At 46.6% G+C, this 64,925-nt stretch overlaps 2 protein-coding genes across 7 annotated transcripts; one reads left to right on the top strand and one right to left on the bottom strand.

Moving 5' to 3' along the window:
* The first annotated feature begins 22,259 nt into the window (after positions 1-22,259).
* Positions 22,260-54,730, top strand: LOC147600023 (uncharacterized). Of its 6 annotated transcripts, none has more exons than XR_015259024.1 (11): positions 22,261-22,679; positions 22,775-22,928; positions 32,585-33,435; positions 40,555-40,716; positions 43,284-43,470; positions 44,427-44,581; positions 45,794-45,820; positions 47,333-47,451; positions 49,716-49,893; positions 51,915-52,034; positions 52,558-54,730. XR_015259024.1 is itself a non-coding variant. In XM_086751691.1 (10 exons), the coding sequence occupies exons 2-9, from the start codon at positions 22,886-22,888 to the stop codon at positions 52,009-52,011; spliced, it is 1,641 nt and encodes a 546-aa protein (XP_086607817.1). In that variant the 5' UTR covers positions 22,267-22,679; positions 22,775-22,885; the 3' UTR covers positions 52,012-52,034; positions 52,558-54,730. The 6 variants fall into 6 exon arrangements, 2 of the variants coding, with proteins under 2 accessions (XP_086607817.1, XP_086607815.1); XR_015259025.1 differs by having other exon boundaries at positions 22,262-22,679; positions 32,588-33,435; XR_015259022.1 differs by lacking the exon at positions 22,775-22,928 and having other exon boundaries at positions 22,260-22,679.
* Positions 54,731-54,773: 43 nt separating this feature from the next.
* LOC104476784 (zona pellucida sperm-binding protein 4-like) lies at positions 54,774-63,045 on the bottom strand. The gene is given in 13 exon segments (XM_086751692.1): positions 54,774-55,123; positions 57,877-57,922; positions 57,924-57,994; positions 58,293-58,371; positions 59,611-59,758; positions 59,830-60,019; positions 60,226-60,356; positions 60,646-60,743; positions 60,930-61,117; positions 61,485-61,640; positions 62,192-62,494; positions 62,848-62,949; positions 62,952-63,045. Coding segments are annotated over 13 exon segments (1,872 nt in total). The 3' UTR covers positions 54,774-54,857.
* Between the last annotated feature and the right edge of the window lie 1,880 nt (positions 63,046-64,925).

The raw sequence follows: 64,925 nt of genomic DNA, 5'->3' as shown, positions 1-64,925 counted from the left end.
CTTCCACCTGACTGTCAAATGGATCACTATTTTAAACTTGCTCCGCAAACGTGGGGACCAGAGCTCCTGGTTCTAAAAAGAGACCTGGAAAGGGAAAGAGAGGAAGGCAAGAAGCAGCAGAAGAACAAACAAGTCTAGTAATAACTAAGGTGGATAGCATTCTTATCATTCCCAAAGCCTTAGAGGCTGATTCTGGATGTTGTAATGTGTTTTACAGAACAGTGATTCTGTTTTGCAAGACATAGTTTGGAGGCTAAGTTGAGATAGTTCTGCATGGATGTGAGGGAATGTTAGCAGAGAAGAATGTTATTAACCCCCTAACAAAATTATTTTATTGGTCTTGTAGCAATTGAATGCAGCCTTTTTTTCAAGCTTCTGTTTCACTTGTAAGTATTCTCAAGACATCACAGTGAATAAACAAAGGAAACCTTTATTTTCCAAGGCACCTGTAAGACTTAAAGTGCTTTCCAAACTATATCATTAGAACAGAATAATCACCTAGACGACAACTGAAATGCATCCAAGCTGGAATATGGTGGTGGCTTAAGTGGCTCCCAACACCAGTTGCAGGCAGGAAGCAAGGATGAAGGTGTAACCAGAACTTCAGGAGCACTCAGGAAAATTAAATTGCAAAGATTTTCACTGGGATATAAATGTTAACACCTCTGCTTATTTTAAAAAACACCATAAGATCTGTCCTGCCCAGAAATTGTAAGAAGCAAAATTTGTATCTCTTATCCAAAGAAAATAAGCCTCTCAGTAAAATATGTAATAGAATACAAATGTTCCATCTCTCTCCTGTATCCATACACATTATTTTGTAATATCATTAAAACAATGTTTAGAATTGTGAGACAGTGAGACATACACCACCTTACCTCAGGTTATAACCTTAAATCAGACAATTTTGTTTCAGCCATTTCCTGCTCTGCCCTTGTCTGTAAGTGTTTGGGGTGGGAGAGGGGGTTGCTGGTGGGTAGTGGGGTTGTGGCTTCCTGTGGACGGCTCAGCATCACGATTGCCATTCATTTTTGCATGCAGAGACTGTGCTGTTGTGTAGCAAACCTCACTCTCCCTCGCACTGCCCCCTTGGCTGCATCGACCCAGGACCTCCTGCTATGCCCTGCAACAGGAGAGTGGCTCTATTAGCTTCTAGGGGTGTATTCGCCTTTGCGTGCAGGGTGTTTCTGTGTTCAACTAGTCGTAATTTAGGGACAGAAAATTATTTTCCCTGTTTATTGGTAAAAGTAATCAGAAACAAATGACAGAACAGTAATTACTTAGCCATCTCTTTGATAACATTCAGATATCCAATACCCACAGAACTTGATGCAGTGAAAGACTTTGTAAAACAAGCCTTTTTAAAAAAAAAACATTCCAAGTAAATGCTACCAGATCAGTCAGTTGTGGCTGGAGCCTGTTGGACACATACCATGGTCTGTTTTTAACATCCCACAGACAGACAGACACTTAGAAGGGGAGTGTGCAAAAGATTCATGTCCAGTCTTGCAGACAAGGGCACTTATCCCGGCTTAGCACACGTGAGTAAGGCGATGCTGACAAACATCCTCCTCCAGATCCAGCTATTACAGTGGAATGAGTGGGTGCTGCTTGTCACTGCTCCTCTCCAACTGCTCTCGAGACTGAGACTTCAGTAATTGACATTAATGGCCTGAGGTAACAAGGGGAATAAGGCATGTTCATAAGGTAGATTCTTAGGGGTTGGGAATAGGGCTGTTTCCACCAGCAAAGGATGTTACATCTTCCGTAAGTGTAGCAGTAAGTGTAGCAGGATCCAGAAAATGATATGTCTCCACGGCATAAATCTCCACTCACTGCTTAGCCCAAGCAAAGACATTGTAAGATGTAACTTCTATCCAGAGGCAGTTTCTTTTACCTCAGTAGTTGGCAACTTGTTACTGCAGTGCAAAAAGTCACCAGTCCATCACATTTTGTTTCAGAAGATGAAGGTCCCTCGTAACACACCTGGACACTTATACAGTATAACACAAGCTGTGGAGAAAGATGAACCTGGTGGTATGGAGGGGGCTGAGGGAAATTACAGTGCAAGAGAGCAGATAAGAGTTAGAAAAATGCAGATTGTAAACAAAGACGGTTCTATTCTCAGGTCAGCCAAGTGGCTGCTGCTAACTCACAGTAACCCTGGGTTGTCACCTTTGAGATTTACTTGTCACTCTGGTATGCAATACAAGAATGTCTCGTTTCATCACACTCCTTGCTTGCACAGGTTGCCTAACTAATTTACTACAAACTGTAAAAGTAGTTCCTTCTACTAATTGCCCTGTCTGCTGAATGACCAAAGAGGAAGCTGGGACTTTGAAAACAGATGGTTTTGTCTAGATGAAAAAAGTTAGACATACAGATTCAGGCTGTTTTGCCTGTGTCTTACTCATTCACAATATATGTGAATATATGTACAAGGCTTCCCTATTCCTAAGCAAATGAGAAAGTCTCCAAAGCACTGTACCAGATAGCAGTGGCATCCCTGAAGTTTGGTCATTGATCTTCAAATGTAAATTTAGGTTTTTTAAAATTTTTTTCCCTTTTTTTTTTGGCTTAAGAATTAGACTGCTAAATCACAGCAGTACCAGCCACAGACACCCTGGTTGCTCTTCATGACAGTAACAACCCATACTTGCTATGGCTGAAAGAAATACACTAGCAGGATCCTCTCCTCCATCCACAAGCACAAACTTCAGGTGGTCAGAAATTTCAGAGATCATCAAGATCAGTGGATTGGCAAGTTTAACTAAATCTCCAGTAACTTAGAGTTAAATATCCAGCTGGGAGATGTGCAGGAAAAAAAGCACTGGAGTGATCTGGCGTCTCAGCAGCTAACCAGCATGCTATATATACAAAAACGCTAGATGGCTGCACAGTCTCCAAGAAACTGCTGTTGCCTTCAAGTTTATTTATGTAGCTTGTGGGCCTGAAATACATAAGGTAAGATGTGTTGATCAGTGAAGCAGGAGCATGTTTGTGTGCCAGCCCCTCTGTGTCAGCAATCAAACAAGTTCTCTGAGCTGGCAGTCAGAGCTGCAGGGTACTAGGAAGGGCATTTGCTGACGGCTGGACTGAAACATCCCACCAAATATTGAGAATGTCATGCTACAGTGATGCAGCCTTCCTCCAGATTTGCTATGTCTCCATCAACAGGAGCTGAACCACGGGTGAAGCAGCTCCTGAGACATCCATTTCCAACCTGACCTGTTGAGTAGCCTGAAATCCCTTTAAGTGCCAAGAAAAGGGTGGGGTGTGCAGAGGGAGGCAGAAACCTCTATGGTGATCCAGCTTTAATCAGTCATATTTGTTTGTTTACAAAGACATCTAAATAACACGACCCACCATTCTGTACATCAACATCCCAAGGTTTTTCAGCATACAGCTCTCTGTTTCCTAGCTCCTGCTGCAGCATGCAGCCCAAACAAGACAGAGCAGGATTAGCGTTGTCAGGGAAAAGGATCGATCGCATGATGTTATGCTTCAGCGGGTAAGCAGTTCTCTTGGGGGCCTGGATGCTTCCTTAAAAAGCTGCTGCAAAAGTGACCAAAAAAAATCACCATGTTAGTCTGACAGTTACAGTGAGCTTTTAGCCTGGCATTTGAATACTCAGCTTTTATTAATGCATTGCTTAAAAAATTGCTTGTGTTTTTTTCACTATGATTAGGTCTGGATGTTACAGCACTTCTACTTGTAACTGAGAATACAACATCTGCTAAGAAATGAGTTTTATCCAGCTCATCACCTGGTCCAAATCTTTCAAGCATAAGTTCTGTCAGCAATGTGTTTCCTGGCTTACATTTAGATAACTGTAACAAAATCCTCTCCTAGTTTCTCTGCCCATAACTGTTTGGCTCTTTGCAATGATTTGTGGCTGTGCATTCACACAGGCACCAACTTAATGCACAATGAGAAACAGCACTGATAACCTTCTGCTCCAAAACTACAGGCTGCTCTCACTTCACATTAATACGTACTAGGATCAGAGCTTATGGCTTCATTTCCAGGCACCCCAGGTGGGCAAGGTGGCTCCAGACCCTGGAAGGCATCCTACAGTGCTGCAGCTTGCTACCTGCCCAGCACTCTTGCCAATTGGCCAGTGAAGCCTGGGACTCACTGCATTTCTGTGACCCACTGGATGCTGGGAGTTCACAGATTGTTTCTAAGGGATCCGGGAAAGCTGATCACAGGGTGCAGCCTTTGCACGTGCTGCACAGCAACCCATAGAGGTACAGGCTCAGAGAGAGTCGTCGTCTACATTTGAACATGCCCACCCCCTGCTTCTCCTCATGGTCAGAGTCAACTCCAACCAGGAATTATTACATTTTGAGTGTCACATGAGGCAATGGCCTCTAAGTCACGCTAAAGGAAAACTCTTGTGAAATTTTTGCTGGCAAGCAAACGGAGAACACAAAAATCTGTAAGCTCAATGTACCAAACATGCATGTTGAGATCTTACTACAGGTTGAGAGCACAGAGCAGGTAGATATGTACGTACAGGCAAAGCCCAGCACTGACAACATGTAAGAGTGTGGTCCAAGCACCATGAAGTTCAGGGAACTCTGTTCGTGGGTAGTAAATCAGCTGTTCCTTTTGTGGCTTTTGATCACTGTGATTCAGCCACATTGCATGACAGCTGGTTTGCATGAGATGATCAGTCTCATCTTTTTGTAACTCTTTCAGAACTGGGCTAGCTAGAAGCTTTATCACCAGGTAAATGTTCTTTACCCATTTAATTGTCATTACAAATACCACAAAATGCTGCATTATTCACAAGACCATGGTTTAACACCAGCACTAAGGAATCTGAGATTCCTGTTCACACCACCTTCTTGAAGGCCTTTTGAGCTACACCAGAACGATGGTGGAAAGGGACCTGTCAGTGCCCTTAAGAACCCTCTCCTAGAGCATAGTCAAGACCTTCTTTGACAGACTTAGACTGTCTTCAGGGGAATCTACATTGTACGTGGTTTGCCTGCAACTGTACTTAGAAATGTGATTTAGTTATGTTTTGTAACATAGGACCCAAAATTCACTTACTTCACAGCACACAGACAGTAAAGGAAAGTTACTGTCTCATTTGAAATCTCATTCCTTCTGATTCCACCCTACTCAGTTTTTTGTTGGCTCAGAAGGGACTTAGACCCTGCAAGAGCATATTGATCTCTAGCAACAGGCAGCAATATACAGAGCCAGAGTCTTCAGCCTGGTAATTCCAGCATGTGCCAGAGCTGTAGGATCAGGCAGCCACAAATGGCTCCCTGTAACCTGGGTGGGGTGGAGAACCCAGCCCATAATACATGCTTTTAGCGTATCTGCTGAGAAGCGAAACTCCCTTCCCTCACACTCACCACAGCACAAAAGTATTTTGAATCCTACAAAAAGCATGTCAAAAATCAAATTTCTTGCCAGCAATAAAGAGAATGAGGAATGTGTGTAGCTAGTCTGTTGGGCTCAAAGGAGGAGATTAATCACCAGTGAGGGAGGATGACTGTAGATGGCAAGTCAGCATCTCTGAGTATTTTATTTTCCTCCCCTCATCTCTTCCTCCTTTTAAAATGAATTCTAAGAGATTGTTTACAGTAGAGTCCCCTCTGCATGCTTTGGCATCTTCTCTGAAGTCAGCAAGTCCCGTCCTTTCAGAAAACACTGGTCTAGAAAACAGCCTTCCTTGAAGACAAAACAATGGGTGCAGTGGTTCAGGTGCAGCTGTAGGTGAGGCCTTGGAGGGGGGCTGAGATGGCCAGCAAAACATCCAGGGGTAACGGGAGGGAATCCCAGCCTTTGAGAACCCACTTAGTATTTTGCCATGTCAGCACATATCCTCTCCTCTCCAGATTTCTGTCAAAATTCCCAGGATTTCACCCCAGAGATTTTCTGCACCTCTAGAATCTGCTGTTCATAAAAGCTTCTGCTGTGATCCAGTCAGACTGCACAGCCCAAGAATGAAAGGCTCAACATAAGGGATGAGAAGAAGACAAGCCATGATAAGTGGTAGCCTAGTAATGCTCTTCTTTTTTAACCCTGAAGCCACAGAAAGCATTATGGTAGAGACTACACGTGGAAACAATACAGGATAAGCTACAGGTCCCGCGCTGGTGGAGATACTGCACTTGGATTTAAAAATACTGCATTTGGATTTAAATGTAAACCTAGAGTTTTTATGCAACTATAGTCATTAAAGGTCACATAGTATCACCGAATAATAGAGATGTTAATTACACCCAGACTAAATTCTCTGTCAGATCAGTCCCTGCCCTATGGTTCAGCTAGATACACTGTTTTCCATTTTGTCTCAAACTCCTGACTGGAGAGTGAGGTATTTCCTTTAATGCTGTTACACTGAAACCAAGACCTACCTCATGTACAACGTATTGCAGATTCACAGGGAATGGGAAGCTCTAGAAAGTTGTGAAAATGCAGCCTTTCACTCTTTTTTTTTAGTTAAGAGGCAAAACACATCAAGCTTCTCTCAGAAGATTTTATGCTGTGGTCTTGATCCTGAAATGGCAGAAATACTAATAAAGCCAGTGGTTTTAATCTGAAGGCAGGTTTTTAGGTGGTTTTGATAAAAAGTGTATCTACAGCTCTATAGGTGCCTCTCTGGTACAAACTCGCTCTTTAACCTTAGTGCTGGGTACATAAGCAGAACTCCTACTTGAATCTGTAGATGCATCTAATTGATACAGACCTCGCAGAAGAGAGTGGTGCTCGGTAAGAGATCCACTATAGATCAAGCAAGCTCACCCTCTATGGGGCAAGCCTGTAGTATCCTCGGGTCTGTGCCATGTAACGCAGGTACTGAGGGGCTAGCACTGAGCTTTCTTTTTTCCTGAAACACTAAACTTTATCCCTAGGACCTACGTTGTAATCACCAGGAACTGTGAACAATTGGGATGCTACCATGCAAGTCATACGAGTGCAGCTCATCGGTCATTAGTGTACTCTGCTCACGTGGAAACAGCCCAGGATCAGTAAATCTGGCTCACAGCAAAAAGCCAAAGAAATCTGAGTATTGTGGACTGACATAATTAGGTGCCAGATAGGAGGGCTCAGGACATACTGTACAGACTATTTGTAAAGACACGTTCCTGGCATTTTGAGTCCATAAATAATGTTTGCAAAAAGGTATTAGGTGCCTTCTCCAAGGGCTGCCAGAAAAAAGAAATAGGCAGACCAGAAGGAGCTTAGGCACATTCCAGTTTGGGGAGGAGAAAGAGGCTGCAAAGGCATCTCTAGCAGAGTTATTATGGTACCTTTATGATATGTTTGCCTTTTCTTACCCAGAGGGCAGGGGCAGGGGAAATATGATTCCTTGCTCTGACAAGGGTAGAGATCGAATGCTGTATCTGTATGGACAGCATTCTCTTCTCTTGGAGCCACTCCTGCAAATGTGTCTTGAGCCGGACTGACAGCAGCCAGAGGGGGTTCTGACAGCTGCTCATATCCCAGGGAAGTGGCAGGTATGTGAACCGATCACATTAAACTTGGACAAAGCGAGAGGAATGAGGAAAGTGTTTGGATCTGTGCAAACAAATCTTTTCTTGCTCCATTCTTTTTTACAAGGTTGATCCAGGGCAAAGCATCAGCTCTTCAACCCAAACAAAGCAGCACCATGCAGGGAGCACCACAACTCTGCTGATGTCCTTGGTGTGTTCCTGCAGGGGCCTCAAAGCACTCACAGCTAAAAGAAATGGATTGTAATGATAAAAGAGAGTTATCTTTGCTTTATCATCATATGCTCAATAAACTCCCACGAAAACTTAGTAAACTCCCCCTGCTGCTTCCCCAAATGCCTGTGCCTCAGGTCCAAACTCAGTTACCCCTTTAATCCTGTGCAGGAGATCCAAGATCAAAGTTGGTGGGACTTTGTTTCATCATAGCTATTCCCAGCACCATTCCTGGAATTCAGACAGCTACTGGTTTTCATTCCTCAGCCATGGGGTAGCCAGATCTGACACTTCAGTGTTAACCCCTGGGTTTGGCACAAATTATGAACTGGAGTCTGTCTCCTGAAAACTCCCCTGCTCTGTGGAAGATGACTCCCCTTCACTATGGTACCCCGTGGGGATAAGTTTTTGATTGTGCTTGCCCCATGGGTACCAACATTTCAGTGACAAAGAAAGCGATCCCTACACAATCTGGGATCTTCTGAGATGGAATGTGATCTATAACTGAGCATTATATTATCCCTGGGAGAGAGGGAAGAGAATTGAAAACATCATACATTTACTGGAAAAAAAACAAGACCAGCCCAGTATTTAATCAAAACATTTTGTTTTGTTCCATTTGTAATTATTTCCATCCAATGGACAAATATTTTAGCAATGAAAATGACAGTTCCCTTCCATGGGCAAACAAAATAAGAAGTCATGTCAGTTCCCGTACAATGCCACAGAGAAGGTGACATATTTTTAATGCTGTGTTGAAATTTTCTTTACTTGTATTCCAGTAATACTGAAGCCATCAATTTACGTTTAATGATCTATTGTGTTCAGTGCTGGAGGGTTTTGTTAGGGTGCTGGTGGGAAAACCAAAGATGTGTGAGGAAAGAAGCTGAAATGTTTCATTTCCCCTGAAACACATGAGAACATGAATATGAACACTGAATATGTCCTCAAGACTGACAGAGGCAGAGTTTCCTAGCAGATGAAGACCAGCCTGACAGCACAGGGATTTATTGTCATTGCCAGCTATGCTGGTACCTTGCATTTTTTAATTGGAAACTCTAGTTTTCACCTACTGGAAAGAGGTAAACAGGAAAAAAAAAAATCCCCCTACCAGACTTGCTCTTACACTCTAACGATTGTCACAAAATTGAGGCAATGAATTGCAGGTAGCTTGGTTTTAGCTTATTGAGACCTCATGCCAACCACGGGCTCTCTGCAGGTTTGCTTTAATCATCATGTGCCCCTAAAAAGGGTAACAGTTTACAAAGATTTCCTACAATGCCTGACTACCCTCCATTCCCTGTGCCTCAGGTATCTATATTCCCCACAGAAAAGTGGAAATAACTGTAGAGACTTCCGCTGCAAAGCACTTTGAGATCTACCGGTGAAACACCAGTAGAAACACATTGCCACTTCCCAGAGCTCTCAGAAAGTTGTCAGCAATCACAGTTGCCTTTTCTTGCCTAGAACAGGCCAACCATTTTCTCATTAATAACTTTTGACTTCAGTGCCCAAGTGAAAAGTGTGAAAAGGGAGATGTAATCCATGGATATCGCTACTTACTTTTAAGTGATTTTTCACCTAAGAACACCACGCTGGTTTCTGTACTGTCTTGCTGTAAATCCTGCTTCCTGGTACTATCTCTGCACCTCGCCCATCCAACTCAACAGGTATATTTTCATGCCCTCTGGCAATAGCTACTCTGCGGAGGAGTAAGCATCTGCCAAGTGTGGTTTAATACTAATTAATGCAGGCTCCTTGCCATTTTCTCCTCCAACTCAAAATGACAGTGCACCAATCACACATCGTTTTCACCGGCACATCATCTGATCGCGAGATCAAAATATCCCACTGGGATCCAGCTGCACGGCCCTTTACTGCAGCACAAACAGAATTCAGCTGCCTGCCTCTCAGACAGGTGTGACATTTGGGGACCCACCTTACATTGAATTAAACCTTTGTTAGTGTGTTTTGTAGCAGAGAGCTAGTGTGTGTGTTTGTGGGAAAGCAGCATCTGGTTTGGGGAAAAGGAGGAGGGTTTTGAAGAGCAGAGATTGCCCAACATGTGCCCACACAATATAGGGAACATTCCCCACCTGGGAAACAACACTGGAAAGACCAGGAGGCCCGTCTGCTGGCTGGTGGGATGGGGAGAGAACAGGGGTGTAACACTCTCCCTTGCAGGAGGCCAGCACCCTGATAGCAAGAGAGGGAAGATGGCTCCTTTTTTGTGAGGGGAAAGCAGGGTGGCCACAGCAGACTTGGTAGGCCAGATCTTCACCAAAATACCAGGATGAAATCATAACTTTTATCTGAAATATTTAGACCTGCTGGTACCAAACCTCACATTAGTCATTGAGAGCTCCACCTCGTCCTCCTTTTGGGTACTGCTGATGTTGTGAAATCTTTTTCTCACCACAATTCTTTCCACATAGTATTTTCTGTGCCAGCTGGTCTGCTGGCTGGTCTGCTCTGAGAGGCCAGGAAATCTGCAGAGCACCATCCTTCTAGTGCTTTCAGCTAAATGTATGATGGCTTGCAAGAAACTGAGAGTTAAAACTGATCAATGATCCAAAAATTTTAGGCTCTATGCCAAAGAATCCCCTAAAAAAAAACAGTCAGGTGCTAACTAGAGCTGTCTAGCCTGTCTGGCTTTGTCTGTCTTATATCCCACTGTCACCCATGGCTTTAAACATTGCCTCTGTTTCTCCTAGAGCTCTCTCAAAGTGTTTGTGAGCTACCCAGTCCAAATTTGTGTTAAATGTCTGTACAGGTCCAGGTGTTCAGATACAGGGCTTGGGTATGTCCATACCTGAAAACTGCCAGATCATTAGATCGCATGTGTGGGAATAGCAAGTGAGTTACAGACCCACTTGTATATTTGCATCATGATGGATTTTCTCCAGTTGTCTTTTTTTTTTTCTGAATTCTAAAGGTTGTGAGCCATTGCAGGCATGAATTCCTACAGCCAGAAAGGTTAAATATACATATATCCATCTACTGGCTACCAAGAGAAACTAGCATATGAAGAGAGCGGCTGAGGAGGTTACAGTTAAGGAATATTTCTATTTCAAGTGGACAAACATGTAACGCTACCTGCAAGGCTTGCTGATAAGAACGTGCAGATAAGAATGTGCAGACACTTGGGTTAGTGCTGGAGCCAGAAATGTTACACCAGATCTGACGAGGAGCGGTGGTACATCACCATGGCTTCTCTGCCTTCAGCATCCTTCAGCAGCACCGCGGCCACACAGCGAAGCTCAGCAGCTTCCCAATGACCAGCAGCGTAACCACTTGTGATCCCCTGAGCTTTTTTCTGTGTTACAGAATTACACAGAATTCTGTGTTCAGAAACGCTCTGAATTATACTGGCACACCTTTTCAAAAAGCAAGAGCTCTCTGTTAATAAAAGAGGTCTCTAAGGTATGATCCTGCAGATCTCTACTGTCTTCAAAGGAACATCCACAGCAGCTTATGGATTTCCATTGGCTTTCATCTTTGTTTGGGCCAAGTCATCTACAAACACAAGGGCAATGACAACAAAGGATTGCTATTTCTGAGGTTGCTGGTGGTCAGGATGAGTGGCTACCGGCAGCACACTGTCCCCTGTGCCTGCCATTGTGGATGGCTGAAGTGACACTAGTCAGGGTATCTGCTTCATCCATAAGAGGAACAGGGACACACCCAAGTACAGCAGTTCTCTGGCGTTTCAGCTAAGGGATGCAAACTTGCCTCCAGTATGGGGAAACTGGGAGACAGAGGAAAGGGGCACTATTGTCTCCCCACACCCTCTCCTTTCCCCTGCTCGTTCCTTCCCCTTCACTCACCGAATCCTCCCCCAGCCTTATCGCATTCCCTCCATTCCTCTCATCGCCCTGTGAGCTTGCCTCTGAAACACTGAGCCTGCACCGCTGCACCCCACTGGCTTCCAGATCCCCTTACTTAGATCTGTGGTATGGGGTTCCTGGCTGCTGCAATGACAGGGGTGGGGAACCCCTGGCCTCCCACTCGTCTTCGTCTCCCACACCTCTGAAAAATATATATATACACTCTCTATCCACCTCTGCTATGCACAGCACCACGTAGAACTCCCTTCTTCTTGATGCTATCTATTTACCATAACTCAGTTTCCATAAACTCTCTTCCATTTATTCCTCACTGAAGCATTCTTATCTTATCTTGTAAACCTTACTTGACATCAAGCAGTTTGGTGTTTATATGAAAAAAAAAGGGTTTGGCTTTTAAAACAGTTCAGCAGCCACAAACAGAGCTAGATCTTCAGAGCAGCTTAGCCTGCATTTTTGGGCACTAAAATGAGCAGCCAGTGGTTCCCAGAGGGCTGTCTGTAATGGTCTGCTTCGAAAATGTGACTTTAAATATCCCTGGAACAGCTAGATGTGGAACCTTTGCTGAAAAATCAGACTCTAGCTCGGTGCCTCTCTGCAGCCAAGCTTACCTGCAATCTGCTCTGCAGCCCTTTGCAGCCCTTCCCTTGTTTCCTGCTGCCTTCTCAGCCTGCGCGAACACAGGTTATCAGGGCAAGGGTAAGTCTGGCCCCTACCTACTGCTGATTTTGACAGACTGGAACTTGACCGATTCAGTTCACAAACTTGGGACAATATTTTATTGTGTTTTTGCCTGTTCCTTCACATTAAAACTAACTCAGCAGTGAGCAAATTGTGCTGTCGGACTGCAAATCACAGATTCAAAGCTGGGTCATCTGGAGGTCAGTATTCAATCTCATTCTCTTTTTTTTTTTTTTTTTTTTGTTAAAAGCACTGCCAGAAACTCTGTGGAAGGCACCAAAGAAAGCTTTCCTTACACGAATCCACTAAAAATACATATACCCATTATTTTCACCTGGCATGATAGCCCACGTCTTAACTCATCAGTTCAATTGTAGTGGCTTTCAATGAAGGATTGTTGTGCAGTGACTGTTTTGGTGTACAACAGTTTGGTGACATCTGTCTTCTGCCCTGTGAGTCGTGGAGCACCACAGGGTCATGAAGTGATGTATCACAAGCCTCCTGTTATTTCAGGATATGGAAATATCTCTCAAGCACTGCATATAGACTATGGATTCATCATGAGCCAACCTGGAAATTTCAGTCTGAGTGGCAGTCTTAAATTAGTAAGCATGGGGAAGTCTGCAGTAAAACAGCAGACTATCTCCATTCATCCCACACTAAACAAGCATACAAGGAGAAGCAGAGTTTTATAGATAAAAGCACAAGTAGCACTGCTAAGGTGAAAGTCACAAAGGTCCTGGTCCCAACCCCTAAAAGCCCTTGGTAGTATTTCATTTTCTTCAGTGGGCTTAGATCAGACCTGATATGAGTATATCACCAGCATTTCCCATCTGGACCTAGAAGAGCCCTGCTCTGGGGTTAGTTTGGAGGGGAAAAAAGTGTCTCTTTATGATGAACTCGCTTTTGTTACTCTGGACAGCAGTGGTCACTCATTGCTTGGTTTAATACAGACACACAGCTTTAATGACCACACAGCTTTACAATGGAGATTGGCTTTACCTCCTTTTTTTTTTTAGGCAGGGAGGTAAAAAGCACAGAACACTGAACTGATGTGCTGAGGAGGCAGAGCACCTTGATGCTGGTGTCAAATCTGAGCTCCTGTGCCCACGTGAAGGAGGTGACAGTCATGGGGCCAAGCAGCAGCACGCACCTGCTGCTTGCACACAGTCATGTAGGCAGAGCGTGGCGTAAGGTCCACAGTCACGTTACCAGCTTCAGTTCACAAACAGCAGAGCCAGAGATATCCTCCGGGATGTCCAGAGGAAATACACACCCAAGAACTGCATATCAGAGTTGTACACAAATGAAAGAGCATTGATTTGGCTTCAGCAAGAGATTTTTTAAATAGCAGGTTTGCAGAAACAGATGCTATTTGTAAAGTATGTCCTGGGGTTATCCAGATGGAGAGAGTACAGAATACTCTCTTCTCATCAAGGACAGTTGTTTTCAACCTTTTCAGCCTGCAAAGCCCCTGTAAACTTTTTCCAGTGGAGGTTAGGGCTTGTGCAGCGTATTTAAACATACTCACAGCTGGCCTCAGTTACTTTTCTTGAATACTGGAGTAGCCAGATCCACAAGAACTGGCAACCACTGTTCCAGGCTGATCTTATGGTATCCTCTTTAGTGAGAGCCCATGTGGCATCTCAGTGCTCCTGTGGCATCCGGGGACAAGAGAGGGCCATCATTTAGCTGGACAGGGCGAAACACCTCATTCCTGAGCCGAGGTTCATGTACTGGATGTCAACAGTCCTCGGTTCTCAGGTTTTTTTGTAGGAGGTGTACAACAATGTTTACCCCCTCCAAGCATGAAACAGTCAATTCTGTAATCAAACTGTGAAAGCGTAATTATGAGTACAATTAAGGTGAAATATAGCTCTATTGAAGTTGGTAGGAGTTTTATTATTAACTAAAGTTTCACCTCTGTGTGTCGGGTGGATAGTTTCCCTATTCAAGCAAAGAAGCCATTATTTAATCAAAATGACATTTATAATGCAATGCCACTATCATATTCAAACCTTGAGGACATGTTTACTTTAATAAGTTCTAATTAAATTGCTACACAAGAAAAATATTTCTTTCTACTGATGTCTGCTTGTATATTCAGGGGAAAGCAATGCAAATTGCCCAGGATCTCCATAATTGCTATTTGTACTGCTTTAAAGTCTAGCGATGTATTTAGCAAGTCACATCTGACTCTTCTCTTGCACTCCACTGAAGCAGAGTGCTCTAAACTGAGAGCAAGCTTTCCAAATTAAAGCAATTGCTGCATTTACAAGGATGCAGCATTTGCAACAAGGCAAATGAGGCAGAGATTCCCAAACCCTCAGCCCTGTTAATTGCAAGGTTTAAGCAGCACTTTCACAGCCACTGGGATTCTCCAGGGATGAAAAGCAAAGAAACAAACAAGCTGAGGGATGCTCTTGATACTCTTGCTCCCCAGCTCTTGCCCAGGACACAGTGCTGGCGTGTGCCTGGCAGATCCTGCCCAGCCTGGCTGCTGCCCAGCAGCAGACCAAGTGAGGGCAGAGGGTACCCCTCATTCTGCACCTGTGTGGTGGTTTAGCCCGGATCACCACACAGTTTCTTATTCACCCTGCCCCTACCCAGTGGGACAGGGGAGAGAAATTGGGAAGAAAGGAAAAAACTCGTGGGTTGAGATAAAAACAGTTTACTAAAAATACTAAAAACTACAAAGCTAACAGGATATAAGGATATTAATATCTACAAAATATACAAAATGAACAATGTACAATTTCTCGCCACCCGATGTCCAAATGACCGACGCAGCCCGTCCTGAGCAGCGATCACAGGAACAACACCGAGCAGCAAGCAAAGTGGGGAGAGCAAGCTAGCAAGGTAGAGGGAACAATGCCAGCAAGCAAGAGAGAAGAAAAGAATGCCCAGGGTGCCCAAACGGATACCCGACAAGAAAAGGAATAACTGAAAATGATGCCCCCTCCCATGGGCAACCCCCACTTATATACTGAGCATGACGTTTATGGCATGGAATACTCTCTTTGGCCAGTTTGGATCAATTATTCTGTCTGTCTTTCGCCCAGCTTCCCGCATCTGCACGTTAACGCGACCTTAACGAGACTTGGAAAGCCAGACAGTGTCCTTGGTCTCATTAACAACAACTCGTATCATCAGAATGTTTTTATCAACATTCTTCACACACAAAATCCAAAACACACCGGCTACTGAGAAGAAAATTAACTCCATCCCTGCTGAAACCAGGACAACCTGGCAGAGTCATGATGGGGGCAGAGAAACAGGCCAAGCCTAGGCCTGGCTGGAGCTTCACGTGGCTGCAAAAACCTCAGAGGGTGGAAAGGGAGGCCCAGGTCAACAAAACTGCTCTTCTGAGTTCCTCCTCATCACCCTTTCCCCTGATTTCACACTGGGAAACTCCCTGACCCTTTCCTCATGCCCTCTGATCTTTTCTGTCATGGTCCCTGGATTCCTATCTAGTTTTACCAGTCTCCTCTAGACAAAACAGAGCATGAAACTATGCAGCACTGCTAGTGCACTCAGCCAGGGCTTTGTGGAGAGGAAGAGCTCCTGCTGCCACGTACCCAGCCCTGCTGTGCTACGCTGCCATGCCGTGACCCTCGCCTTACCCTGCCCCGTTGCTGTATTTTCAGGCCAGCGCCTGGACACGCATATGTGAGGTTGGACACGGGACCATTCACTGCTGTGGAGTGGTCTTTGGGAAAGGACAGGACCTGTGGGAGTGGGGACAAAGCTTGGCCCAGCTCTCGGGGATGCCATGAGCCAGATGCAGGGTCAAGCCTGGGCTCATGGCTGGGCACAGGCTCACAGCCCCCAGGGAGGCCAGAAGCCAGGTGGCAGGAGGCACAGCTCTTCGAGGCAGACACCCTCACATGTCTTCTGCTCCTGGGGCTATGATCACCCTACAATTGCCCATCCATCTGTTCTGGCATTAGCTGTGAGGTGGTGAGAGGAAGGAGAAGGCTGGCCCCAAGGCAGCTCCTGTGGCAGCAGGGCTCTGGTGAGGGGTGCTGCTCTCTGCTTGGCGCAAAGCAGGGAGATGCTGGTAGGTGAACAGGGACGGGAGGTTGCCACAGTGCCTCTCACAGTAACCCCATAGCACCTGTCAGGACTGTCCCACAGAGAGACCGAGCTGAGGGCTACTGAGCTAGAGGAGATGCTGCCCTCCATCACAAAGATAAAGAATCATAGAAATAAAGGCAGCTCAGTGAAAGCGGGCTCTGCCCCCCACCCCTGGAGGAGGGTAATGACCCCCAGCAGAGCCCAGGAGCAGGGTGCCCCTGCCCATGACTTGCCCTTTGTCAGGGCCATGGAAGCAGCCCCCCAGCACCCTCAGGAGGCTGAGGTCCCAGCAGAAAAACAAGGCAACTCTCTCCCCAGCCTGGCTCAGCCTCCACCCTTCCTTCCTTCCTTCCTTCCTGAGGGGCTGCCGCTGCTCCTCAAGCACCTCTGCTGCTTTTCCTGCCCCTCACCAGCTCCCCAGAATTGCTCCCCTCTGCTCCTCCACTACTGCCCACTTGCCCTACTGGTGTGTGGCCCCAAGGTGCCCACCACCACTCTGCTGCCTGTCCCATCCCAAGCCAGGCACCCTTCTCTCCTGGCTGAGCCCCAGCGCCCGCCAACTCAGACACCTGGCCCGAAACTACTGGTGGAGAGGGGTGCAGGTATGCCAGGGGGAGGAAGAGCTGATGGGGACCCCTCTGTACCTGCATGCCACCGGCCAGCCTGCAGCATCATGGGAGGAGAACAGAGGATTTGGGTTGTGCCATAACCCAGAAAGCAGCCAGGGCAGCTCAGCCTGCCTTTGGAAGGTGTTGACAAGGTATGCCAGCTTGTCCTGTGGCTGGGAAAGGTGTGGACCCTCTGGGCAGGTAACCCACAGGAAAGCGAGGGGGACTGTGCTGACTCCAGAGAGTTAGAGAGCAGTGACCTGAGTCTAAGCACGTGTTGCAACAGCTTTTAAAGTCAAAAGTCCATTGAGCCCAACTCAGTGAGCACAAAGGTGTTTCCAGCACGTGCACAAGGCAGTTATGTGCCTGGCAAGCCATGGGTCCCTGCTCCCCGGGGCACAGTGCTGAGCTTCCCTCCTGGTTCACCAGGGCTCCTTTTACAGCAGGGAGGAGCAGGGACCACATACCAAAATACGCCTGGCATTGAGCCTTCTCTGCTCTGGAAAGGCTGGTGGATACACCAGCAAGCAGAATCGTGGCAGGAGGTGCTGAGCTGGGTAGCAGCTTTCTCCTCTCCTCTGTGGTTGCGGAATCACTCAGGGCAGCAGCATCCATGTGAGAGGCAGAGAAGTTGCAGAGGGGCTTTGCTTGTACAGACAGGCTTTGCTCATTTTGAGTATTTACTGCATTTATCAGACTCCCCAAGGAAAGAGCAAAAACTGCAATGTATCTAGACTAAGACAAGTGTCTGGAGCAAGACGCAAGATTTGCAGGGGTTAACACATTACGGCCAACAGGCTCAAGAGCTTCTTGCTACCCCAGCAAGCTATTTTTTGCACTGTAAGAGCACTGCAGTAAAACAACTTCTTCTATCCTGACCCTAAACCTTCACCTGGACAAGCTTACACGTGCAGGCCATTGCCAAGTTAGCAGGAGAACTGTTTCACAGGAAACTGGAGTCTTCTGGAAACTTCCTTTTACAGGAATGCAAGTATCATGCATTTCCTCTTTGAACCCCATTCCCCTTTTTTTTTTTTGCCCTTGACTTGGCTCTTGTGCAAGGTGCTGCTGGCAGAGGCAGTGCGGGCTCCCCGAGCCATGCATGCAGGCACACTGCCCAGCATGGGGCTCTGTAGCCCCGTGGCACCAGTGTACCCACGAGCACCACTGCACACCCTCACACAAGAGGGGCTGCCCATCCTCGCTTATATGAGATAATACAGCACCGCTGGCATGGCTGATCAGGCAAAGGTAGCTAAAACCTAAGACAAAGAGCAACCCCTTGCAGTCACCCATCAGGGACAGGTCCAAGCCAACCCTGATGGCTGCTGCACAAATCATGCCCTTCCTGCCCTGATAGAGAGCCCCCCCATAGCACAACATTATATCCCACCTTCTTCCCAGGATGTCACACAGATCCATTGTCCTTCCACCAGCTACATCCCAAACCCTTGCTGGTACCAGAATGAAAGAAAACACATTTCGAGTGAAGGCGGTGGCTGCATTGCACAGGGTCCTTTTGTGCCACACTGCAGGTGTAGAAACCAAACCAGGAGGCAGTTGAGCAACCTGGCCAGATCCGGCCTCTAACTAAGGGGGTCAGGGAACAGGATGGAAAATGAGGTCTAATATATACATATGATGAAAGGTTGTCAGTTATTTCATTGTGCACTTCAGTGTGAAAACCACAGCGACAATGCTATTGGAATGTGTTTTTCTTCACCACAAATACTTCACGCCAGGTGGAGGGGCCTTTTACATGCATGAGAAATCCTGCGATTTGGGGGCTGTACACCTTAAAGAAGACGGGTCCTGAAACTACTGACAAAAATCCTGTTCTACCAGACAAGCTGCGGCAGAAGGAGATGAAGTTATTTGCACGGGGGACTTGCCTAAAGCCAAACAGCAGAGGAACACCTGTCCCAGCCAGGAGAGCTCACCCATGCAGGGCTACACAGGCTCAGGGCTCTGTCCTCCTACTGCAAAAACTGGCTCTTTGTGAGTTTTTTGAAGCAAAGATCACTTTTGACAAGCATCCTCCTTTGCAACTGCAGAGCATCTCAATTGACATTGTAGGAATCATTTTTTTTGTGGGAGATTTGGGGGTGATTTCAACCTCCAAATACTTGTAGTACACAGTAGTAACTGGGGCATGGAGGAACAGCACAATGGCCTATATAGGTTTAGAAGTCACCATTAAATATATCTCTCTTGCTTTCCAGGTGTCTAATCTGGGAGCTGCACTGTAAACAGACCTTGCCATGTACCCTCACCCACCCTCCTTTGGTGCAAAAACTGAGCAGCTCCCTGCGAGCTCCTGCCTGGCTTCTCTGCGGTAGGGAAGTGCCCTCTGCTCTGAAGTCGCTTCCCACCAGCCCCAAGTCTCACAAAGGTGACACGAAAGATAGGATGCAGCTGTATGCCCAGGGGATCCAGAGACACAACAGCTTTCCACACTTGGGAACTTCTTTGGGTGGAGAGTTTTCTTATGTCTGAGGAAATTGATACATTAATCAGAAATGAAGCTGATGCTGACTAAGAGGTTTTTCCTCTTCCCGTTAACATCCTCTGCAGTTCAGGAAGGAATTTCCTGCCCAGTGGCAATTTGGAGAACCCATCCCACACTCTCAGTACACGGATGAATGGGAAAGAGCCCTGGAATGAGGCCTGACAGCCTGATGAACCCACAGCATCCTCATGAGGCACCTAGTGAGGTGGCCCCAGTCCTTGGACCAGACTGTCCCTGCAGCTTAGGCCAGTCTGTTTCCTCTCACGGCTGGTTCCTCCCCACCCCTGTGCTCTGCTACCAGCACAGCGACATAAAGCTTGACCCCATCACCCCACGCTGCCTTCACTAACAGGCTGGACTTTAAGGAAAAGGAGCCAGCCTGTCTCAAAACTCCCAATTAAATGGTGAGACCTGGCAGTACTCTTGCTGCCAGACAAGAAGCATCCTTCCTTTCTCGCTGGACTACAGTAGCAACTGAGCGCAATGTATTTCTGTACAGAGGGGATATGACCTTTCCCATGTCAAGGGTGTTCACAAGGTTTAGACAAAAGCACATTAATAATCAGTTTCCCTTTTCTGCACTTTACTCAAGTTTGGACACCAAAACCAGGCACCACTTTCGTTTCTTGCTTGTGGGCTGGTTTTGATGCTGTCCACCCTTTGGAAGGTTTCCCTACTGTTAATAATACAACCACAAAATGGTAAAATCTCCCTTCAGGTAGATGCATTTACACTGGAATAAAAGTCCTAAGCACACTATAGCTTTTTCCTGATCCAGTGCTAAGCTATTCAGGTGTAAAACATTTTGATGCTAATATAGCCAACAAATATGAGTTGAAAAAAATACATAAAACACATTTATGCTACTAAAACTTTTCAAGTGTAGACAAAAATAACCACATGCAACACCTAACAACAGCTTTGTAGGGTCCTCTAGACTCTGAACACTGTCACATATTGTGTCAAGACAGGGCACTTCCAATATTAACTGCCAGTCACACACACACAAGTACATCCTCTTGTCAGAGTACCTAGAGCATTAAAATCTTGTGCTCATTGCCAGCCATTTTCCTTCCACGTTTTGCCCTAGCCCAAGGCTGGAGCATTTGGCTCGTGCGCACTCCAGGGGATGTTTCATTCTTGTTTAAAAAGCTTACTGTCACTGCATTCTTTTATTTATTATATTTTGGTAACACAGTCATTTCTGATGGCCCCAAGCATATGTTGAACACAAAGGGGTAAATTGAGCTTAGAAACACCAGCCTGAGACTCCTTTAGGAACCTAGTTTTCTGACAGCAACATTTTGCTCAACGTAAAGTAGAGACATTTCAGAGCACTTTGAGTTGCAGCTATATATAGACATTAGCATAGTACCTTTTTATCTTCTCCAAACTAGTTATTTGAAAAATAAGCCTCTGGATAGTATAGGAGTATGTTCAGCAGTGTACAAAACAGTGGAGCTCTATGGCAGGAAAAAAAGGAATGTGCAATGGTATAGGGACAGCAGAGCTGGAGATGACACGGTAAGAGTTTGTCCCTAAAATTCCTCTGGCTGCTAACAGTGCTACTGACCTCATGCTAAGGCACCTGTAATTACCTTTCCACTGCTCTAATAATTTAAGTCTGCCCATTGAAGCTTGGAGCTGAGACGGTGACTCTGGGCTGGCACCATGAGCTGAGCACGGCAGCACATTGCGTGCCAAGCACAAAGCAGTAACCACCATGGTGCACGTCTCCCTGGCCTGGAACTGTCTCAGTGCAAGACACAGGGACCTCTTTCCCTGATGGAATTTATGGCCTTTCCTTCTCACCAGCCCTGGACACAACCCTCTTTGGCTTTCCCAGAAAAACAGGAGCAGATGCTAGGTGCACGATGAGTGCCTGCAAGGAAACCGGGTGCAGCTGCAAACACTCTATCCCACTGCAGTGGGAGGCAAAGAGGGAGCGGTGCAACAAATCACCCAGCCTGGGGAGGAAGGATGCCTTCTGTTGGATGACATGAGCTTGGGAGCAATGAAATAATAACTAAATACAAGAGCAACATGGTAGAGGAAAGAGGGCAATTAAATTCTCTGTCTTTAAATTGTGGTTGGTGCCAGTCAGCAAACTCCAGCGACTGCTACAGCAAAAATTCAATTCACTTTGGTGGGTATCTGCCCGGTGGTGTTTGCAGCAGAGGCACAGGAGGGCTGGCACCTAGGGGAGCAGAGCAAGAGGCAGCTGGACTGGATCTCCCCTCCTGCCTGGCTTTCTCATGGCATTTGTTGTCACAGGGCTGTAGCACTCACTGGTGCTCTGTGGTCTCCTCGGACCTGCTGATCCTGTGGACAGCTGAAGTCCACAGAATCACACTGGTTTAACCAGTGGAGCAGCACATTTTCTCCTGACAGCGCTGGAGTCAGTAGAAGCCTGGATGGGGGAGTAACACAGGGACAGGTGCTCTCTTAGCCAGCAGAGACCCCGTATAGGTTACCGGGCCGTTGGTTGTAGGGAGCTTGGATTGCCTAAACCTAGCCTAGGAGGGATTTCCCACGCCTTAGAGCTCTTCGTGCCAGGCCTGCCTGTCTGAAGTTCACTCCAGCGGGGTGGCACAGCAAACCTGCGTAGGGAGCTCCCACTCGGGATGGTCCCGCCACTTCCCCCTCGCCCCTCTCATCTGCATCCTGCAGCCCCAGCTACTACCGAGGCAGAGTTTTGTATGACGAACACAAAACGTGCGATTTAAATAGAGAAAGAGAAAAAAAAAAAAACCTGAAAAGGAAAAAAAAAAAAAACCCAACACCAAACCCACTCTTCTCTCTCTCCACCCAAAACATTCCAGCCTTTCCTTTCCTGCCACTTGGGGATGGGGGTTGTTTATTGACATTATGCAAGCGCTGAAGCATTTTTTTTCCTCGTCTCTCCCGTCCCCCTTTTCTTTTCTCCCCCTCTCTCCTCTGGGGGCTGCAAAGGTAGTGCAAACCCCTCCAGCCATCTCGGCTTATCAGCCAGAGGAGATGCATTCCTCTGGGCTACTCCCTTTATAAGTCACGGCTGGCCGGGCGCCCGCTCGCCGCTCCGCAGCCTCCCCGCCGGCAGCGCTGCCCCCGCAGCCCCCGCCATGCCCTAGCCCGGGCCCCGGCCCCGCTCGCCCGCCGCGCAGCAGCCCGGGGAGGGCCGGTGGCCATGGCATCCTCGTCCCCGTCCGCCGCCCGCCCCTGAGGGCGGCAGCCGCTGGGATGTTCAGCCGGTACCGGAGCTTTGCCCTGCCAGTGCCCTGGAAGAAAGGTGAGTCCGCCGCCCCCCCAGGGCCACCCCTCGGGGCCAGCCGGCACACCGCCCCAAACCCGCTCCTCCGCCATCCCTTTCCTTCCCCTCGGCAGCCGCGCAGACGGTACTTAGAGCAAGCCCGGCCCGGCCCGCCCCGCTCCCGGGCCCCGCCGGACGGGCTGCCCGCACCGCATCACGTCCGCACCGCACCCCACTGCGGCCCCATGCTGCGCTCCCTGCTCTCCGGCTGCCTCTGTCCCCACGCAGGTAAGGCTGCAGTGACCCCCCCACGCCCCGCATAAACCTCTGGCCGGTCAGCGCCTGCCCCGGGGTCGCGCTTTAGGGACCGGTTCGTTAAAGGGGGTTCGTTTTAAAGGCTTGGGAGAGCACGGCGAGCTGCCCGGGATGGGAACGGGAAGGGTGAAACCAGCGGCCGGTCCCGCTCGGGTTTTGCACCGAGGCGAGGGGAACCGGCTGTGCCCGCCGCGGGCGTCGGGTCCCTTTCTAGGCTGGCGCATCCCCATCCAGCGGGATTATCCCGAGCCTGAGAGGTTTTATTTGCTCTCTCCTGCCCCGTACAGATGAGGTGACCCAGGCAGCTATGGACCTGCAGCAGATCACTGCTTGTAACTTTTAAAGTCTGTTGTTGAAACAAATGATGCGGTCTCAGACTGTCCTTTTCAGGCATGGGTCTGGCGTGTTTTATTCCTTAGCCAGTGCTGCGGGCTTTGAAATGGCAAGCCCCAGGTAGCAGAACCCCCTTAGCATCCTCGTTTACCCTTCAGCATGGCTTGTGCCAGCTCTAAACGAGATCCGCAGCTTCTGTCCAGCTAACATCGCTGCACTATTTGGGCTTGTTTGGCACGGAGGCAGCTACAGACAGGGTTTGGCGGAGTCTGAGTGTATTCCACTGTGCAAGAGCGGGATGGAAGAGATGTTGCAAAACACTGCCTTGGAATGGTTGTGCCTCCTGGGGTCCTGACTTCCCATCTCTATGCTGAACTCCTGCCTCCTTGGACTGATGCAGTGCAGGCAGCTCCTGCGGAGTCAGCAGCGCTGCCATGTTTGTGGGCATCTGCTCAGGCACCCACTGCTGGGACAGTTCTTCCCTGCCCTGGGGCAGCTGCTCAGGGTGAGCCTCTCTGGGGTGCCCTGGCAGGCAACTGCTGGCGCTGTGCACATTGCTCTGCCTGGCTTTGGTTTGGAAGCAGCATTTACAAAGTGATGTGAAGAGCTCTAGAGCAGTGCTGCTGCGAAAGCACTCCAGCATCACCACAAGATGTGGAGAATGAAGAGATGCCATTTCACAGTATGGCGAAAAAAACATTTTCCCCTGGATGTAATTTGACCACGAACTTGTTCTCCCCAAGCTATGTAGCATAAGCTTGTCGGCAGGGTTAGGAGAAGAAAGGAAGCTTGCTCTTCCATATGGAAGTGTCCCTCAACACCGGGCACAGCAATGCTGTCGTATGGGTAGGTGAAAGCTTTGGTGGATGAACAGACTTCTTATCACACAGAGCACTGAGGAATCACAAAGAGATTCAGCTAGAATTTCTCCAAATAAGAAGCAGGGACAGCACTCGCTAATCATCTTGACTGGAAAGATGCACCAGATATTATTTATGTTCTGGTTCAGACCCCAAGACTACTCAGAAAGAGCCAAGAACATGCTGTTTCTTGCAGGCTTTGTTGCAGAGACTTTGAAGTTGCATCTCCAAATGCAGCTTAACATAGAGAATATAAACTGAACCATTCTTTTTGACAGCAGTATAGGCTGGATCTTGAGAGCTGTTAGAGCAGAAGTATCAGGGTGGCAGGACCTCTTGTATCAGCAAGTTCCGTTTACTGCAGCTACAGACCCCTGCATCACCTCCTCTCACCAAGGTCCTTGTATGGCCCCAGCAAGAGCAACAAACCCCAGAATTGTCACTGCTCTCACTGCAACCATAAGATATTTCAGACATACCAAAGAGTGTGGTTACACCTGCCCACTGCTACCTCTTTTGAGCAGAAGCTGCTCCCCGGGGTTTTGCCTAGGAACAGCAATGACTGCACATGAAGAACAGGTTAACAGTGACCTTTCTGATAGGATTCACGGGTTCCTTCAGCTTCAGTTGAAGCACTGGGGTCTTAACGGCTTTGGTCTGTGGGGCTATTGAACAGTTGTTTATCCAAGCTTATTATAGGCAATAAAACCTGAATTACTACATACCTGTCATCCCTGGGGGGCAAGTTCCATCCTTGCAAAGGGCCTCCTGTCTCCTAGTTAGTTTCTGGCTGAATACTCCTTTGCAATATGAGACAGCCTGCACATCAGATGTGCAAGGAAGCTCTCCTAAATTAGGCAGTTTTTGCCAAGGTGTGCTATATTTGTTTACATTGTTTTCGTTTTCTCCTCAGACACATTAGCAAGCTGTGTGCCAGATAATCTTCTGCTATTGTACAGGGCTGCTCATGAAAGCACCAGCTGCTTTATTTAAGGTTTTGAACCTTTCTCCTGAAGGAGCACATGGGGAATTTCCAGGGAGAAGGATTTGCAGGTCTTTGGTGAGAGCTGTAATCTCCCTGATAAGGTCTCACAAATAAGCACCAAAGGTGACTGTGGGAGCTGGGCCCCCCCCCACCCAGGAGTGGTTACCTTGCAGAGTAGGGAGGGCTTAGGCTGGTTTTCCCACTGGGCTGTATACTCAAAGAAATAAGTTGCAGGGCAAATGTGGCAATGAGTGGGAGAGGCTCTTTAGTTGGTGCTAAGCACAAGGTCAGGTGTTGGTCTAAAAACTGGTGACCGCCAGCCACAAGTAACCCTGATAAACCAGGTGGTCCTTGGGGACCTGCTGTGCCCCGAGACTTTCTGCCAGAGGTCACTAATCTATCAGACCTGTCGCTGTGTTTCAAGAACTTCACAGGTCACTAGGAATGAATAGAAGCAAGCTGTAAAAGTGTCAAGTGGCCTCTCTACTTGGAAATCCATTTCCTCTTTAGTTCACCCGACTATATCCATCAGTAAACAATCAATCTCGCTCTCATTCCTCCTCAAATGCCTGAAAAGAGCTATAATTATCTCCTCCTCTTCTAAAACATACGTATTAAAGCAATGAATGCCCTTTCAGTCAGAATCCTTGAACCCTGTTATCTTTCTCTCAGCATCTATTTTGTATGGACCTATCATTACCAGCTGCAGCTATGGGGGATCCATAACATTTCTGATCACGTTATATTACCAAGCTATCATCCAGCGGAACTTCACACACTTAACTAACAGTGAGACTGGAGAGCACCTTGGAGCCAAATGATCCAAGAACTTTTTGCTTTTTTTTCAAGGACTGTTTCGGGATCACATCTTTGTTGTAGTTATTTCTATGCATTCAACATTTCAAGCAAATAAAATTGTATATTTACTCCCATGAAATCCACATGCATTTCAGTTTTCCAGTTGGATAAACTGAAATTTTTTGAAATTGAGGCTGTCATGCGGATATTCATGCAAATGTGAATTTTGTGTTCCTTTACAAACCTGAATTTTTCATTCACAATTCCAGTATGAAAACCATTTCTATGACAGTGATTCTCAAGCCTTCACAAGTTTCTGCCGTTGTAGATACTGGTTGTCACTGGTGCACTGAAGACACAAGACCTTCCCATAAGCTTCCCTTAGAAATTCTTAGGATTGTCTTAATTGCTTAGGAAAAGCCCTTGCTCAGATTGGGCACCCCAAGATCCAGCAGCCTGCTCACAGACTAGGGTTGCTTGAAAGGCACTGGGAAGGCAGATTATCTGCAGAAACTTGGTGCCAAGCAGCACCAGGAAGCGCAGAGATCCTTACCCCACAGAAGTCCATGGCAAAGCTCTGCAGAGATAGATTTCCCTCCTAAAGGGTCAATTGGTAGTGGTTTGGGTGAGGTTTTTTTGGGGGGTGGGGGTTGTTTGTTTGTAGGGTTGCTTTCTTTGGGTTTGGTTTTTTTTTTTTTTGGCAGCACAAGAGTAATCCAATTCTTCTAAGTGTCGGGTCCTGTTCATGACACGACTCCCTGTGCCCACAGGGCAGTACAAGGGACAGCCATTGCCCAGCTAGGAGAGTAACAGCTCTGGCGTGCTCTATGTGGGGCCAGCTGGTGGGATAGTGCCCAGGAGGAGGTGCTGGCCCAGCCCCACCACCCAGCCCTATCCCACAGCCCACATATAGGGGAAAAGTCAGCAGCAAAAAATGCCTATTGTTTCAGAAAGGAAGTGACCCCTTTTCTCTTAAATGCTGGGAAATTGAGACCTCATCACTGGTGAGAAAAAAAAAAAATCCCCTCTTGGCAGTGAAAGGGAAATACCACCTGAGCTGTACTGCCGGTGGTGTTAGAGAACGTGTTGCAGGGAGGGTCTGAAGGGAGACTTATTTTTGTAAAGAGAGGAAGGAAAATGAGGGAATGCAAGGGCTGAATGGGGGAGGCAGCCTTTCATTTCTAGGTCATGAGTTTGACTCCAGCTTACTCATCACTGCTGCCTAATGATTCTTCAAAAGCTGGTAATCACACCTTAGTCCGTTACTCGGAGGCCACAGCCCCATCACAGAACGTACCCTACATGGCACCGGATTTACTCCTTGGCACAGCTGGAGCTAGAGAGGCGCTACTAGGCAGGCTGCATGGGTCCTGTATGAGATGCTGAGAAACCTTATCTGGGCCTTTGTATGTCTATCTTGCTCCTGTGCTCTGGGCTAAGCAGTCTAGTAGGAATGATGAGGTTTGACTTTGGTCTTCCTTTGCAGGCCAGCTGTGCAAAATTCCCGCTACTCCCATGACCTAAGTCATTGGCAATGCCGTTTATTTCTGGTGCTTCATCCTTGTGGCACACTACAGTTGGAAAGTACTTGTCTCCTGGATTTATATCTACCAGCTGTTGCATGTCTTGTGGCAGACAGGAGTGGGGAGAGGAATAGACACTCAGCATCTCTGGACTGCCCACCCTGTGCCTCTCCCTGGGACTGCCACCCTGTGTAACCCTGCCAGCACCACCCACCATGGATGGGTTCACTGCGCCCATGAACCTTGCAGCAGCTCTGGGGACAAGCAGAGGTCTGCCAGGGCTTGGATGCTGCTGTCCTTTGTAACACAATGGCAGATGGAGAGAAGCAAAGCTTTGGCTCTGCTTGTACTAGTCATTCTGCTAAACACATGCAGAGATTCTCCCCATGCTAAGCAGCCTACAAATGAGGATGAACACTTTGAGAAGATGGGCAGGCACAGACCAGAAGAGCTGTATGGCAGCACTGTATGGCATAGCTTGGTGCTGCCACTAGCAGCACTCATCCCACCACCAGCCTGGCCTGTTCTCACCACCAGTACTTCCATTAGGCAGATGCATTAGAAGACCATGTACTATGATACTTGAGTCAGTGCATCAGAAGCCAAGGACCCCTCTCAGGGACATAACAGAGCTTAATGGGGCTCACACTGAAGGGACTGCCAGTGAAACGTGGCTGTGAGCCACAGGTGTAAAAAAAAAAAAAAAAAAAACCTGAATTTCAATTGCTTGGGAGCATTGGGATTTGAATACAGACTTTGGCTTGGTTTGCTAGAAAGGTGGGAGCTTTTGCAGGAATTGGGCCTGGGCGGGATTGGGAATGCCCAGGAGTTTTGCCTGTTTGAGTGCATCTCTTCCATGCAGCTTACTTGGGATAAAGAAACTGCTTGACAGTAATTTCATGTTTAGATATCCACTCTCCTTCCTCAAGTCAGAAATCTCTATATTAATGCACTAGGCTGTGCCCTGGCAGCTGTTGGTTATTATGCAACAGGAAAAATAAAACTCCAAGGAAAGGAAAGCCTTGGAACTGCAGCTGATGGGAGGGTATTCACCTTTGAAGGGTTTAATTTTCTCTGCTAGGCTTTGCTAACTGCCAAGAGAAAAGTATCCTAGAAAGCAATCTGGAAACAGAGCAAAGAAAAGTTCTAGAGCCTTAGCTGGGACACATCAATTCCTTTCAATCCCTGCTAATTACCTTCACATATTAGCTAGTTCACTGCTACCACCTCCCTGGGAGATGGGAAACAGTCTTGCTCTCCAACTGTACAAGCACAAGAAGTCCAGCAATCATAGAATCATAGCATGGTTAGAGTTGGAAGGGACCTTCAGAGGTCATCTAGTCCAACCCCCCTGCAAGGAGCAGGGACATCCCTGACTAGATCAGGTTGCACAACGTTACACCAGTCACCAGTTACAGGCTTCTATTACAACCCAGGAACCCTGTTTATATATAGTGTGACTGTAGAGCCATACAGCCCTTTGAGAGGGCTACTAGGCAAGTAGCGCAAGTTAGCTTGAGATGTTTTGGCCTTGGCACACAATGCTGAAGATGCTGCTTGAAGCTACATTGATTTCTAAGCACATATACACAGCCCACTTCCCTCTACCAGTGTCCCAGCCAGCTGCCTGAAAGCAGCATCTTTCGGAACCTGACAGTCACCTCAGAAGGGGTGTGGAAAACCAATCCAGGGGAAAGGAAACAACAATAACAACAACAAAGAAAATATTGGCTGATTTCCCGGGAGCAGCAGTGTCAAACCTGGCTGGCCTCCAGCACAAGTAAATACATCTTACCAACCTTGATGCTGCCATTCAGCTCTCTGAAGTTCTTCACACCTCCTTCAGAAGCCTCCCCACAGCACCATAACCATAACCATAACCATACCCCTATGGCACACTCCCTCCAGCACCAGGCAGGAGCCCCTCTCCTCTGGTATTGTACAGAGCACTTACAGGCCAAGTCCTCAGCTGGAATTCACTGACAGGGCTCTGTTAAGGGCTCTGCTAATGAGCTAATTTATAGCAGCTGAGGGTCTGGCTCACTTCCCCCCCCCCCCCCCCCCCGGGGTAATTGCACAGATGAGCTTTAATTGCAGCATTCTGTTGTTTGCTGGCAATGTGCTTGAAAGAGCTGAGCATTTTTGTATGCCTCTTTCAAGATCTGTAGCAGAAACAATCTGCTTCTTGGAAGACCCATGGTTTAGATTCCATAGCCCAGTAAACAGAGAGGAAGAAGAGACTGTTCTATCAGTGAGGTGCAGCAAGAAAAACCTGAATTTCAGGACATTGCCTTAATCATGGGAGATATCTTTGCTGTAGCACAGATGACCTCATTGACCATTGGAAAATATCATTGAATGAATGAGGATGAGTGCCTACGTGTTGCAAAATCCTTTGCATCCGTTCTGAACTTGTGATACAGGAGGGCAATAATGTTTTGCATCATCGCAAGGCGTTAGGAGAATAAATCAGAAATGCTCAAACACTGTGGTTACCAGGATCTGCCAGTGCTGACCAAGATCAATGGTTTGCAGCCTAGAGGAGATAAACAAGAATTGTTGTGAAACCAGTCAATGTTGTGAGTGGCCACAGGATGAAGAGAGCAAAGGACCTTGTTGTCCACAGCGCAGAACTTTGTCAGCACTTGAGTTGTTGACATCGAGGGGATCCTCATACAGAGACTCAGAGATTTCTTTGCCTTAGGGTTTTTTTTTTTTTTTCACCCCAACCAAACATTCTGGTACACATTGTAGCTTTTGTAGTCATAAAAGATACAAATTAAAGCATCTGATATCTTCTGTAGGCAGCAAGACCTCATTTTAATATGCTGGTTCCTGATTTCAGACAAAGAAATATTTGTGTAGGCCAGGGTGAAACCGGTTAAGCAAGAAAAAAAGGGGCAGATTGAAAGACAGTGAGAGAATCGCCAATCAAAGGAAAGCAAGGCATGATTAATAAATGAAGGCAATCAGAGTCTGTGGGAAGGGACTACCATTGCAGTAGTTCCATACAGTAATTCCTGGTAAGAATGACAGCTGTATGATTTGTTCTTAAAAAGAAAGTGCAGCTCAGCAACTGCTCTCCTCCTGACTCAGAGCTTTTGTTGTGCCATCTGGGGTGGTGAAGCCATCAAAAGAGCCTGGTAGCCTTCTATTTTTCATGCAGATACAATGCTTTACCTCTTGCTGCTGAGAGGGATTTGCAGCTTAGCAGGTAGATCCTCTTCACTCCAAATCAGTCACAACTCCACCTCCTCCTTCCAAGACCAGGCGCCGAGCTCCCTCTTACAGGTAGCATTTTGCTGTGTGTGAAGCTGCAAACCAGGCTCCCTATTCCTTGTCCTCAGTGCAGGGTCCACCACGCTCCTCCCAAGAGGAGGAAGGGCGGGTACCCAGCCCAGTACAGGCAGCTCCTGATGAGCTTTCCTGTGGCATTTCCATGGGCAATGTCTTTCTCTTGTCCCACATCACAGCAACGTACTGATGTTACATTGCTGACAGCTTGGCACTGACTGTCCCAAATGCGGCTCTTTACAGTGGGGAGATGCCTGTGAGTCCTGCCAAGGGAGGCGGGTGCAATCCTGTATATGATAAACAAGATCTCCTATAAGTGGGTATCAGCACTACGTGCCCAAGTGCCATAAAAAGCCCATCAGATGGCTTTTTTATTTATCACTGACAGCACTTTTGAAAATCCAGGTAAAACATTAAATCTGTGTCTGCCTGTGGACAGTAAAGGGGATGTTTCAGTGCTCTCCCAAGAAATTCTCAAGGTCAAATAGAGGAATTTAAATAAAGTGGAAAATGATCCATGTAGTAGCTAGCTTGGCCTTAATGAGTGAAAGTCTCCCTTGTCTGTGGACATGGCAGAAAGCAAGCTGGAGGAGGGAAGGCTGGAAAACGAGTTATTTCTGAAACGGGGTTTTCTGGGTTACTGTCAAGGAGGGCTGCACAGCGGAGCTCTCCCCATTCCACTGTTGGTGGGGTGTCCCAGGCGTCCCTGCCTACTTAGGGACAGCTATGTTACCGGGAGCGAGTTTGTGAAGCAGCTGCTGGTTTGATATTAGGCAAAAAGGAAGGAAGTAAGAGAGGGGAATGAAAGGAAATGAAGTAGGAAGTAAGATATCCTGAAAAGCACATGCATTGTAGCCCTCTGAGGTGCTCTGGGTCAGGCAGGAATAAGGGAAAAGATAACAGAGAAACTGAATTTTTGTACTGCAGCAATTCCACATCCCGAGTCCACAAACAGAGGGATTTGGATTGCAGTTTGCTAAAGGGTGGATGCAGGGCTTTTCGCTGGCTCTCAAACCAGTGTGAACCAGAAGTCTGCACTGTGAAATATTAGATTCAGAAAAACAGTAAGAAAACCTAAGGGCAGATGTACAACTCGTGTAGATCAGCCTTTCATCCAGAGGCTGTTCTACCACATTACTGTGTGAAATAATTGTGATATGAAAACAAGTCGTCTTTGTCCATGTGCAAAAAACCTCATGAATAAAGCCGCCCCCATATCCTTTCTCTTCACAAAGAAGGTAAGAGTTCATTAAAGAAATTACTTCATATCTAAAACTATACAGGGAGTGAAAAACATCTACAGTGCCTTGTTTACTTTTCCTATCAGTACTTGCTTTTTGTCACCTATATGTGTACAGAGAATACCAAGCAGTTTGCAAATTACTTGTTGCAACTCAAAATTCGCTTAAGCCTGCAGAAAGACAGATTTTGTTTTACCCTTTTATCTGCTAGTTCAGAATACATTTAATCATAGGAAATATTTTAGCCTTAAATTAATGTCTATAATACTGAAAGAACATGTACATCTCTGCATCTGCACACAGGTAATCACTAAAAAGTTATCTGGCTACACGTGTTGTTTGCTATTTATCTCCTGAATCAGAACTCTCTGAGCATTTGTGACTCCTCCTGAAGGACTCCAGGGCTATGAAACACAGCACTTCTGTTGTAGCAAAACCTACAAGAAAGCTTCATATAGCTCAAGAAAAACAAATCAGGGCTGTCCCCCTCTACCACCTTACTATGGACAGTTTTACATTTTTCACATCCCTCAGGGGATGCACTATAAGCTGAGTTTTGTACCCTCTTGTGACCTTCTACTTGTTTTCTTTTCAGCAGGTAAGAAGAGCCCACCTGCTGAGGACAAAGTTGTGTTAACACATATGAAGATACTGAGCAATGAAGGAATTCAAAACCTGGGGTTAAACCCAGAGGCTCCAGCTGACACAGCCTGCACAGAAGAGTCCCATCTCCCTGGCGCCAGCCTCCCACCAGACGGCGAGGGACATCTTAACGCAGCAGCTGCACCCGCAGCTCCGGACTACGCAGATGCCCCCGCAAGCATGGACTATGTAGCCACGCTGCCTGATCTCAGCACCTTTGAGTCCAAGTGCCGACTTCACAGATTCTCCAAATTTGAATCTGAGGACTCTGGGGTTGAATTGCCAAGCGGGGCTAATTCTCCATCAACTCCGACCGGTTCAGAGAAGAGCTTTGTGCTTCACAGCAGAGACTCATTTTGTGACTCGGGTGTGCTTAGCACCTCTTCTTCTCCAGAAATTGACCATCTGATAATGAGAACATGTAAAGAGCATGCCAGAAAAGTCAGTCACCAAGATCCAGAGAGTGAAAAGCAAGCTGAGTACTACAGCCAGGAGGCAGATGCTGTGCAGGGTCCTACAGCTTCCCTTGAAGACTTCAGTGTTCCTCAGGAAGAAAGTCATGAACATTTTGACCAAAGTGAAAGGCAATCTCTGGAAAAGGAGCCTACCTCAAAGACAGACCTTCCCAGTGAAAGCACTCTTCCCACCCCAGCTCCCACAGAAGAGCCAGAGACAATTGCTGACAATTTCCCAGAGAACTTCAGCAGCATGCAAGACCTTCAGATCAATGGACATCAGCTGAAGAAGTACCCCACAAGCGACAGTCTGGATGAGTACATGGAAGAATGCTGTAGACTGAGTGAGGTAAGAAACACCTAAACTGAATTTTATAGCTAGGCCTGTCCAAACGCTTCAGCCAGGGTTCAAGTCCTATTGTCTGTCACAAACTAGCACACATCTGAGCGAGTTGGAAAATCTCCCCTGAAACTGTTGTAAGCAGCAAATCTTGTCAATTGATTTTTAAGAGCTCTTTTCATACCAGTGCAATTCTGAAGTAATTCACATATATTGGGCCTGGGTAAGGATAACTAATGGCTTATGGAGATTGAATGTTTCAAAAAGCCCTAGATTAGAGGATGGACTTGATGCTAGTCTATAAATGAAGATTATGAAGCTAGTCATCATCCTCCGGTACACCGGACAGGGATCAGAACATAGTTTCTTTTTCAAGGTCAGGTTATTCCTGTTCCTGGGAACAGCTGGACTGCTATTGGGGCACCAAAGTTTGGAAAGAACTTGTCTAAGGGGTAGCTCATTCCTGTCCAGGCCTGTCCTGTCCTCTTGAGCCAGCTCTCTCAAATAACTCCATCCCTGCCAAAACCAGGACATGAGCGAGCAGGGAACTAACGCACAAATTCAGATCTTTGTTGGGCTGGAAATGGAGATCCCATTTTAACCCTCCAGCATAGCTGTGATGGAAATCCCTGAGACTGACTGAACTGCAAAGACATAATATTTTCAGCAGCTTGTCCTACTCTTTCCCCCTTGCTGAATACACTGTGTAACTGACAGGAGAATAGAAAGCCCTTCTGTGCACCTTCTCCCATAGTGCTGGGAAGCTCTCGCCTCAGTGCTTTGCCTGAAGGCTCATGCTGCTGACATGCAGACAGATCACGGCCTTGTGTGAACCAGTGATGGGAAGGTCTAACTGGGGAGTTGATCCTTGACAGAGAGACAGACCAAAGAGCTCCACGAGCAAAGGGAAAGGAGGGGGGCAGACTAGGTGAAGAGGGTCACACAGACACACCAAAAACATCAAACAATGCATAATGGGGATTTATTTTCAGGGCGTTCATTGCAGTAATAGTGATGAATTGGAATGGGAGATGGGTGGGAGGAAGCAAAGTGACAAGTGCTATGTACTGTGCTTGTAATTTCACCATGACCTCTCCGCCTGCACCCTGAACCATCAGGCGACGGCCTTCCTCTCCAGCATGCCAAACCCTCCTGAGCAGCGAAGAAGGTCAGAGATGGCTCATCTCTGTTAACAGTCCATTTCAAGGCAGCACAAGCAACACACAATCCAACAGAACAACCTCTTCCTCCCCAGAGCTGCCTCACACAAGGCAGAAGACAGATGTCTGCTTTGCACGGTTCCCCAACAGGCAGCGACCTGGCCTTTTGGCAGAGAGTTCAAAAAAGGATTAGAACAGGAGAGTTTAAATACAAGGAGACTTTATAAAAAGTTACCTAAATTCCCTGTCACACTCAGGAGGGTTTGCAGCCAGCTTAGTCTTGTCTGACAGCTCTGGCTGCCTGTGAAATTCCTGTAAATCCTTTGTGAAATGGAACCTCAGTTTCCCAAAGCAGAGCTTTTAAATAAACAAGAGAATAAATTAGAAAGAAGCTGAAGAGGAAATGAAGCTCTTGGTGGCTTATCTCCCCTCCTTTTTAATATCCTCACTGGCTGAGTGCTAAAGCTCTGTGCCCCAGAGCACTTTTCTTTGTTTGTTTTTTGAGCTGTATAAATACAGCTGTGACCTAGATGCTGGGGGAATTTGCCCCTCTTCACAGAGCACCTCCAGACTGCTGTACTCAAGAGCAGTGCTCTTCACACTGCTGGGATGCCCGATAGCACCCAAGGTGACTGGGGCAAGAAACCTACTGCAGAGCCCTGCAGCAGCTGCTGTGCCTTGTGCCTCAGAGCTCAGGGACAGCCGCCGGTGGATGCAGAGCCTTCTGCCCTCCCAAGACCTGCACGAGGGTGACCTGTCCTCACTGCCATACAACAGAGGCAGGACAGTGAGACCCAATCAGAAATGATGTCCGTCTGCCCATATAGCTGATGGATGCATCTTGGTTCACCCCGGCTGAGGCTCTGCTCCAGGCTTACTCAGTGGTTTCCACATTTAACTGTAATCTGTCCAAGATACAACATAGTTCTTAGAAGCCAATCTCTTATCTGGCCTGGTGTAATCTCAGGGACTCAGATACTCCTGGAAATGCAATCAATGTTGTCTGAAAGGTACCAGGCCAGTACAGGGTATTGCCATTCTGCTTGGCAAAGAACACGGCAAACCAAATTGTTCCACCAAATAAATTCCTGCTGCATTAAATTCATGTTGATAGAGATGCAAGAGCACTTATACTGGCTTGTATTTAATGCCAGGTGAGAGCATTATTTAATTATAGGTGACAGCAACTTCCTCAGTTCTGTTGCTGGTTTTGGGAATACAACTTTCAAGTAACAGGAGAGCAGATGAGTTTCCCCAGCCCAGCTGGCTGTGGCAATACCAACAGCACTGTGCTTACTGGCACACCACAGCTGAGCAAGTATTCCATCTCTGGATGAGGATGTCCCTGATGTCCTCCTGGCCTCCCTCACACTTCCAAGAGAACAGGAAGGAAAATGCTGGAAAAGAGAGACTGCAAATGACCAAATGTTTTGAGCATTTGGATTCATTTGGTGAATGGCTTTGGCTGAAAATATACATCAAATCATTTCAGTCTGGCATTTCTTAAACAAAGGCTTCTGATCTTTTGTTTTGAACTGTTATTATTTTGAAATTTGCCTACGTTTGGAAAGATGAAAGAGAGTGGAAGCTGTCAAACAACAAGTAAAAGAACTTTGAAGCCTAACTAAAAGCATTTCCTTTTAAGTAAAATTAAATGTTTGAGGTCAGTTTGAAGATACATAGCTTTTGATGCTTTTGCTTTGCAAACACTTCCTCACACTCCCTGAAGTTTACATTTAAAGTCAGCCCATACCCCTAGAAAAATAGAGAGAGGGTGGGAGCATTATCGTCATTAAATGAAAAGAACACATTATTTATGCAGTGCTAATTATCCTGGGCCAAAGCAGTCAAAATACCTCTCTGCAGAGTGGTATGGTTCAGGGGAAGGATAGGGCACCCTGTGATGGTCAGCCCCATAGCCTGTGCGTACCACTTGGAGGACAGCAGAAGCTATCAGCAAGCGCAGCCCCTCCTGGACAGCAGGGTGGAGCCATCAGAAACATACAGCACCATCCCTCTCTTTCCTGTTATTCAGAAGCCTTTTGGTGCTGTCAGCTTCCAGTGACAAATGCTTCCCGCTCAGCCTGTGGCATCACTAATCAGTTGCTTCAAGCCCGTGATGGGAGGTTTGTAAGTACGTTCCTTGGCTGTTGGCGCAGTGACCATACTGCCTCTGTACACAGGAGCAGGCAGTGAGGGATTTGTGGGAGAACAGAGCATAGTATAACTCAAAACTATCCACAAAAGAAAGTGAAGAGGATTGCATGAAGTACAGAAACCAAAGTCACTGGAAGAAAAATCAGCAAGCTCCCATCTGAATGAAGAAGAGCTTCATCTGCAAGCTAGTCCTGCCTGCCAGTCTCGGCTCCTGCTGCCACGTTCAGCCCAGGAGAGTTTTCCATTGAGCCTGACTGAAAAGCTCCCAGCTCTGTGACTCTGGTGGCGTCAGAGGAAAAACGTGATTTTTGCACCAGTCAAAATATTGACTGAAGGGCTCTAGATAAGCCGAAGTTGACAGTGCAATTATTGATTCTGTACTTTTAGGCTTCCTAAGAAATCAGTGGGTCAGCGCAACCGTGATGGTTTATTGCCAGCTGAGCAGGCCTGCATGTACTGAAAGCCTGCCCCCAAAACTTAGTCAGGTGAGCACAAGGGCAGATACATGAGTGTAAAGTCTGTGTACTGCACCTTAACTTCGCAGGGTCAAAACCTTAGCGGGAATAACTCAGTGTAGTACACATGAGGGTCTGGTTCAGTCTGATTTACCTGAAAGCAAAATCTGGCACCTATTTACATTATGTTGTTACTTTCCTAATGCAACTTTAACCTCTGATTCGCAAGTTGTGTCTATCTGATCCTCTGAATCTTCACCTTCAAAAAAGTTGGTGAGATCTTCTTCCTTCTTCATAGTTGGTGTATCACCATCAACTCAAAAATGGGTACATGGCTTTTGTTCCAATGTTATTTGACAAACCCCATGTGGAGAATAGGAAACACCTGAGTTTCATTAGCTGAATGTTTTGCGAAGCTTCAGCTAGGAGGACGGGGACTGGAAGAGACTCATCCTGGAAAATGTTTGCAGTTTTCCTGTGGTTGCTCACCCTCCATTGCTAGCATAAACCTCTCTCACAGGTGCTGAGAGGAAAGTGTTTAGGCCAGAATGTGAGAGAGCAGGTTCTATGCTCCACTTGACATGACCAGAAGATACTAAAGGTTGTTTAGGTATTTTCAGTCTATGGAAAAGAAAGGCCTGGAAGGGTCCCTAGAGAGGCCCTCTCTAAGCAGTTGTGTTGGGGGAACCAGCTAAATTACACAAATTTTCTGTATTGAATACCTGCCATATCTGAGCAACTCTGATGACAAACAGGCATTGTGTCAGGGCAAGAAAGGTGAAGCATCCCCCTTAAAGGTTTTTAACCCTTGCACACTGACCACAGAGGTGGCTAGCCCTACAGTGATGGGCAGGCACTGGAGGCTCTGCCCAATTTGGCTTTTGCTCATTTGCGCTTACTAGGATCACTTCAATAAAATGCAAATTAATTTCCTATTAAATAGCCTAGGCTGCCTGCCTTGAGCAGCCTCTGAAGGACAGCTGTGAAACAGGGGCCTCCAGCATATTGAGTCCGACCTTCAGTGTGGTTTAGGTCCTCTACAGGGGTAAATCCACTTTGCCCCAAGACCTGGAGCAACTGCTCTACACCTTTTCCCTCTGATTTTCTAGGAACCTGTTCTCAAGAGTTGGAAGTTCTCTCTGACTTTGCTAAAACCCAGATTTTCTCTATGCCTGCCCCAAACACACCTTTACTTTCAAATGCTTTCAGCCTTAGACACAGAGCACTGGAAATTAGGGTCACTTTCTCTTATCCTCAGGCTGTCTGTTTTGCCCTATAAACCTAGCAGCTGTGAACACGAAGCAGGACCTTTCGATGTTAAGCACAGGACAAATACAGAACAAAAGAGGGTCCCTAACTGAAAGAGGTCACAGTCAAATGCTTCATGCTTTCTCCACATCTTAAGGTTACAGTCAAAGTCTTGCTTTACCCTCTCTTCCAAGAGCTCCTCTGCCCGTTGTAGTCTTCCCTCATCCTTCTACATCTATAATGGGTTGGATTCGGCTCATTGTCTCCTTAGGGCAATGCAGCTGTGCCATCAGTCACTGCAACAGCAAACTGGCAGAAAGGGGAGTTGTTAAATGTGCAAAAAGAGGGTACAGAGTGGCAGAAAGCCGACATTTTCAAGGATAATGAGGAACTTCTGACTACCCATTTTGGGACAGCACGAAAAAATGACTACTCATTTGGGACAGCTCAAAACAGCCAGGTTTTCAGAAGCTGATACTCATGTACTTTCTGAAAATCATGCTTCTGAAGCTGGGCACCCTAAACCCCCAGCTGCTTTCAGATGTGTCAGTTATAGTGCTTTTGATTCAAGCTTTTCCCAGCAGACACCACATAGGCTTTGTTCTCCCTGTGAGTCCTGGGGCTGTGCCCCTTCCCACTGCTCAGACACACTAAGGACTCCGTTTTATGGCTGAGGAACCTTTGTCTTGCCACCAATTCTGCAGGCTTTGCCTGAGAGGAAAATAAAAATTGTGAATGTGAATGACTGGTTGGCTTACAGTCATCACAGTTTTTCATATGATTTCATGTGACCTCTGTCCCAACCTCAGACACAAAAGCATCTGGACATAATAATACCTGTTTATAAATAACATTGTATCATCATTTGTTTAAAGAAAAAGTAAATCCTAATGTTGATTATTTTTTAACACACCATGAGCTTTCTGACATAATGAAAAGACAGGAAGAGTCCAAGGCTGGCATTTCCCCAAAAATGTAGGTTGTTGTGGGAAAGGAGACAGAGTAAGCTTCCTGCTTTTGTAGAGGCAACTTATTTTTTGAAGTAAGATAAACTTAGAGCACTGCTTTTGTAAAGATCGAGGCGTATTTTACTTACTGATATCACACGCACATCAGCAGGCAGCGCCAAGGTGGAAGTGAGCCTCTGCGGGTATTTGTTAGCAGCACGTTCGGCAGAGCCTGCTTGCGGCGCAGGAGGGGACGCTTGCTGTGCACTGGGAAGTCCTGGGGCCAGGAATGGTGAGGTGCAGAGCAGGAGGCTGGGAAGCACCACTGCCTTTCCTCTGCTGCAGGATTGCTGTCTATCTCCAGCACTGCGCTTGGCTGAGCATCAGTGAGACTCCGCAGGTCGTGGATGTGGAGAGATCAGTGGTACAGAATATCCCGCCATAGCCAGACGGCAAGCTTGATCCTGGAGGCTTTCTTCAGGCATCTCTTAACAACTGAGAAAGTAGCAGCAGGGATGTAAGCTGGAATCTGCTAAAGACCAGTGAGATGATGTTATTTCACTTTGGTCACTTGGTTCAGGCACACGTCCCTCTCTCTGACCCACCAGTGATGAGGATGCGAGTTTAGCTGTGCCATAATGGTTGCAGATCCCCAAAGGTAGACAAAATGTACCCCCAGGTTGGTCAGAAAGCAGCAAATCACTGCAACCTGCAGATTTGTGTAGGAGCCAAGCTTGGCCTCAGTTCAGATAAGTGTGACTTGCACTGAGGGCTATGGGCTAAGTGAGCCATCCTAACCCCAGTCATCTATACCATGCAGCAGAACTATATTTGTTTGTAAGGGTCCTGTGGCCAGTAAAAGAGAAAAATTAGCCTGGGAGGTGGAACTAGAAACAGGCTGTCACAAGGTTTTCCTCTGTGTCAGCCTGTGATCAATCAGAAGAATCTCCCTGATGGTCCATCTTGCTGAGTAATCCTGAAAAGAGCTGTGAGCAAGCAATGCTGTAGCTCAGATCTGGCTATGACCAAAGCCCCTTGCAAGAGGAAGCCAGAGTGTCTTTACCACAGCCCACATAACTGCAAGGAGTGTGCTGCGCTCCCGACTCCTAGTAAGAATTGCTCTGCTGTTACGCCATGATCCAAGATGTATTATCATTGCAGGTGAACCAAGGTAACAGCAAAGCCCTGGGATCTGGTCTGGGATACCTGGAACATATTTGCCAACTGATTGAGAAGATTGGGCAGCTGCAGGAGCACAACCTGCATCTCCAAAAGCAAGTGTGCAGCTTGCAGAAAGAGCAGAAGATGAGCCAGATAAAAGAGGTAAGCAAACACCATAGTATCTTCCATTAAATTATATACTCAAGGCCCAGACGGAAAGTACCAATAGGTTTGAGGGAAGATGCTAAATTACTTGACTCCACATCCACCTGGGCTGGGTGCTCTGGTCTTTGGGAAGCCCTTGCCCACCACAGTGGGTTCAGCTTCCCTTAGGCTGGTTTCTGTTCTTCAATTTTGTTTCCCAGATGTTCTTGCTTCTCTTCAGTTAAAAAGCACCCCTCTCACCTCATGCAATAGTGAGCTCAAAGCCAGTAGCTTTTACTTCTCTACAGTTGAAAACTTCCTAAGAACACATCTCCCCCCATTAATGCTTTCAAACCAAAACATTTCCATGGACGACCTTAGCAATTGTGTTTTGAGTTAAAAGCTCTTTCTTTTCCTTCTAGTTTCAAACTGTCAAAATCCCAGAATTTCCACAAAACAGACACAGTGGGAAAGAGAAGCAGTGGTGCCATTATCCAGCTCCATGCTTTCTTTCCCTTCCTGCACTTCTGAGCTGCCAAATGAAGAATCTCTGACATGAAACATCTCGGTGTTCCCATTTGGCTTTTTTTTTATCAGCCAGAGCTAGCTGGGGAATTTGACTGAAATTTGCAAATCATTTCAGCGTCCTCCTAAGTAGCATTTTTTAGCCCCTGCATCTTTTGTTCAGCTCTACCCCACCTTTGCTTCTCAGTTCTTTTTCTTTGGCCATCACACCAGGCTTCCAGCTTTTTCCTCTCTTCCCTTTCTATTTATTTTATTGCTCCCCAAAGGAACAGAAGGGGTTTGTCACACTCAGCTATTTCTTCCCAGCCATGTTGTGGCAAGCCTTTTATTCTCCCCACAGTGTCATTCCTCCCCCAGCGCTGCTCTCCCACCTGCTGGGACTGGATCTGCAGTAGGTGCCTGACTCCTCCTCGGAGCCAAAGCCAAAGCTGTGAGTCAGGTTGCAGAGCAGCGTAGCTCGTCATTTCCATGTACCCATCTCTCACGCTCAGAGGAATGCAGCCTCCTACATAGAGCCTGGGAATTGTTAACACATTTCCTGAAGCTTTACAACTGTGAGTCATTGCTCAAAGTAACTCTTCCAAGCTGCAAATTCAGGGTCAAATCCTCATCTGGTGTATGTGCCCCCTCCTCCTCAGCTCCCACTGAAATGAAAGGCACCATGCTTTCATTTAAATATTTGAAACTTTGTTCTTTTTGGTATTTTCCAAGATCTCTCAGCAATGCCTCCTCAGCCACATTTGTCCCATGCTGTTCAGTGGGGAATTTGATCCCCTAGCGTAACGTCCAGCACTTGCAATGTGCTTTGCAAAACTGGATGTTCTCTCTTGGGTGTCTCTGTGGTGCCTGCATCTCCTATATCTGAGCTGCTGTCTGTCATTTTCCTCTTCAGATTCACAGCCACTCTGTGTAGAAGGTGTACACTACTACCCTAATTTGCCAGGAGATGTGGATGTTGCTGTCCACATTGCATTTTGGAGGGTGTCCTAAGGCTACTTTCCAAACCATGTTCACTCTCCATGCAGACTATGAGCATGGAAAGGTTTCAGTGCCCCAGACATGGCTATGGAAGGCACAACCCCCAGAGCAGAGATGGGTTAGTGTGGTATTAAGAGCAGGTCATGAGGATGGTAGACGGCCAGTGCTCCCAATGCTCTTTTGAAAGCTTTACAGACATCATCGCAGAGACCGATGACATTTCAATCCTGGGACACAGTGGGAACATGGTTACTCCACATTCTTTGCTTTACAGGGAAATCTTTAATGCCCTGTGCCAAAAGCAGCATCTTTCATCAGCTTTTCAAAGCATTCTTCCAAGGTGTAGGTACTGCAAAGTGCCATGCTGCTGTGGCAAAATACCCAGATGAGATGTTACATTAAAACAGTCAATTGCTTGGGCCTCTGCAGAGGTGCTAAACTGGTGTTGGCCTGTCCTGGTTCCAACACAAATAAACAGTTTGGTTCCCTTTCCAGTTCAACTGCATAAAGCTCTCCTTGCTTCCTGCCATAGTAAACTCTTGTGCAACCTGGTTGTGCAAGGTAGAAAATCTTCTACATCACCATACCAGCTACAGAAGAAGTACACCAGCTGAAGTACCTCATGTACGTTACCAGTCAGATTCACTGTAAGCAAACTATGGCATCCTGTCAATAAAAATACAAGATAATACATCTGTGCACTTTCCAAAACAAATAACATTATCTTAAAATGCAAGTCACTGTTGTAGCAGATCTGTTTATTTACACAAATGTTTTAGCTGAGCAGCTCTGTGTTTAGAAACCTGTATTCAATTCCTTCTGGGAAACTAAACCCAAAAGATGCTGAGTATCAGGCAATTTTAGTTAAACACCAATGAACCCATTAAAAATCTACATTACCAACTTCAGGCTCCTCAGCCTTTTAGAGAATTAAATAATTTGTCTGGGTCTTGATGGGTCTCAGGACAAGGCTGGGCATCCCTGGGCTGGAATGATTGCAATTTGTCTGTACCATCACACTTCCCAGTTACCTTGGGCCTTGCAGCCCGAGAGTCTGCATACTTTCTTTTTGTCTGGTGTAGGAGTACCTTCTGCAGCATTGCTCCTGTGGAGCTGCCAGTGTCTTCCTCAACTCATACCAAGATGCGAAGACATTTTTGGCTGGGAGGAGCAGACCTCACAGCCTCTTGGTTCAGACTGGAAACCCTTCTGATCTTTCCATCATCCCAGAAATAGGAGTGAACACTGAAAAGCTGAGCAGTTACAATGGTGAGTTCAAATACCTCTAATCTGCTCTCCTGCTTGCTGCCAGCTGGGTGAAATAATCTGACCAGCAACTTCCTTTTCCCTAGGAAAGATAGGAACAGAGCAAGGTGTTAGTGGAACTACACCTTAGCTGGAAAGCTAAGAGATGCGTTCTAAAATGCTTTGCACCTAGGATTTTAACACTTGCTTCTTCACATGCATGAAGCCAGACTTTTTGCTCTGCAGCTGTGGCTACAAAGATTAGGGCAAATACATTGCAAAATGGGTCTCTCTTTCGGAAACTTAGCATGCCTGAATGGGTCCATTAGTGGAGCCCCTCCGTGTGGCTTTAAAATCCCCTCTGAGCCAAGGTAGGATTTGATGTAAGATGGAAAGCCTTATGCCTGTTATTAGTCTCCTGCCCTCTCAAGCAGGCACAGAACACATTCCTGGAGGATGACTTATTCTATAGACCAAGTAGAAATAAGCCCCAGCTGCAAAGCTTGGATCCAGAGACCAACTTTTCCAGAAGGCTGAGAAAGACTGGGCTCAGCCTACTGACAATAAAGCCAGCTGAAAAGTCTGGATCCAAAGTTAGATGTGAACCGGCCCACTAAGCGAGGCTGGTTAGTTTATTGCAAACCTTGGACTTCAGCCTATCTCTAGTAGCCGATGAAATGCAGAGCATCTAGTGCTGAGGCTCAGAAATGCTCTTTCCTGGCAGTTTCAGAGCAGACCTGAAAGGAAAATAAGACCATGAGGAAGACATTAGAAAGTCTGCTGTGGCTGGACACTTTATTGGAGCATTTACCTTCTTTCCACTCATGTGTGGCATGAAAACACATGGAGTCTCATCCCACCATTAAGTCCTTAGGGTTCTCATCCCATCTGGAGTCACAGTTTGTTAGCAGCACTGCCCAGAGACCATCCTAGCAGGACACTGCTGAGAAATCTGAGCAAGTTCTTGCGTTTCATTGCAGGAAGAGAGAGATACTCAGATTCAGGAAACAGCCAGCCGATGGTGGGGCTAAGGAAGTCGTCAAACAATAAGAACAACAAGGAGAATGAGTTCAGAGAAGCTGGTGGTATGGCTGAGGAACAGGCTTTTCCGTCGAAGGACCCTGCAGTAAGAAAGGTGAGTGATAAGCTTGGAGCCAGACTCCGAGTGGGACCTTTGGGAGAAGCAGGGAGAAGTTCTGCTCAGGCAGAGCAGGATGCTGAGAGAACAAGCCAACCCTGTCTGCTACTGAACAGGGCTGGGCTAGTGAGAGCCAGGGTGCTCTGTGCCTCTCTGATCCCAGCCTTAAACAAAGACAATGGCTGTGTCCATATGCCAAGAAAGGCACAAACAGAGCACTGCAGACAGCAACATGGGCTTTTGCCCTCTCTAACGCCAGATAGCTCAATGTATGAACTCTGTCATAAGTATCTTCACTACTGCTGCTAGTGAGATGAAACTAAGCACACATTCATTACTACATATAAACACTTTAGTGGGCCAGTCCTTAGCTGGTAACACTTGTTACCAGACTGGCAGCATATCAGTGTAATTAGCTCCAGTCTCCAAAGCGTGTTTCAGGGAAACCATGTCGCTGAAGTCCAAGGGAGCTGAATGCTTTTCCTCTCCCTTTCTTTCCCATGGTTTGTGGCTGCCTCAGCACTTTGAGGTTCCGGTGGGGATCAGAAGTGCTGAAATGCCAGGGCAGAGGCTCTAATCAGAGTATTCCCAGCCCAACAGGAAAGAGGAAGGAGTAGGTCTCTCACAGGAAAGACCTTCTCATGAAATTTCCACCCCAGAGTTGCAAATAGGTTGCAGACATTTCATTGAACTTCAGAAACCAAATCAAGGCTGAATCCTTAAAGGCGCTCAGTGCTTCTTGTGTCCAGCCAAATTCTGAGCATTATTTTAAACACATGGGAAGACCTGATGACTTCACAGGACTGCAGAATCAAGGTCCACACTCTTTAAACTGAATCCTAGTGCTCTCTTGTTACACCACACCTCAGTATTGTCACTTAGTATTGCATTTTGTACCCTGACCATGAAATGCCCCATTTCCTTCTACTGGGCAGGTACTGTATGGGAATCCTGCCACATTAGTGTCCCATTACTAGGTGCTATACACACGAACTGGCAGTCTAAATACAAAAGAGAGGTGAGAGGTGGAGGCGGAAAGAAGGGATTATCACACACATGAAGGACTGAATCATAAAGAGATAAAAGACTTGACCAAGGCTATGAGTGGACTCCAGGGCAGAGCTGAGAACAGAGCCCGGTCTGTTCCCAGCACTGTAAGATGGTCTCACTGTCTCATTATTTATCAGTTTGTTTGCCTTTTGTTTTTAGAGTCTGGAAGTCAGCAAGAATGTCTCGGTATGTACTGCCTTTGCAGAATATATTTCACTTGTACTTGCCGTTGTCGTGGACCAAGCCCCTGTAGTGCATAACATTATACATGAGCAAAAGAAGTTCAGTGACCCCCAAAGTTTACTGTCAAAGTAACAGGTACGCATGTGTTATAACTTACTGCATGTGGCCTGCTGTTCTCCCACCCTCACTGCAGACAACAGCTAGCCAGCCTTCAGGAACAGGCAACTGTGCCAGCTTTCTGTGATTGTAACAGCGCTTGCTCTTCTGGGACAACACCAGCACAACAAGGGACTAACCGCTGAGGCTTCCAAAACCCTTCCACAGCACACATTAATCCTAGTAGTAAACACAACAGTTTGATATTTCCATGAGTAAACAGTCTCACTTACAGGCAATTAACGCAATAGCACAGAAACCGGCATTGCAGTTTTCAGATGAGCCTGTGACCTCATCTGAAGTTTTGAACCGCAAACTTAGCGGAGCCCCAAGAAGAATTTGGGCAATAGGCTCTGCCTGGGCTGGTGCCTGCGGCTGGGCAGCTGCCAGGGTGCGCTCCCAAGGTGGCCAACAGCTCATGGAGCAATGGCTGTGCTGGTGGCACGGTGGGAAGGCCCCTCTGGACAGCACGGAACAATGCACCCAGCATGACAGTGGTTTCAGAACTTAAATGAAATGGGAATTGTTTCTCCCCGTCACGCTAGTCCTGGGGTATGATCTTTTTTGTTCTGTTCCCAAGGTTTTCCAGCCGTTACTTTAGGAAATTTAAAACAATGTAGCAAAAAAAATGACATTTTTTGATGCATCACCACTTTTCAGCTCATGAGTCCAGATGAGCTCAGCCCTGAGAGAACAAACATTAGGGAGGGCCTGTGAGACTCCCTGACCTCCCGATAATCTCTATTAGCATTTCAAATGTAAGGGCCTTGTAGACGTGACAGGGGAACAAAGGCTTGATCTCTTCCAATTCATGGTCCACAAAAATCACCACCTTGAAAAGGGCTGATACCTGTGCACCTGGCCTGATAGAAAGGAGGACTCAAGCTGCTGTTTTGGGTTGTTTTTGTTGTAAAGTCCCCCTGGGTGCAGGTGAGCAGGTAGGAAACCAAACTGTGATCTTCTCTTTTCCTTTAGTACAGTATAACAATAAGGTGAAACGTGCCTTTAGGCAGCTACTCAGTGAAGCGCCCTCAGTCTCTGAAACCTGAAGTCTGAAAGAGCAGCAGGGTCCTAGACACAGAAATGTTGCCAAACAAAATACAAAAAGGATGGTATTGGTGATGGGTGATCCATCCCATCTCATTGTGTCCTGTACAGGCACAGGCTGGCCACTGGTCATTATTGCACGGTGTTAAAAATTCTTTTGTGGGAGCTTATTTGGACTGATCTGTCCAAAATAAAGGAGCTCTCCTCTTTCTACCACCCTGGTGTACCCCAAAGTATCCTATGTTGGCCATATCAGGTCTGCCAGCAACCAGCCTCTGGTCCTTCAAATTGTGTTTTCTTTTTGTTTCCTAGGGTGAGAGCCATGCTTGGGGGAGAATGAGAGATCTTATGAGGAAGACACGTCTGAGAAACCAGAACAAGCTGGGGCTGTCCTCCGCTGCTCTGAAGAGGTCCTGCCCACAGTTGTACAGGTAAGGCAGAACCGTCGGAGATTCTAATTTAGTGCTAGGAGGAGGTGGTGGGAGATTTACCTCTGGTGGCTGGAGAAGACCTCTCCTTACCTTCTCAGCATTGCATATGGTGGTCCTGGCCAGCACGGCCATTTGCTTCCTTAGTGCCCAGGTGTTCTAAGATCCCAACTGGATAGTGTTACCCGTGTGAGCATAATGGAAACATTAGGGTCCCCAAAACATGCTGCTTACCCCCAAAAGGGCAAGGGGATGTTCACAGTCAGCCAGAGCCATTCTATGGTCTAATTATTTGTCTTTCTGCTCCCTCCGAAACATTACAGTTGAGATTAATGCTCTCCTCTGTCCAACTTCATGCCTTTCATCCAGTGGAAGAGTAACCCATAATGTGTGTGATGAGATGGGACAGTTGGGATGAGGTGGAAGGTTTTCTGTCAGAGGAAGGAGAAATGCAGTTTGCTGAGCATGAGCTCATGGGTGGGTCCTGCTTGTCGCTGTAGATGAACATTTGGGTCAAGCATGGGTTCTCACCTCTATTAAGAGATCTGTGCTGGTCCCTTGGGCAAATATGTCTACTCAGCCAGTTACAGCCTGACCTCTGAGCCATACTGTGTGGTGCACGTCTATCTGAGGTGATGGCAGCGCTGCCAGCTGCCCCTTGCACAGAGATTCCCTGTGCGCTTGCCAAGTCCTCCCAGCTGATCTGGTAGATTTGTGGTGTTTGTGTGTGTAATTGGGTAACAGGAAGAGCCTGGGTATGTTACTCACCACAGCAGGAGCATTACACAGAGCTGAGCACCTCCCTGTGTTTCTTCAGCTGAGGTCTCAGTAACCTTTGAGCAGAACAGCTCAAATGAGCTTAAGCCCTCCTCAGGTTTTAGAGGGGGTGGTGGTGGTGGGGAAACAGCAGTTGTTTAAGCACTCAGGAATGTCCCATTGTTCCCCTTAGACAGCACGTACCTATCTTACAAAATGCATAAGGGAACTGGGAATCCTGTAATTACGGCTGGAAAAAAAAACCCACAACCCTTCTGTAGTTCATGGAGTGATCTTTCCAGCTGGGAAAAGCTTGGTTGGGGCCCAAGCACACGTAACAGGCGAGCTTCCTCCTATTGTTTGGGAAACTGAAAGAAACACAAAGCAGAAAGAGATCAAACAGTTCCATCTAAAATAGATGGTGAACCAGCTGGGGAAGAAATACAAACTCTTGTGAACCTTCCCTCTAAACCTGAATAGAACTGAGACTTTATTTGGGCTTCAGAGAATTCCTGTCTCTGTAACCTCCTGCTTGTCCCTTTCTCCGCAGCATTGAGGACACTGCCAGTGCTCCCTCCGAGAGAGTTGCAGGCTAGGTCCTCGGCTGGCTAAATCAATGTACTTCCAATGAAGGACCAGCCCAATAGCTCCTAACAGAAATACCTCTTGCTATACTTTCACATGTATACTGGACAACTACAACCATCATGGAAACATTGTAGAACAAGATGCCAAATGGATGATTTTTTACCTAGGTGGAACTGGGCAGTGCCAGAGATCTTGTACGCTGATTTTTCCAGGCTGCTTTCTGTAGCTGATGAGTGTCTTTCTCTTTTCTTCCACTAATTGTCCTCCCCCCTATACCTGCATAAGCCCCTTACCCCTACTCATGCCCCTTATCTCCCTCCATTTCGTCTTGTCCTGCTTCCCAGCTCTTATGCCCCAACCCTATCTGTATTTGCTCTCACTCTCACAATAGCAATGCATTGACATTAGGCTTTTCACTGGTGCCTGGAAAAGCCGGACATCTTGCTCCTATGGCATTTTGGGTACCTAGTTGCCCTCAGGCTCCTTTGAAATAAAAAGTTAGGCTTAGCGTATCAATGACAGCCCTGCAAATGCCACTGGACAGAAAGCCAGGTGCTTCCTACAGTAGTACTGGGAAGGAAGTCTCGCTTGTCTGCAGCTCTTGGCAAAGCAAAAGTTGAAGCCCTGATACTCTCAGCTTTTAAAGCCCCTGTCTTTGTTATATGTTATGAAACATGTTTGTCCTGGCTCCTGGTCCTGTTTGTACATGTAGGCATATGGAATTGGATGTATTTTGCTTACCCAGGCTTCCTTGGGCTCACAGACATCTCCCAAGGTCTTGAGCTGGAACAGGTTGGAGCCTGGTGCCCTGTATTAACATATAGCTCTGAAGGAAGCAGAGGTTTGTTGCTTTTGACACCCAGACCCACTTGAGTCATTTGGGCAATTAGAGAAAGTCTCTTTGTTTTTGTTTCTGTAACTAGGTCAAAGCAAATCCCCTGTCATGCTCCCACTCTGCATATGATGAATAATCTGCTCCAGGGTTGTTGTTTTGTATTTCTTTTCTGTCTTTTTCTTTTTTTTTTTTAACATCTGCGAAAGAATGCTCATAGTAAAGAGAGAACTTGGTTCTTCCAGCAGGAGACAGGGGGGCCTGCCAAGGTAAACATACTGGCACAAGACTTGGTGGTTTGTCATACATTGTTCTAAACAGGCTCAGGTTTTCATTTAATTTTCTTTTTCCTGCCTGTATGTTTACTCCCGCAAAGTCTGTTTTGTGCAAAGGGCCAGAACAGGCTGATAAATGACTTGATCATGGTGTTACAAACTTAAGCAGCACAGGGACCTGGATCTGACCTATAGCAGAAAAGCAGATTTCTTCCTCAAATCATTGCAGAATGATCCCTCCACAGAGAACAAGGAAGTTCCAGCTTAAATTACTCCCAAGGCAAGAAATTTTGCCTTTCCCCTGTGACTGGTCTTAGTGACAGAAGAGTGTTCTTAAATGATAGTGGAGCATCATACAGTCAAATACTTGCCCTTGTTAAACAATTACACAGTTGGATGCTGCTTTGAACAGTAAGGAGAGAATCCAGCCTGGTCTGTGAAAACTGAGCTGCAAATTCTGCCGGAGCCTACATTTATTGCCTGTACATTGCCATTTCATCTGACATTATAAAATAAATGTGAAATTATCTCTGGGTAGATTGGATTTTTTGGGATCGCTTGTAATGCCAGAGTCAAGTAGGAGTGCATAGCACCGTCATGTCATTTTTCCTTACTTTCCTCAGCTCCCTTTGAGGACAAACAGACAAGATGTGCAGTGTCCTGCTGCTTGCTGTGACTGCTGCTGGGAAGCAGGCTGGCCCAGCAGTTGTTCCAGCCCTGGCAGAGACACAGAGGCAGCCATCTCAATGAAAGCAGTTCTGCTCAGAAGCTTTTCTGATGCTATCCCCAATCCCTTTCCAGGGCAGGATCTAATTTGGGAAGCTTTGGGCAATCCCAGCTTGGCATTCCCTGTGCAGATACACCCACCTGTGTGCCTATGGGAGCTGCAGCTTTAATGCAGCTGCCTGAGAACAAGCTATCCTCAAATTATGATATCTTTCATGGCAAGGATGCTAGTTTCAGTTTGACAGCTAACAGAAGCCTGCTGCTGTACAATGACTACTTTGCGGTTAGGGAGAAATAAGTTAGGAAGGACAGTACAGATCTAACTGCAAAAACCCATCTTCAGAATTGTATAGCAGAGGCCGAAGAGGGCCCTAGAGCCTCAGGGCCAGCTCTGAACGCTGCTCTTCAGAGGGGAAGTTGCTACCAAGGGACATCTCTATGCTCCGGGTTGAGAAGCAGCCAAAGAAATAAAGAATAACATCAAGGCAGAAATTTGACCGTTCCATTGTAAAAGACTTAAGAGGTCAATGAAACAAAAATAATACAACATTAGATTAAAAAGAAAACAAAATAGTAGCTGGCAAAAAAAAAAAAATAAGTCTGCACCACACCAATCAGGCCTTTAAGCTATTTTTTTTTTTCATATCCAAAGTAGTTATTAACTATTTGTTTTCTGTAAATACCTTTGAAATACTGCATTAACAAAACTCCCCCAAAACCACAGCTTTTCTATCTTAAACAGCAGCTGTTTTTAAAAAGCATTCCAAAAGGTTTGTCTTTCAGTAGTCCTGGAGGCCTGGGCTAACTAAGCCATGACAACCAAACAGGATGCATTACACTTATGTCAATGGGATGTAATAAGTAACAAACAAAAAATTAAGCTGGAGACAGTCCACAGCAGCTAGCTTAGTGTTGTTCTTCAAAACGTCTCATTTCCTACTTACTGCTTAAGGCTAGAATTTTTAACTTCTCTGCGACAGTCACCCACCAGTCTCTCACTCTTGCTTCCAGCTAGGCAGACAATACTGGTTGCTCTCAATAAAGTAGTGTTTGTGTCCATCTATTACATTGTGACTCCATGCCAAGTGAGGCATTTTATAGCTCTCTTTTTTTGGATGCTGCCACAAAAATTTGGACAGCATCTGTTTTGGAATTTCAGACTGGAGAGGGGGAAGCTGCTTTGGGTGCAGCTTGAATGCTGGGTACGTATGCACAGCATATTAATGCTAAAAACACAGCCACGCATTCTGACCACTGTCAACTTTAACTGTATTTTTCCATTTGTTAAGGCCAGATATTATGTCTTCGGAGCTGAGGAAAAGAGAGAGGAACTCCATGATCGTTCTGGGGCAAAATACAAAGAATGAAAACATATGGCCTTTCTGATAACCCAAGTCGAATGGAACAAGGTAAAATAAGTAAAGCAGCATGTTTTGCTTTATGAGTTGGTTTGGAGTTTTTTTTGTGCCTCTTCTCAGCACAGAAATGAAACAGTCTTGTTTCTTCATCCAGACTCTAACATGCAAAGATAGGAACAGGTCAGAATTTTGCAGTTCAAATGATATGGATTTATGCCAGCTGTGGACTGGCCCATATACCTTCATTTTAATAGAACCCCACTTTTTTTTTTAAAAAAAAAAAACCCAAACAAAAACTACAAACCACAATTTAAGGCATCTGTAGCCATAGGGGCTACATCACGCAGCCTTTTTTACAAAAAGTACAGTAGCAAATTCATTTATCTGCACTCAGTCAAAACACTCCCAAATAGTAAGCCAACTAGATGTCTTGGAAAAGAGACAATCTGCCCATAATGAAGACTAAAAGACAACCAGGCTCAGCCACATCTTCCATCTTCCCAACTCAGTCCACAGGTTAAAAGCAGAGAATCCCTTTCTGATCTCTCACACTGACTGCACGTTTCTGTTTCAGAAAGGCAAAGTGAGAACACCAATGGACACAAAACCAAGAAACCAGGAGTTACTTTGTGCAACCTGCATTCTACAGTTGTCAACAGAGCAACTCTGATTTGAGCATTGGAAGGGAAAGAGGGACAGAGGGAGGTTGAGAAGGGTCTGTGGACAGATGTGTGCTCAGCTATGTGCAGCTTCACTTCTGAATCTGAAGTATATTTACAAAAATCAAGCCACAGATGAAAAATTTTAGTAAGCATCTTGGCAACATAACCAACAAAGACTTTTAAGATTTGGAAATTCTTCCTTCTTTCCGTGTTAGGAACAGAATTACCTGAAACATCGAAGGTTTTAAATTATCATTGCTTTCTGAGGACCTTCTCCAGCTGAAATAAATGTAAGCTTCATGGGACACAGCAGCATCTGAAAGAGTTCCAGGGACTCCTTGCCTGGTGCAGAAGTGACTGTGGAAAGGACATCTTCCTCCTTCTGGGGGGTTGAGGTGCGGTCTCTGCTTGTCCCCAACACAGTTCCTCCCTTCAGAGTGGCATGCGGCCAGCTGTGCTGTTTTACTGAAATCCAACAAGAAAACCAAATCTGTAAAGCCAAGACTTCCTACAAGGCCATTCCTGAATCCACCACTAGCTTCTAAACCTGTGGGCCTGCTCTTTCTGCAGAGGCTCCTTGACTCCAGTGCTACTCTGCACAGAAGCTGGCATCCTGCAGGCTCATTGCAGAGACCAGAGTGAGGGGCACTGTGGCAACCAGCCTTTCGAGAGACTGGAGGGTGCATCCGGGGCAACAGCTCAGCTTCACCAGGCAGCCTAGCTCTTAAGCTATCAGTCTTTTGCTGGGGAAACCAGGCTTGAATTCCTACTTTTAAGAAAAGGGTTAAGTCCTCTGGCTGTGCAGGTGATGGCCTGAGGCTGTAGGTGGGGCAGTCAGGCTGCTGGATGGCTCAGTCTGTGCTCTCTCTGCTAGGAAAAGGCAAGAGGGAGAGAAGAGCTGCAAAGAGCTGTTCAAATACATGCATCCTTTATAAGCTGCTGCTCTTTTGGGCCACATGAACAACTGTTTAACACTGGCCATGTTTTTGGCTGCCTTATTGCCACATGTCCACTCAAGGGACAGGCATCGCATGCTTCTGAAGGTCCCACAGTTGCAGTGGTCTCTGCACACCAGCTCTTATTGGTACTAGCACAATAATTAATGCACATGGGTTAAAGATTTAAATAAACTAACTTTGCCTCTTGTTAAAAGACTATACTACTCCCTAAATTACAATATAATTGCAAGTCAAGCAATTGCTGTTTAAAATTCCCTCCCCAACCAAAACTTGCCAGCTTGTCAAATCTTGGTTCCCAGGCAGAAATGGATCAACTTCAGCAGGCTTAGCCTTTCAGTAACAGATGCTTCCCCTCGCTCAGTTGGAGCCCTTGGAGTCCTTAAAACCGGAGCAGGATCTCGTGAGATTCAGAGCACCCCAAGCCATGCTCTCTCACAGGGCAGTGGTAGTTTGCAGGGGTGAGTGAAGGCAGCAGCCCAGGTTTGGTTCTCCAAGTAGTCAGAAAGGTTATTACTTAGCATTTCCAAAAAGAAAAAAAAACCCAAAACCAGACAAAAACAGAAAAAAACCCAAAGAATTAAAAACCATGGTCTGTGCTGACTCAAAGTTAGCACCCTCAGGTAGGTGCTGTGTTTAATGTTTCAGTTGAAGCTGCTGCTGCAGGACTTGGTTATTCACTGTATATTTTGCTAGCTTCATCCAAAGCTAGGAACTTGATTATTCTGTGAATAGTCTGTATATCTCCATAAATACAGGGGCTAAAATCCTGCATTAACTTACATGCTCCATTATCCCTCCAGCTTTACAGAAACTGTAAGGAATGTGAATCAGTGCCAACTGAACTTAATGTTTTAAAAGACATAGCATCACAAACCGGTATTCCCCACCACCACCTCCACTCACGTTATAGGTTTAGTTTTGGGGTTTGTTTTTTTATTTGTTTTGGGTTTTTTTTTTTTAAAGCTAAAATGAACTAGCACTCTTTTTATTACAGCATTATATGAAATATATTCGTGTATTTTCAGAAATAAATATATTTATAATATGTAACATACTGTATAGTGATCCACTCCAGGATGCATTGTAATACAAGCATAAGAAATTTAATAAAAGCATCACTATTATAGTAGTTTTCAGATATTTTATTACTGAACAGATGGGTTTTTAGTATACCAGCTACAATATTTAAGGTTTCAGGTGAGCATAGCTGGTCAAGAAAGGAATTGTTACCTCCAAGCTTTTAAAGAACTTCTTTAGCTCTGGCAAAGAAGCAAGTTTGTTCTTTTGAGGCTGGTGCTGTTCTCAAAGATCCAGAGGGTGAGGAGAGCCTTTGGAAAGTTAAGATACAGCCAAGCATGGGTGTTCATTTTGAGCAGCCCTTTATTAGGTGCTGTTGCTGGGCTTTTCTTCCAAAGCCGCAGAGCGGGCAGACATAGCAGGGCAGCACGTATCACTTCCAGAGGAAAGGGTGGAAGCACTGGGGACAATGTGTGCTGCTGCTCAGCATCAGGGTCTCTTTCTGAAAAATACAAGTTCATTAGTGGCACTGCACAACAGCCTCAACTGACAGGTGCTGGCTGGCCTCAGGGCTGTTTTCCTCCTCTTCTCCTTCATTCACAGCCCACAGCACCTTCCTGGACAGAGCAGCTTTCCTTCACCTGCAGGAGTCTAAGCCAATGTCTGCAGCAACCCACACCACCTTCAGTTCAGCTCTACAGCCAGGCAGTATGGAGCACAGCTAAAGAGGGTGCAGACACAAGAAGTCCCATGCAGTTACTCAAAAGAAAGTAAAGGAGAAAAGTTAATGAGACTCAACTAAAGAAAGTAGAGGCCTAGGAGGAAAAAAAAAGTCAGAAATCCACCTGTGAGGGTAGAAAGAAAAAAGTACACTTTTGCAGGAGAGAAAGTTGCATAACAAAGCAGCAATGAAAGCCACTAACGCTCTGGTGGAGGACAACAAGCTAGGAAGAAGGGGACAATGCACCATAGGAAGAAACCTTGGTGCTGTCTCACTTTCATCCTGTGCCAGTGCTTTACACAGACAACTTGCATCCCACTGCTGCTTGTGCCCTTTCCCTCCTGCTAGGGACCAAGTTACAAACCTTAAGCACAGAGTGGATAAGGAAGTTAAGTTCACTTCTCTGCTCACCCACCTCCACTTATCACTGCATGCACCCATCGCTAAGGTCTGTCACAGCAAGATCAGCACTGCACAGGAATCTACCTGATCCCCAGAACTCGCTGCCATTTCAGGAGGGTTCAGCAGCCCCATGGAGGGCAGCAGGGAGGAGCTGGGCAGGGACTCTCCCCTCCTAGCCCCTTCAGCCTCCACACAGGCACCTAAGCTCTCTAAGCAAATGTTTTTGTCTGCCTTACTGAGGCATGGGAAGACTCCAGCAGCAGCTGGGAAGATGTTTAGGTCTTAGCTAGCACACAGTTGAGAGCAGTGCCAGAGCATCCTGCCTGGTGTACTGAAAAGCTGTGGTCTATTTTACTCCTCTAATGGCCCAGTTAATTAACATTACAGACAGCTGCTAAAGATTTCTTGTAAGGCATATTATGAGTTTACACTCTGCTTTCCCAGACCATTTAATTGCCAGAGACACTCCCTAAAGGAGGAGGCTGTTTGACCTATCTCCAGCTGATGATTTCTCCAGCCTGTGATCTCCTTCACCCTCCCACCATATGATTTGGAGGCATCTTATCTTCTCTTCTTCTGATTAGATTTTAAAAGTAGGCAAGACTAAAAGCACTGGTTAACCTGGAAGTATCCGGTTCTGCTAGAAAAATAAAAACATTTAAGATGATTCCTGAAATTTCTTGTTGGAGGAAGAAAGGAATTAAAAAGCAGTTCCCACCACCTGTTAACACCTTTCAATCACATTAGTATTGGCAAAAGCCAATTAAGTAGAACAATATCTGATACCTCAAGGGAGATCCTGTTCAGCTCTTTGCTTTCATCTATTTAAGAGTGGCTCTTTCACTTTAAAGGCCCCTAAGCAGCACGATTAGGACTACTCCCCTGTCATCAGCAGGGGGAGTTTCTAATCAAGCCGGGGGGGGGGGGGGGGAATTAAAAATTTCCTTCGCCTCAAGCATCCTTCCTCAAGAACTTACTAACTGTAAGGGGATCTCAGTGTGCGTGCAAGCGCCAGAGCTCCCCCAGCCTGGGCAGGAAAGGACATGGGGGAGCCCTTTCCCCATCAGCAGAGATTTGCTGGACTGTTTTTGCCCAGGACCTCAGGAAGTTGAGAATGATCCTGCTCAGCTGCTGTGAGTGACCATAGTGAACTGCTCCTCGTGCTCAGAACAGCAAGTTTTATTTCTCATCTCAGAAAAGCACATCCATGGTACTGTTATGCAAACTGTTCTCATCCTCCAGGGAAAAAAAAAAAAAAAAATCCCACCTGCTCTTTTTTGTTTCCAGAGCAAGAGAGGTAGGTTCACATACAGCATCATTAGGAAGGCCCATTTGTGCTTTGCCATCCCTGCCTCCAAGTCCTCCCACATGAGCACAGCCCTGACTTACCTAGGGAGCTCAGGAGCAAGTGGGCAATTCCCAGCTCCTCTGAACTGTCAAACATCAGCTCTGCATCCCCAAAGGAGAAGCAGCTGCAGGATTTGCTTTTAACTAGTTTTGCTGCACTTCTGAGTGTTTGAGAGGAGCCAAGATAAGTACTTTTGAAGGCCATCTTAACCACTGCCAGAAAAGCAGACATCACCCTGCATCACTCCTGTCTCAGTCTGCAGCTTCCCAGTAGCCCAGGACATGACAAGGACTCCCTCTTAACAGCAGAAGACAGTTGACACTAATCCCTGAGAATAGCAGCCAGAAAGCAAAATGGATTCAGAAAAACAGTATTTGGAAAGCTCTCTCATAGCCATTAGGATTATTTTTTTTTCTTGCAAACAAACACTTACAGCCAAGGTCCCCAAGACACACTCCTGTTCAGCCCAATGTGCTCTGGGACAGGGAGAAGGAGTCTCACAGACCAAGTGGGCTGGATGGCCACTTTTTTGCAATACATTAACTTCATCTGTTACAGACACCTTCCTTTGCCACAGCACAGCACCCACAAGCAGCATGCACAGAGCTGCCCCAGCAGTTAACCCCAGAGCCCAGGGGGCTGCAGCATGCACAGCAGCTCCTGGGAGGGGAGAGAGAGGCCCCAGTTAGCACTCCCCTGGTGAGGCATAAGGATGCCTTAGGGGCTCTGACTTTTTGTGAGAAAGACTTAGACCAAGCTCCTTTACAAGCCTGGCTATGCTTACCAAGGCCATCCTTGGTTGTGTCCCATCTTAGCTCAGCCTGGAGGAAAAATCACAGGGCCTTTGCGGGAGACATGGGAGGCACCATCCTGAAGACGATGCTCAGCACTCCTTTTACCCCCTACAGACCAATATGAAGGTTTTAGGTAAGAAGATGTATGGCCCTGAAGGTCAGCTTCTCAATAGATGAGAAGCTCTGAAGGCCAAGCCTTCCATGTGAGTCAACACAGAATTAAGAACTATGAAGACCTCTGCTTTTTTGGCATAAAGACAGTGGAAAGCAGCAGGAAATGCCTTGTCAAGCTGTCCAAGGCTCAAGGGAACTAGTCCATGGCCTGAATGTCCCTCTATCCCACAGCTTGGAAGCTAGACCCTTGTTGCCCCTTTGGATGGGGAAGCAGGAAGGCTAGAACACTTACTGGCTGTAGCAGGACAAGTGATGCTGCAGGACTCCTATACAGACCAGTGGCACACCGAGGCACTGCAGTGCAGGTACACCTAGAAAGCATGGGACACAACCTTGAATCACTCAGTATCTGCAGACAGGTGATATCCTAGTGTGGTGCATTGACCCTGGCCAGCAGCACCTACCCTCCCCCAGGCAGAGTTGGGAGAGAAAGGAAGAGCAAAAGCAAGAAAACTTGTGGCTGGAGAGATAAAGACAGTGTGATAAGTGAAGGAGAGGGAGAAAGGGAAGAACAAAACCAAAGCTCAAGTGATGGAAAGGCAAATCACCCACCTCACTCCCACAAGCAGACTGATGCCCAGCCAGTATCTGAGCATCAGCTGCATTGGAAGACAAAATCCTCTAGTGTTAATTGCTGAGTATAACATCATAAAGCATGGAATACCCCTTTGGCCAATTTGGGTCAGCTGTCACAGCTGTCTTGCCTCCCAGCTTCTAGCCTACCCCATGTCTCCATGGAGTTAAGAAACAGCAGAACGAGGAGAAAGTCTTGGTGCTGTGCAAGCACTATGCAGTAAACACCTAGAACATTGGTGTGTTATTAACACTGTTTTAGCCAAAACACAGCACCTTAAAGGCTGCTGTGCAGTAAATTAACTCCATCCCAATCAGATCCAGTGAGCCTGGTCACAGAAGGAGGAAGGCAGAAAGATTGCTTTGCCTTGCTTCACATGCAGGCTGTAGCCTTGAGCTCTCTGCTGCAAGATACCTGTGATACCTTTACCACAGTCTTTCAAACTCTATCACATCTGGCATTACAGCACTTCTCCCTGACACTTGGGACAGAGCTGTCCAAGCACCACTACACTGACCAGTGCTAGGTAAGGCTGAGACCAGTTTTGAGTATTAATTGATCCCAAATAGTACAAGACATAGTGAAATTCATGCGAGTTAACTGCTCAGAAGGTAATGAAATTTAGAGCCCAGATGCTTCCCAGGTACCAAAAGCTATTTCCAAGTAATTTTGGCCAAGAAATTTAGTTTAGAGAATATTGACTAGCACAGAGCACACACCCTAAGCTAGGTCAACAGAACAGCTTTGGCAGCAAGCTAGAACTTGCTTAAGTAGACCTACCCTGTCAGTAGTCTCACTTTCTGTCACACCCCTCTATAGATACATCGTATCTCTAGCACATTCGTCTCAGTTTTCCTAGTCTTTGCTCCCTCCCCACCCCAAGTAGGCCAAGAGTCTCACAGTTATGAGGTGGTTCTTATTGCTTACACGTTACTTGTCCTCGATAGGAAACCAGGCAACCAGGACAGGATCTTACCAGTCCTGAGAGCATCTCTCAGGAAGTGGAGTCCACAAAGGTGAATGTGTAGAGGGTGAAACGCTGGTAGTGAGAGGGGAACAGTAGTCCTGATGCAAGACTCAGAGGCACCAGATGTGTCTTATAGTTGTCCCCTGCATACGGGCACCTGAGGAGAGGCCAGCAGTGAGAAAAGTGCTATTCATTGCTCTGACCCAAAGCTATTTACAAGTCACTTACCCATACACCAAAACAGGCCACTGCAGCTGTTGCTGGAAATTGATACTTGGTGTGGCCCAGCAGTGGTGCAGGACCAAAACCAGGTCTGGGTCTGTTCTCTGAAGGATCTTAACTTCTGCATAAACAGGGTCTCTCAGAGTCTTCACAACAGGATAGTCACTGTCAGTATAATAGGAAGTATAGCTTCCATCTGGGATAGAAGAAACCCAAGAGCCATTTTAGAGCAGGAACAAACAGAAACAAGCAACCTGGGAGTATCCTTTATAGCCATGTCAGTAAGTTCCTACCATGACATGTAAGCAGTGCCAGGTTCACCCATCAATACTCCCTTGTTACTCAGCAGAGACCAGGCCCCTGCACCAAGAGGCCTGAGCAAGTCCTGCAAACCTCTCATACCTGAGGCAACATGCAGCTCCAAGGACAGAGGATCTGGCTGGGACACAGCAGGGAGTGGTGGCAATGTGAAGACCTGAACAGTCAAGAGAATGAAGCTCCTAATGATGGAGTAACTACAGCGGACATGTAACCTGGTAGGAGAGGAAAAACCCAAGTCAGGCAGATAAGAAAGGAAATATCAGAGCGACCTTTCTCCAAGATGGCAATGTAGTATCTACTTTAATTAGTCATATCCCCAGTCTTTCCTCCAACACTTTCTTTTAACAAATACTTGAAATTCTCTTCAGAGTTTGGATTTGTGTCTGTGGGGTGTCATTGATCAGCACCAGCTTTACTCCCACTAACTAGAGACTTTCTCTAGAATTTCTTTAGTGACACTGAACACAGTGGCACTCAGCAATACCAGCCTTAAGGCATTACCTGAAAGCACTATCCCTACTAACAGACCCAAGGCTCCCAGTCTTCACATCCCTGGATGCCACCAACTCATTTTCATATATGGCCTGGTCTCCAGTTACCTGCAATGACAGAGCAGGCACTGTTGCTACAGTAAAGTCAAGCTGGGTTAATGCCAGGCTGGAGAACAGCATTTGGCCTCTGGAAGTCTGTAGGGTGCCCATTAAGTAGCCAAAGCCATGTCAGGTTGTTCCAGGTATGTCTGCAAGTTCCTGCTATACCAACCTAGTGACAGTTGCAGCTCTTACCTGAAAGGTGGTACCAAAAGCAGAGAGTGGGAACTGGTACACAACAAAGGCATTGTTTTTCATGATAGGGACACAGCCAGCACTGTGTCCACTGGTCAGTTGCACAGAGTCCAGGATAACAGGTGGCAGGGTCATATCCCGAGAGATGGCAATGGAAAACTGGCCATCTGGTGTGCAATGAGCTGTCACTGGAGGAAAAAATATAATCAGTCTTGAGCTCAGGGAGAAAAGGGATGAAAAGGAGGCTCAAACATCACAGCAAAGACAAGGCCAGCAAGTTCTGTCTGTAAACCCCAAAGCAAGTTCTAAGCACAGCAAGACAGGTGCAACCAGCTCTAACAGCAACACTAATTCTGGCCAGAAACCCAGGTCTGTTGCAATACATATGAAAGGGCTGGACCCTTCAATGGGACAGAGTATTCATGACAACCAAAACCACAGCCCTAAGCCACCTGTAGGACTGGTACACACCAGTCCTGATCTGCCAGGGAAGTGACGAATCCTAGTTTGCAGCTCCTCCAGGAGGAGGGGAGGACAACAGTCACTAACACTTACCCGTGTTACCAAAGTAACAAGGCTTCACTCTGTCCCTAGGGTCATAGCAGCAGCCTCGCACTTCACAGTCTTCCTGGCTGATAGGCAAGGAGGCACATGGCAGCCAGTCTTGACTGAGGACAGCAGAACAGACACTACTGCTTGGAGCATCAAGGGCTGGAAGAAACAGCAGGAGTTTGCAGATAAAGCACAAGAGTAGATGGACAGAGATGCAGAGGACACTGGTGGATGGTATCCTAGTGACTGCATACAAATCAAGGAAGTTAGACTCAGGTGAGGGTCAAATACATGGCCTGGAGCTGACATGGAAGCCTGCTCAGAAGTGACCTGCATTTCCTGGAACAGAGACCCCCTGAAGCCTTGTACAGGAGGATGGACTGCACGGGATCTGTGAAGATAAGTGTTCTAGGCCAGCTCTGGTTGTTAGGAAAGTCATTGTACCTAGTTTCTGGGTCAATCCCTGAACTTGCAGGGACTCATGCAGTCAGAATATGGTAAGGAGAAACAGGGAACATTCACCTCCTGACTCTGCAAAGGAGGCAGAAGTTCCCAGCAAGCTGGTGGCTCCTGTGTCCAAACCCTTCTCCAGGGAGTCTGTAAGTCCCCTTTGCCAGCCTCTGACTGACTAGGAACAGCCACCCAAGAAGAAGGGCACTCATCACCACAAGATACAAGCAGGGTTTCCCAAGGAGCTGTCAGAGCCTTACCAGGAAGGTCCACAGGGCACCTGAACAGCTTCTCTTCATGAAGAACCTTTTGTCCAGTAGCATCTGTTCCTTCAAGCCCAATCAGCATGAGATAATTACCATCCTGGGGGAGAGCCGCACTAGTCAGGGCAGCCAGAGCAGCAGTAGCCACAGTCCCAGCAGAGCTCCTGAGGCCACTCACCCATTCAAAGACATAACAGCCAGTGTAGGAGACTGATACTTTCCTGGAGCCATCTGGAGTCATAGATACCAAGAGCCCACAATCAGAGTCATTCTGGAGAGCATATGCCTTCCCTTCAGTATCTAGGGAAAGAGGAGACAGCAGCAGTGATTTCAACATCCCACAGTGAAGATGTGGTTCACTACAATGCTACTTTTCTGTAGGAAACAAGGCCCTAGCCAGTATTAGAGTCTGGGCTAGCAAGGGTGTGTGAGTGAACCCAGCAGCCAAGACCATCTAGATCCAGGCACAGCATTCCACCAAAACCCTTGACTGCTGGGTCACATAAACAGCCCCCCTGGTTATATAAGATGCACTGAAACTGTTAGACAACACTTTACATCCAAACCTGCCTCTTTCTCCTCATTCCACGCATACCACTGTACTGTGCAAAGATACAGCAATAAGAAAGCCTCTTGACACCACCCTCACTTACTCCAAGTAGTCAGCACAAAGGAAGCATTCCTTTCCCAGCCTGGAGGTAAGGTGAGCTGCAGGCTTTCCTGGCCACAACCCAGCAGGGCAGGATCAGAAAAACTCTACCCTGAGTCCCTACAACCAAAGCAATGGAACCAAGAAACCCCCACAAGAACATAGACACAAATGTAGTCTTAGACTGCTCTGCAATACCCATCCCACCCTCTTGCTAAGGAGCATGAAGCAGCTGTTCTTAGCCTAGCCCTTTTAAATTGTGGAGTCAGCTGGGATCAGAAATTCCTGAAGTGTCCAGGTGGACCCAGCCCAGCAGTTTAACACCTTCAGTTGCCCTCACCTGGCTTTGAACCCATCACAGTCTGCCTGCACCCTTTGAAGAAAACCACAGGGCAGAACCTGAGCTTATGTCAAGAGATGGCTCTGTATTCATATCACTAAGCTGAGAGGAGCTCATGTGTGTAATTTACTGTAGAGCCCCAGGAGGGTCTTCAAACCCTTTTTGTCACCCTGAGTTCTTTCCACCACTGGCCCATCCAGGAGATCCACCTGCTTTTCCCCATGCACCCTACTGCTCCTCTAATTGCTCATTACATGGCATGCATGCAAGAAGCTGAGTGACAATGTGCTTTCGCACTGTTAAAAGTACCACTGCTTCAAATGCCAGACACATGGTAGGGTGATGATATATAAGCACAGAAATAGCCCTCCACATGAAATATGTGGAAAACTATGGAACTCAGGAGGCTTTGCATGCCTAGAAGGAGATGATTGCCCTTAAAAATTCCTGGCTGTGGACTACAGCCCCATTTGCAGTGTGGTTGTGTGGGGATAGCTGCAGGACTGTTCCAGGCCTGGCTGCCAGGTGGCAGGTCTGTGGGACCTGCACCCCTAAAAGCTGACAGGTGGGCCCCTAAGATGGCCCTGAAACACAGGTAAGGAGAGCCTCTGTGATCCTAGAGAAAGCTCTGCCTGCCAGCACACATTTCCTGCCTGTAACTGCAATGTGTCTCATGTAGAGCCTTCTCCCTAGCTACACATCAGGCTACAGCACCCATAGAGTAAAAGACTTGTCCATCTTTCCACACGGATGATTCTGCATTCATGCAATGGTGGTGCGAATGTCTTTACACTGTTGCAGAGCTGATGAACACATAGTTTGTGCATGCCTTTTTGTGCCCTACTTTTTGCAGTAGGACCACTGGCATAGCCTGTGCTATCATACTCTTTTGTAATCTGCTTATTTCTTCGGGACTAGATCATCACCCCCATCCCAGCACGGTGTGTGGGTTAGATGAGTAGGATTTCTAATCTTGACCCTTAATAATGCACTTTCATTGATAGCCAGCCATACTTCTACTCTCAGCAGACCCTCCAGCTCCTGGACATCTGCACAGCACCATGCAGCAAGCAGCATGCTTGCCTCTCCAGCCAGCCCTCATCAACAGGCATGGGTAGCAGCTGAGTCCAAAGGAGGCATTTCCTCTACTCTTCCACCTTCATATTCCACAAAGTACAAGACCTTTTCAGCTGCTCTGCACAGCAGGGACTGAAGCAAGTGGATGTCAACAGGCTGCCTGAGTGGCTGCTGTTCGAGCAGCGCTCATGAACCAAACATTCTCATCCCAGCATCTGCCTGGGTATTGGACAGCCACAGTGGAGAGGGCATCTGAGGAAAACATCTGATGAATGCTTCATTTGACTGCATTACCTGCTGATAATTGGGTAAACAATGACAAATGAACAAAGTACTTTGGAGCTATAGAGAGATCATTTTCATTATACTTTAACCCACCAATACTTTGTTTATATTGATGGGAAAAATGTCTACTCGATGTGAAACAACAGTGCGAGTTCTGTAGATCCACCAAGCAATAGCTGTGCTGAGAATGGTTTCAGGTAAGCACTTGTCATAGTTTAGCCCCACTCAGGACCAAACTACACAATCTCTCTCTCATTCCCCCCACCCTCCAAGGTAATAGGGAGAGAGAATACCAAAAAAAGGGCTCGAGGTTTGAGATAAGGATAGGGAGAGATCCTTAAAGTTACCTCTGTGGGCAAAACAGACTCGACTTGGGGAAA

Source organism: Chlamydotis macqueenii, chromosome 7 (assembly GCF_036417535.1).
Source record: "Chlamydotis macqueenii isolate bChlMac1 chromosome 7, bChlMac1.mat, whole genome shotgun sequence".
Classification (NCBI taxonomy): domain Eukaryota; kingdom Metazoa; phylum Chordata; class Aves; order Otidiformes; family Otididae; genus Chlamydotis; species Chlamydotis macqueenii.
This window is presented reverse-complemented; position numbering and strand designations above follow the sequence as displayed.

Excerpts from the sequence above, each read along its gene's own strand:
- LOC147600023 (XM_086751689.1), top strand. The coding sequence starts at position 22,631 with ATGTTCAGCCGGTACCGGAGCTTTGCCCTGCCAGTGCCCTGGAAGAAA. Across the intron at positions 33,436-40,554 it reads AATGCTGTAGACTGAGTGAG|GTGAACCAAGGTAACAGCAA; the intron begins GTAAGAAACACC and ends TTATCATTGCAG. Across the intron at positions 45,821-47,332 it reads AAGTCAGCAAGAATGTCTCG|GGTGAGAGCCATGCTTGGGG; the intron begins GTATGTACTGCC and ends TTTGTTTCCTAG.